Here is a 72,089-nt window from a genome sequence, read left to right as displayed (position 1 = left end):
TCATTCTTGTGACAGGTAAGTCACGCCCTCATGGAACATCAGCTGATAAAGACGGGTCACAAGACACCATCATGTGACACTCTGAAGAAGGCGAAAGACTTTCGTATTGTGACATGCTCAAGGCCTAAACACTCATCCGAGCAAATATAAGGTAGATTTTGTTAACCTGCCCGGAGAAAAACATCAACGAAAATAATTTGTATTTGTTTTAACCAGTTGGTGGCGCTACCACTGCGATCAAAAATAAGTTGGCAGCCGTCTTCAGGGCCTGAATATCCTCAAATGTGAAAGATTTCCAGAAGATGGATCATCTGAATCATTTTGCAGGAACTTTTGTTGCCACGGAGAATAATCAGACTCTGCGGCACCGTAATAGCCACGCCCTTTGAAGGAAAGTCATAAAAATAGGGATAGAGTAAGATCAATGTCTTGAGTCTTTTCTAGCCAATTTTCAGTCGGATTCGTTAAAAGGGCACCGTGCAGTACGTCAAAATGTAAACATTTATATTGATTGGCGCAAGGTGTATAACTGAATATAAACATATAGATGTCTTCAGGTACCGACTCTTTATGTACATGTGAAGTTTTGGATTTTTAGCAGCACGGGCAGGAGAGTTATTAAGCATTTTGTCCATTGCGGCGAAGGAAATCTTAAGTGAAAACTTTGAAGCCCCGCCCCCGTCATATAGTATTTCGGAAACAAAAAATTTTAGCCCCAGTGTTTGTCCCAGGTCTTAAGATGCTCCAGACAGAACTTTAAGGCAATCAGATGAAGCCTTTAGGATCAGGGTGCAAAAGAATGACCCCTGTAAACATGCAAAAAAGGGCAAAAGTCGGACTTTCAAAAATTCATAACTCACTTCCTGTTCATATTAGACGTTAAAAAATATCAAATTTTTCGCCATGCCCGATGAGACTGCCAAGTTTGGTGAGTTTTTGTGCATGTTTCGGGGGTCAAAAATGCGATCGAACAATCGGAAAAATAATAATAATAATAATTTCTACAAAAACAATAGGGACTTCGCAGCGGTCGCTGCTCAGGCCCTAATAATAATAATAATAATAATAATAATAATAATAAAAGTAATAATATTTTCTACAAAAACAATAGGGACCTCGCCGCGGTCGCTGCTCGGGCCCCAATAATAATTTCTACACAAAGTCCATTGTGGAGACCCGCCCCCTTTTAAGTAAATTCAAAATGGCCGACTTCCTGTAAAACCTAGCTCATTGCTCCAAGAGACTTTTTTGTAGGTCTTGGTCTTATACATACAGTGAACCCTCGCTACTTCGAGGTTCACCTTTCGCGGGTTCAGTGCTTCGCGGGTCTAAAAAATATTCGGGGGCATTGTAGTTTCGCCGAGCGGCACGACGGGGCGCTGGAGCGGTTAGACGGCCGGCGTGCGCCGAAGAAGAGCGTGGGCGAAGAGGAGAGTGGACGAAGAAGAGCACGTTCCCCCGGACACGATCGGTGGCGACGTTTCGCGCGGTTCGGACCGTACCAGAGCTCCGGCCGGCGTGCGTGGCAGTTAAGCCGTAGAGGAGCACCTTCCCCGGGCACGGGCGGTTCCAAGCGGCCCCTGAGTTTAACCGAATGGAAGCTCCGGAGGAGGAGGGCATGCTCGCGTCACAGTAAGCCGAAGAGGAGCACCTTCCCCGGGCACGGGCGGTTCCAAGCGGCCCCTAAGTTTAACCGAATGGAAGCTCCGGAGGAGGAGGGCATGCTCGCGTCACAGTAAGCCGAAGAGGAGCACCTTCCCCGGGCACGGGCGGTGCCAAGCGGCCCCTAAGTTTAACCGAATGGAAGCTCCGGGGGAGGAGGGCGGGCGTGTGTCACAGTTAAGCCGAATTGGAGCACCTCTTCTGCCGGGCACAAGCGGAGCGCGAGGCTGTCAGTTATGAATGAATAAATGAATAAATAAATAAAGAATGCCACCTTTCATTTCACAGGGCACACCGGACGGCGTACCAGCAGGTAAAAGTCGGAGTAATTAAATAAATACAAAAAGAATGGTTGGGGAATAAAAAAATAATAAGTTTTAATAATAATTTGTTTTTTTTGTTATAACATGAATTTCACTCTCTCTCTCCCCCCGTATATATATATATATATATATATATATATATATATATATATATATATATATATATATATATATATATATATATATATATATATATATATTTATATATTTATTATATATTTTTTTTAAGCATTTTTGAAGGTGCGCCGCTACTTCGCGGATTTTCAGTTTTCGCGGGTGGTCTCGGTCCCCATTAACCGCGATAACCGAGGGTTCACTGTACTCCATAAAATTTACAAAAAGCGAGGTGAAACACTCAACCAGGGCTGCTTTTTTGAACATTTCTCGAGGGCCATGGCGAGCCATTTCAAAAAAGCTGCACAACTAACGTATAAAATATTGATAAATTTGCTCGGCCTGATGTGTGTGTAAAGTTTCACGAGTTGTCGTTCATATTTAGAACCTCATAATCAGCTTTGTTTTATTGCCGAACAGTGCAATGCCACTCCCACAACTTTTCATGAAAAAGGACGAATTTCGTATTGTGACATCCTCATGGCCGAAACAGTCATCCGAGCATATATGAGGGCGACCTTGTTGAGTTGCACGGAGAAAAACATCCAAGAAAATAACTTGTATTAGCTTTTACCAGTTGGGGGCGCTACTACTACGATGAAAAATAAGTTGGTAGATGTCTTCAGGGCTGAAGTATCCTCAAATGTGTGCAACTTCGAGAAGATAGGATCATCTGAGTCATGTTGCTGGAGCTTTTGTTGCCACAGAGTACAATCGGACTTTTCAGCACCGTAATAGCCACGCCTTTTGCCAAAACGTCACAAAATTCGGCAGAGAGTAAGATCATTGTCTTGAGTCTTTTCTGACTAATTTTCAGTCGGATTCGTCGAAAGGGCACCGTGCAGTACGTGACAATTAAAATAAAAACAAATTTTTGATTCCACTTGGCGGCACTGTGTGTATAACAAAATAATAACATTAAGATGTCTTCAGGTCGGGACGTTTTATTTACAGGTGAAGGTTTGGATTTTTAGGAGCATGTGCAGGGGAGTTATTAAGCATTCATTTATTTGTATTAGGTTCATTTTGTCTTCTTATTATTGATATTTGACTGATTCATTAAAAGCAGACAATTATGTTTTAGGTTAATTTTTTACCTGACATGTTTCGGCGAGTCTTTCGCCTACTTCAGAGTGTCGCATGATGGTGTCTTGAGCTGATGTTCCATGAGGGTGTGACTTACCTGTCAAAAAAATGAAAAAAATCAGAGCAGTAAAAGAACAAGCACAACATGAACATTACAAATCAGCAATCACTGACCACTGCAAAAGGGAAAACCACATCATGGACCGGGAGAAGGGCAGGGTCATCCGCACAGAAGAGAACAAACAACAGCGCTGGATCAGAGAGGCCATTGAGATCTGCAAGCGAGGCATAAAAACCATGAACAGAGACAAGGGAGCCTTCATCCTCTCTACCACCTGGACCAGCATCTTGGCGGAGTGAACGGACAGCGGGGGGCGTGACTTGCCTTCATTCTTGTGACAGGTAAGTCACGCCCTCATGGAACATCAGCTGATAAAGGCGGGTCACAAGACACCATCATGTGACACTCTGAAGAAGGCGAAAGACTTTCGTATTGTGACATGCTCAAGGCCTAAACACTCATCCGAGCAAATATAAGGTAGATTTTGTTAACATGCCCGGAGAAAAACATCAACGAAAATAATTTATATTTGTTTTAACCAGTTGGTGGCGCTACCACTGCGATCAAAAATAAGTTGGCAGCCGTCTTCAGGGCCTGAATATCCTCAAATGTGAAAAATTTCGAGAAGATGGATCATCTGAATCATTTTGCAGGAACTTTTGTTGCCACGGAGAATAATCAGACTCTGCGGCACCGTAATAGCCACGCCCTTCGAAGGAAAGTCACAAAAATAGGGACAGAGTAAGATCAATGTCTTGAGTCTTTTCTAGCCAATTTTCAATCAGATTCGTTACAAGGGCACCGTGCAGTACGTCAAAATGTAAAAAATGATATTGATTGGCGCAAGGTGTATAACTGAATATAAACATATAGATGTCTTCAGGTACAGACTCTTTATGTACATGTGAAGTTTTGGATTTTTAGCAGCATGTGCAGGAGAGTTATTAAGCATTTTGTCCATTGCGGCGAAGGAAATCTTAAGTGAAAACTTTGATGCCCCGCCCCCGTCATATAGTATTTCGGAAACAAAAAATTTTAGCCCCAGTGTTTGTCCCAGGTCTTCAGATGCTACAGACAGAATTTTAAGGCAATCAGATGAAGCCTTTAGGATCAGGGTGCAAAAGAATGACCCCTGTAAACATGCAAAAAAGGGCAAAAGTCGGACTTTCAAAAATTCATAACTCACTTCCTGTTCATATTAGACGTTAAAATATCAAATTTTTCGCCATGCCCGATGAGACTGCCAGGTTTGGTGAGTTTTTGTGCATGTTTCGGGGGTCAAAAATGCGATCGAACAATCGGAAAAATAATAATAATAATTTCTACAAAAACAATAGGGACTTCGCAGCGGTCGCTGCTCAGGCCCTAATAATAATAATAATAATAATAATAAAAGTAATAATATTTTCTACAAAAACAATAGGGACCTCGCCGCGGTCGCTGCTCGGGCCCCAATAATAATTTCTACACAAAGTCCATTGTGGTGACCCGCCCCCTTTTAAGTAAATTCAAAATGGCCGACTTCCTGTAAAACCTAGCTCATTGCTCCAAGAGACTTTTTTGTAGGTCTTGGTCTTATACATACAGTGAACCCTCGCTACTTCGCGGTTCACCTTTCGCAGGTTCAGTGCTTCGCGGGTCTAAAAAATATTCGGGGGCATTGTAGTTTCGCCGAGCGGCACGACGGGGCGCTGGAGCGGTTAGACGGCCGGCGTGCGCCGAAGAAGAGCGTGGGCGAAGAGGAGAGTGGACGAAGAAGAGCACGTTCCCCCGGACACGATCGGTGGCGACGTTTCGCGCGGTTCGGACCGTACCAGAGCTCCGGCCAGCGTGCGTGGCAGTTAAGCCGTAGAGGAGCACCTTCCCCGGGCACGGGCGGTGCCAAGCGGCCCCTAAGTTTAACCGAATGGAAGCTCCGGAGGAGGAGGGCATGCTCGCGTCACAGTAAGCCGAAGAGGAGCACCTTCCCCGGGCACGGGCGGTTCCAAGCGGCCCCTAAGTTTAACCGAATGGAAGCTCCGGAGGAGGAGGGCATGCTCGCGTCACAGTAAGCCGAAGAGGAGCACCTTCCCCGGGCACGGGCGGTGCCAAGCGGCCCCTAAGTTTAACCGAATGGAAGCTCCGGACGGAGGAGGACGGGCGTGTGTCACAGTTAAGCCAAATTGGAGCACCTCTTCTGCCCGGGCACGAGCGGAGCGCGAGGCTGTCAGTTATGAATGAATAAATGAATAAATAAATAAAGAATGCCACCTTTCATTTCACAGGGCACACCGGACGGCGTACCAGCAGGTAAAAGTCGGAGTAATTAAATAAATACAAAAAGAATGGCTGGGGAATAAAAAAATAATACGTTTTAATAATAATTTGGTTTTTTTGTTATAACATGAATTTCACTCTCTCTCTCCCCGTATATATATATATATATATATATATATATATATATATATATATATATATATATATTTATTATATATATTGTATATTTTTTTTAAGCATTTTTGAAGGTGCGCCGCTACTTCGCGGATTTTCAGTTTTCGCGGGTGGTCTCGGTCCCCATTAACCGCGATAAGCGAGGGTTCACTGTACTCCATAAAATTTACAAAAAGCGAGGTGAAACACTCAACCAGGGCTGCTTTTTTGAACATTTCTCGAGGGCCATGGCGAGCCATTTCAAAAAAGCTGCACAACTAACGTATAAAATATTGATAAATTTGCTCGGCCTGATGTGTGTGTAAAGTTTTACGAGTTGTCGTTCATATTTAGAACCTCATAATCAGCTTTGTTTTATTGCCGAACAGTGCAATGCCACTCCCACAACTTTTCACGAAAAATCACGAATTTCGTATTGTGACATCCTCATGGCCGAAACAGTCATCCGAGCATATATGAGGGCGACCTTGTTGAGTTGCACGGAGAAAAACATCCAAGAAAATAACTTGTATTAGCTTTTACCAGTTGGTGGCGCTACTACTACGATATAAAATAAGTTGGTAGATGTCTTCAGGGCTGAAGTATCCTCAAATGTGTACAACTTCGAGAAGATAGGATGATCTGAGTCATGTTGCCGGAGCTTTTGTTGCCACAGAGTACAATCGGACTTTTCAGCACCTTAATAGCCACGCCTTTTGCCAAAACGTCACAAAATTCGGCAGAGAGTAAGATCATTGTCTTGAGTCTTTTCTGACTAATTTTCAGTCGGATTCGTCAAAAGGGCACCGTGCAGTACGTGAAAATTAAAATAAAAACAAATTTTTGATTCCACTTGGCGGCACTGTGTGTATAACAAAATAATAACATTAAGATGTCTTCAGGTCGGGACGTTTTATTTACAGGTGAAGGTTTGGATTTTTAGGAGCATGTGCAGGGGAGTTATTAAGCATTCATTTATTTGTATTAGGTTCATTTTGTCTTCTTATTATTGATATTTGACTGATTCATTAAAAGCAGACAATTATGTTTTAGGTTAATTTTTTACCTGACATGTTTCGGCGAGTCTTTCGCCTTCTTCAGAGTGTCGCATGATGGTGTCTTGAGACCCGTCTTTATCAGCTGATGTTCCATGAGGGTGTGACTTACCTGTCAAAAAAATGAAAAATCAGAGCAGTAAAAGAACAAGCACAACATGAACATTACAAATCAGCAATCACTGACCACTGCAAAAGGGAAAACCACATCATGGACCGGGAGAAGGGCAGGGTCATCCGCACCGAAGAGAACAAACAACAGCGCTGGATCAGAGAGGCCATTGAGATCTGCAAGCGAGGCATAAAAACCATGAACAGAGACAAGGGAGCCTTCATCCTCTCTACCACCTGGAGCAGCATTTTGGCGGAGTGAACGGACAGCGGGGGGCGTGACTTGCCTTCATTCTTGTGACAGGTAAGTCACGCCCTCATGGAACATCAGCTGATAAAGACGGGCCACAAGACACCATCATGTGACACTCTGAAGAAGGCGAAAGACTTTCGTATTGTGACATCCTCAAGGCCTAAACACTCATCCGAGCAAATGTAAGGTAGATTTTGTTAACCTGCCCGGAGAAAAAAATCAACGAAAATGATTTGTATTTGTTTTAACCAGTTGGTGGCGCTACCACTGCGATCAAAAATAAGTTGGCAGCCGTCTTCAGGGCCTGAATATCCTCAAATGTGAAAAATTTCGAGAAGATGGATCATCTGAATCATTTTGCAGGAACTTTTGTTGCCACGGAGAATAATCAGACTCTGCGGCACCGTAATAGCCACGCCCTTCGAAGGAAAGTCACAAAAATAGGGATAGAGTAAGATCAATGTCTTGAGTCTTTTCTAGCCAATTTTCAATCAGATTCGTTAAAAGGGCACCGTGCAGTACGTCAAAATGTAAAAAATGATATTGATTGGCGCAAGGTGTATAACTGAATATAAACATATAGATGTCTTCAGGTACAGACTCTTTATGTACATGTGAAGTTTTGGATTTTTAGCAGCATGTGCAGGAGAGTTATTAAGCATTTTGTCCATTGCGGCGAAGGAAATCTTAAGTGAAAACTTTGATGCCCCGCCCCCGTCATATAGTATTTCGGAAACAAAAAATTTTAGCCCCAGTGTTTGTCCCAGGTCTTCAGATGCTACAGACAGAATTTTAAGGCAATCAGATGAAGCCTTTAGGATCAGGGTGCAAAAGAATGACCCCTGTAAACATGCAAAAAAGGGCAAAAGTCGGACTTTCAAAAATTCATAACTCACTTCCTGTTCATATTAGACGTTAAAATATAAAATTTTTCGCCATGCCCGATGAGACTGCCAGGTTTGGTGAGTTTTTGTGCATGTTTCGGGGGTCAAAAATGCGATCGAACAATCGGAAAAATAATAATAATAATTTCTACAAAAACAATAGGGACTTCGCAGCGGTCGCTGCTCAGGCCCTAATAATAATAATAATAATAATAATAAAAGTAATAATATTTTCTACAAAAACAATAGGGACCTCGCCGCGGTCGCTGCTCGGGCCCCAATAATAATTTCTACACAAAGTCCATTGTGGTGACCCGCCCACTTTTAAGTAAATTCAAAATGGCCGACTTCCTGTAAAACCTAGCTCATTGCTCCAAGAGACTTTTTTGTAGGTCTTGGTCTTATACATACAGTGAACCCTCGCTACTTCGCGGTTCACCTTTCGCAGGTTCAGTGCTTCGCGGGTCTAAAAAATATTCGGGGGCATTGTAGTTTCGCCGAGCGGCACGACGGGGCGCTGGAGCGGTTAGACGGCCGGCGTGCGCCGAAGAAGAGCGTGGGCGAAGAGGAGAGTGGACGAAGAAGAGCACGTTCCCCCGGACACGATCGGTGGCGACGTTTCGCGCGGTTCGGACCGTACCAGAGCTCCGGCCAGCGTGCGTGGCAGTTAAGCCGTAGAGGAGCACCTTCCCCGGGCACGGGCGGTGCCAAGCGGCCCCTAAGTTTAACCGAATGGAAGCTCCGGAGGAGGAGGGCATGCTCGCGTCACAGTAAGCCGAAGAGGAGCACCTTCCCCGGGCACGGGCGGTTCCAAGCGGCCCCTAAGTTTAACCGAATGGAAGCTCCGGAGGAGGAGGGCATGCTCGCGTCACAGTAAGCCGAAGAGGAGCACCTTCCCCGGGCACGGGCGGTGCCAAGCGGCCCCTAAGTTTAACCGAATGGAAGCTCCGGGGGAGGAGGACGGGCGTGTGTCACAGTTAAGCCAAATTGGAGCACCTCTTCTGCCCGGGCACGAGCTGAGCGCGAGGCTGTCAGTTATGAATGAATAAATGAATAAATAAATAAAGAATGCCACCTTTCATTTCACAGGGCACACCGGACGGCGTACCAGCAGGTAAAAGTCGGAGTAATTAAATAAATACAAAAAGAATGGCTGGGGAATAAAAAAATAATACGTTTTAATAATAATTTGGTTTTTTTGTTATAACATGAATTTCACTCTCTCTCTCCCCGTATATATATATATATATATATATATATATACATATATATATATATATATATATATATATATATTTATTATATATATTGTATATTTTTTTTAAGCATTTTTGAAGGTGCGCCGCTACTTCGCGGATTTTCAGTTTTCGCGGGTGGTCTCGGTCCCCATTAACCGCGATAACCGAAGGTTCACTGTACTCCATAAAATTTACAAAAAGCGAGGTGAAACACTCAACCAGAGCTGCTTTTTTTTAACATTTCTCGAGGGCCATGGCGAGCCATTTCAAAAAAGCTGCACAACTAACGTATAAAATATTGATAAATTTGCTCGGCCTGATGTGTGTGTAAAGTTTCACGAGTTGTCGTTCATATTTAGAACCTCATAATCAGCTTTGTTTTATTGCCGAACAGTGCAATGCCACTCCCACAACTTTTCATGAAAAAGGACGAATTTCGTATTGTGACATCCTCATGGCCGAAACAGTCATCCGAGCATATATGAGGGCGACCTTGTTGAGTTGCACGGAGAAAAACATCCAAGAAAATAACTTGTATTAGCTTTTACCAGTTGGGGGCGCTACTACTACGATGAAAAATAAGTTGGTAGATGTCTTCAGGGCTGAAGTATCCTCAAATGTGTGCAACTTCGAGAAGATAGGATCATCTGAGTCATGTTGCTGGAGCTTTTGTTGCCACAGAGTACAATCGGACTTTTCAGCACCGTAATAGCCACGCCTTTTGCCAAAACGTCACAAAATTCGGCAGAGAGTAAGATCATTGTCTTGAGTCTTTTCTGACTAATTTTCAGTCGGATTCGTCGAAAGGGCACCGTGCAGTACGTGACAATTAAAATAAAAACAAATTTTTTATTCCACTTGGCGGCACTGTGTGTATAACAAAATAATAACATTAAGATGTCTTCAGGTCGGGACGTTTTATTTACAGGTGAAGGTTTGGATTTTTAGGAGCATGTGCAGGGGAGTTATTAAGCATTCATTTATTTGTATTAGGTTCATTTTGTCTTCTTATTATTGATATTTGACTGATTCATTAAAAGCAGACAATTATGTTTTAGGTTAATTTTTTACCTGACATGTTTCGGCGAGTCTTTCGCCTACTTCAGAGTGTCGCATGATGGTGTCTTGAGCTGATGTTCCATGAGGGTGTGACTTACCTGTCAAAAAAATGAAAAAAATCAGAGCAGTAAAAGAACAAGCACAACATGAACATTACAAATCAGCAATCACTGACCACTGCAAAAGGGAAAACCACATCATGGACCGGGAGAAGGGCAGGGTCATCCGCACAGAAGAGAACAAACAACAGCGCTGGATCAGAGAGGCCATTGAGATCTGCAAGCGAGGCATAAAAACCATGAACAGAGACAAGGGAGCCTTCATCCTCTCTACCACCTGGACCAGCATCTTGGCGGAGTGAACGGACAGCGGGGGCGTGACTTGCCTTCATTCTTGTGACAGGTAAGTCACGCCCTCATGGAACATCAGCTGATAAAGGCGGGTCACAAGACACCATCATGTGACACTCTGAAGAAGGCGAAAGACTTTCGTATTGTGACATGCTCAAGGCCTAAACACTCATCCGAGCAAATATAAGGTAGATTTTGTTAACATGCCCGGAGAAAAACATCAACGAAAATAATTTATATTTGTTTTAACCAGTTGGTGGCGCTACCACTGCGATCAAAAATAAGTTGGCAGCCGTCTTCAGGGCCTGAATATCCTCAAATGTGAAAAATTTCGAGAAGATGGATCATCTGAATCATTTTGCAGGAACTTTTGTTGCCACGGAGAATAATCAGACTCTGCGGCACCGTAATAGCCACGCCCTTCGAAGGAAAGTCACAAAAATAGGGATAGAGTAAGATCAATGTCTTGAGTCTTTTCTAGCCAATTTTCAATCAGATTCGTTAAAAGGGCACCGTGCAGTACGTCAAAATGTAAAAAATGATATTGATTGGCGCAAGGTGTATAACTGAATATAAACATATAGATGTCTTCAGGTACAGACTCTTTATGTACATGTGAAGTTTTGGATTTTTAGCAGCATGTGCAGGAGAGTTATTAAGCATTTTGTCCATTGCGGCGAAGGAAATCTTAAGTGAAAACTTTGATGCCCCGCCCCCGTCATATAGTATTTCGGAAACAAAAAATTTTAGCCCCAGTGTTTGTCCCAGGTCTTCAGATGCTACAGACAGAATTTTAAGGCAATCAGATGAAGCCTTTAGGATCAGGGTGCAAAAGAATGACCCCTGTAAACATGCAAAAAAGGGCAAAAGTCGGACTTTCAAAAATTCATAACTCACTTCCTGTTCATATTAGACGTTAAAATATCAAATTTTTCGCCATGCCCGATGAGACTGCCAGGTTTGGTGAGTTTTTGTGCATGTTTCGGGGGTCAAAAATGCGATCGAACAATCGGAAAAATAATAATAATAATTTCTACAAAAACAATAGGGACTTCGCAGCGGTCGTTGCTCAGGCCCTAATAATAATAATAATAATAATAATAAAAGTAATAATATTTTCTACAAAAACAATAGGGACCTCGCCGCGGTCGCTGCTCGGGCCCCAATAATAATTTCTACACAAAGTCCATTGTGGTGACCCGCCCCCTTTTAAGTAAATTCAAAATGGCCGACTTCCTGTAAAACCTAGCTCATTGCTCCAAGAGACTTTTTTGTAGGTCTTGGTCTTATACATACAGTGAACCCTCGCTACTTCGCGGTTCACCTTTCGCAGGTTCAGTGCTTCGCGGGTCTAAAAAATATTCGGGGGCATTGTAGTTTCGCCGAGCGGCACGACGGGGCGCTGGAGCGGTTAGACGGCCGGCGTGCGCCGAAGAAGAGCGTGGGCGAAGAGGAGAGTGGACGAAGAAGAGCACGTTCCCCCGGACACGATCGGTGGCGACGTTTCGCGCGGTTCGGACCGTACCAGAGCTCCGGCCAGCGTGCGTGGCAGTTAAGCCGTAGAGGAGCACCTTCCCCGGGCACGGGCGGTGCCAAGCGGCCCCTAAGTTTAACCGAATGGAAGCTCCGGAGGAGGAGGGCATGCTCGCGTCACAGTAAGCCGAAGAGGAGCACCTTCCCCGGGCACGGGCGGTTCCAAGCGGCCCCTAAGTTTAACCGAATGGAAGCTCCGGAGGAGGAGGGCATGCTCGCGTCACAGTAAGCCGAAGAGGAGCACCTTCCCCGGGCACGGGCGGTGCCAAGCGGCCCCTAAGTTTAACCGAATGGAAGCTCCGGGGGAGGAGGACGGGCGTGTGTCACAGTTAAGCCAAATTGGAGCACCTCTTCTGCCCGGGCACGAGCTGAGCGCGAGGCTGTCAGTTATGAATGAATAAATGAATAAATAAATAAAGAATGCCACCTTTCATTTCACAGGGCACACCGGACGGCGTACCAGCAGGTAAAAGTCGGAGTAATTAAATAAATACAAAAAGAATGGCTGGGGAATAAAAAAATAATACGTTTTAATAATAATTTGGTTTTTTTGTTATAACATGAATTTCACTCTCTCTCTCCCCGTATATATATATATATATATATATATATATACATATATATATATATATATATATATATATATATATTTATTATATATATTGTATATTTTTTTTAAGCATTTTTGAAGGTGCGCCGCTACTTCGCGGATTTTCAGTTTTCGCGGGTGGTCTCGGTCCCCATTAACCGCGATAACCGAGGGTTCACTGTACTCCATAAAATTTACAAAAAGCGAGGTGAAACACTCAACCAGAGCTGCTTTTTTTTAACATTTCTCGAGGGCCATGGCGAGCCATTTCAAAAAAGCTGCACAACTAACGTATAAAATATTGATAAATTTGCTCGGCCTGATGTGTGTGTAAAGTTTTACGAGTTGTCGTTCATATTTAGAACCTCATAATCAGCTTTGTTTTATTGCCGAACAGTGCAATGCCACTCCCACAACTTTTCACGAAAAATCACGAATTTCGTATTGTGACATCCTCATGGCCGAAACAGTCATCCGAGCATATATGAGGGCGACCTTGTTGAGTTGCACGGAGAAAAACATCCAAGAAAATAACTTGTATTAGCTTTTACCAGTTGGTGGCGCTACTACTACGATATAAAATAAGTTGGTAGATGTCTTCAGGGCTGAAGTATCCTCAAATGTGTACAACTTCGAGAAGATAGGATGATCTGAGTCATGTTGCCGGAGCTTTTGTTGCCACAGAGTACAATCGGACTTTTCAGCACCTTAATAGCCACGCCTTTTGCCAAAACGTCACAAAATTCGGCAGAGAGTAAGATCATTGTCTTGAGTCTTTTCTGACTAATTTTCAGTCGGATTCGTCAAAAGGGCACCGTGCAGTACGTGAAAATTAAAATAAAAACAAATTTTTGATTCCACTTGGCGGCACTGTGTGTATAACAAAATAATAACATTAAGATGTCTTCAGGTCGGGACGTTTTATTTACAGGTGAAGGTTTGGATTTTTAGGAGCATGTGCAGGGGAGTTATTAAGCATTCATTTATTTGTATTAGGTTCATTTTGTCTTCTTATTATTGATATTTGACTGATTCATTAAAAGCAGACAATTATGTTTTAGGTTAATTTTTTACCTGACATGTTTCGGCGAGTCTTTCGCCTTCTTCAGAGTGTCGCATGATGGTGTCTTGAGACCCGTCTTTATCAGCTGATGTTCCATGAGGGTGTGACTTACCTGTCAAAAAAATGAAAAATCAGAGCAGTAAAAGAACAAGCACAACATGAACATTACAAATCAGCAATCACTGACCACTGCAAAAGGGAAAACCACATCATGGACCGGGAGAAGGGCAGGGTCATCCGCACCGAAGAGAACAAACAACAGCGCTGGATCAGAGAGGCCATTGAGATCTGCAAGCGAGGCATAAAAACCATGAACAGAGACAAGGGAGCCTTCATCCTCTCTACCACCTGGAGCAGCATTTTGGCGGAGTGAACGGACAGCGGGGGGCGTGACTTGCCTTCATTCTTGTGACAGGTAAGTCACGCCCTCATGGAACATCAGCTGATAAAGACGGGCCACAAGACACCATCATGTGACACTCTGAAGAAGGCGAAAGACTTTCGTATTGTGACATCCTCAAGGCCTAAACACTCATCCGAGCAAATGTAAGGTAGATTTTGTTAACCTGCCCGGAGAAAAAAATCAACGAAAATGATTTGTATTTGTTTTAACCAGTTGGTGGCGCTACCACTGCGATCAAAAATAAGTTGGCAGCCGTCTTCAGGGCCTGAATATCCTCAAATGTGAAAAATTTCGAGAAGATGGATCATCTGAATCATTTTGCAGGAACTTTTGTTGCCACGGAGAATAATCAGACTCTGCGGCACCGTAATAGCCACGCCCTTCGAAGGAAAGTCACAAAAATAGGGATAGAGTAAGATCAATGTCTTGAGTCTTTTCTAGCCAATTTTCAATCAGATTCGTTAAAAGGGCACCGTGCAGTACGTCAAAATGTAAAAAATGATATTGATTGGCGCAAGGTGTATAACTGAATATAAACATATAGATGTCTTCAGGTACAGACTCTTTATGTACATGTGAAGTTTTGGATTTTTAGCAGCATGTGCAGGAGAGTTATTAAGCATTTTGTCCATTGCGGCGAAGGAAATCTTAAGTGAAAACTTTGATGCCCCGCCCCCGTCATATAGTATTTCGGAAACAAAAAATTTTAGCCCCAGTGTTTGTGCCAGGTCTTCAGATGCTACAGACAGAATTTTAAGGCAATCAGATGAAGCCTTTAGGATCAGGGTGCAAAAGAATGACCCCTGTAAACATGCAAAAAAGGGCAAAAGTCGGACTTTCAAAAATTCATAACTCACTTCCTGTTCATATTAGACGTTAAAATATCAAATTTTTCGCCATGCCCGATGAGACTGCCAAGTTTGGTGAGTTTTTGTGCATGTTTCAGGGGTCAAAAATGCGATCGAACAATCGGAAAAATAATAATAATAATAATTTCAACAAAAACAATAGGGACTTCGCAGCGGTCGCTGCTCAGGCCCTAATAATAATAATAATAATAATAATAAAAGTAATAATATTTTCTACAAAAACAATAGGGACCTCGCCGCGGTCGCTGCTCGGGCCCCAATAATAATTTCTACACAAAGTCCATTGTGGTGACCCGCCCCCTTTTAAGTAAATTCAAAATGGCCGACTTCCTGTAAAACCTAGCTCATTGCTCCAAGAGACTTTTTTGTAGGTCTTGGTCTTATACATACAGTGAACCCTCGCTACTTCGCGGTTCACCTTTCGCGGGTTCAGTGCTTCGCGGGTCTAAAAAATATTCGGGCGCATTGTAGTTTCGCCGAGCGGCACGACGGGGCGCTGGAGCGGTTAGACGGCCGGCGTGCGCCGAAGAAGAGCGTGGGCGAAGAGGAGAGTGGACGAAGAAGAGCACGTTCCCCCGGACACGATCGGTGGCGACGTTTCGCGCGGTTCGGACCGTACCAGAGCTCCGGCCAGCGTGCGTGGCAGTTAAGCCGTAGAGGAGCACCTTCCCCGGGCACGGGCAGTGCCAAGCGGCCCCTAAGTTTAACCGAATGGAAGCTCCGGAGGAGGAGGGCATGCTCGCGTCACAGTAAGCCGAAGAGGAGCACCTTCCCCGGGCACGGGCGGTTCCAAGCGGCCCCTAAGTTTAACCGAATGGAAGCTCCGGAGGAGGAGGGCATGCTCGCGTCACAGTAAGCCGAAGAGGAGCACCTTCCCCGGGCACGGGCGGTGCCAAGTGGCCCCTAAGTTTAACCGAATGGAAGCTCCGGGGGAGGAGGACGGGCGTGTGTCACAGTTAAGCCAAATTGGAGCACCTCTTCTGCCCGGGCACGAGCGGAGCGCGAGGCTGTCAGTTATGAATGTATAAATGAATAAATAAATAAAGAATGCCACCTTTCATTTCACAGGGCACACCGGACGGCGTACCAGCAGGTAAAAGTCGGAGTAATTAAATAAATACAAAAAGAATGGCTGGGGAATAAAAAAATAATACGTTTTAATAATAATTTGTTTTTTTTGTTATAACATGAATTTCACTCTCTCTCTCCCCGTATATATATATATATATATATATATATATATATATATATATTTATATATTTATTATATATATTGTATATTTTTTTTAAGCATTTTTGAAGGTGCGCCGCTACTTCGCGGATTTTCAGTTTTCGCGGGTGGTCTCGGTCCCCATTAACCGCGATAACCGAGGGTTCACTGTACTCCATAAAATTTACAAAAAGCGAGGTGAAACACTCAACCAGAGCTGCTTTTTTTTAACATTTCTCGAGGGCCATGGCGAGCCATTTCAAAAAAGCTGCACAACTAACGTATAAAATATTGATAAATTTGCTCGGCCTGATGTGTGTGTAAAGTTTTACGAGTTGTCGTTCATATTTAGAACCTCATAATCAGCTTTGTTTTATTGCTGAACAGTGCAATGCCACTCCCACAACTTTTCACGAAAAATCACGAATTTCGTATTGTGACATCCTCATGGCCGAAACAGTCATCCGAGCATATATGAGGGCGACCTTGTTGAGTTGCACGGAGAAAAACATCCAAGAAAATAACTTGTATTAGCTTTTACCAGTTGGTGGCGCTACTACTACGATGTAAAATAAGTTGGTAGATGTCTTCAGGGCTGAAGTATCCTCAAATGTGTACAACTTCGAGAAGATAGGATCATCTGAGTCATGTTGCCGGAGCTTTTGTTGCCACAGAGTACAATCGGACTTTTCAGCACCTTAATAGCCACGCCTTTTGCCAAAACGTCACAAAATTCGGCAGAGAGTAAGATCATTGTCTTAAGTCTTTTCTGACTAATTTTCAGTCGGATTCGTCAAAAGGGCACCATGCAGTACGTGAAAATTAAAATAAAAACAAATTTTTGATTCCACTTGGCGGCACTGTGTGTATAACAAAATAATAACATTAAGATGTCTTCAGGTCGGGACGTTTTATTTACAGGTGAAGGTTTGGATTTTTAGGAGCATGTGCAGGGGAGTTATTAAGCATTCATTTATTTGTATTAGGTTCATTTTGTCTTCTTATTATTGATATTTGACTGATTCATTAAAAGCAGACAATTATGTTTTAGGTTCATTTTTTACCTGACATGTTTCGGCGAGTCTTTCGCCTTCTTCAGAGTGTCGCATGATGGTGTCTTGAGCTGATGTTCCATGAGGGTGTGACTTACCTGTCAAAAAAATGAAAAAATCAGAGCAGTAAAAGAACAAGCACAACATGAACATTACAAATCAGCAATCACTGACCACTGCAAAAGGGAAAACCACATCATGGACCGGGAGAAGGGCAGGGTCATCCGCACAGAAGAGAACAAACAACAGCGCTGGATCAGAGAGGCCATTGAGATCTGCAAGCGAGGCATAAAAACCATGAACAGAGACAAGGGAGCCTTCATCCTCTCTACCACCTGGACCAGCATCTTGGCGGAGTGAACGGACAGCGGGGGGCGTGACTTGCCTTCATTCTTGTGACAGGTAAGTCACGCCCTCATGGAACATCAGCTGATAAAGACGGGTCACAAGACACCATCATGTGACACTCTGAAGAAGGCGAAAGACTTTCGTATTGTGACATGCTCAAGGCCTAAACACTCATCCGAGCAAATATAAGGTAGATTTTGTTAACCTGCCCGGAGAAAAACATCAACGAAAATAATTTGTATTTGTTTTAACCAGTTGGTGGCGCTACCACTGCGATCAAAAATAAGTTGGCAGCCGTCTTCAGGGCCTGAATATCCTCAAATGTGAAAGATTTCCAGAAGATGGATCATCTGAATCATTTTGCAGGAACTTTTGTTGCCACGGAGAATAATCAGACTCTGCGGCACCGTAATAGCCACGCCCTTTGAAGGAAAGTCATAAAAATAGGGATAGAGTAAGATCAATGTCTTGAGTCTTTTCTAGCCAATTTTCAGTCGGATTCGTTAAAAGGGCACCGTGCAGTACGTCAAAATGTAAACATTTATATTGATTGGCGCAAGGTGTATAACTGAATATAAACATATAGATGTCTTCAGGTACCGACTCTTTATGTACATGTGAAGTTTTGGATTTTTAGCAGCACGGGCAGGAGAGTTATTAAGCATTTTGTCCATTGCGGCGAAGGAAATCTTAAGTGAAAACTTTGAAGCCCCGCCCCCGTCATATAGTATTTCGGAAACAAAAAATTTTAGCCCCAGTGTTTGTCCCAGGTCTTAAGATGCTCCAGACAGAACTTTAAGGCAATCAGATGAAGCCTTTAGGATCAGGGTGCAAAAGAATGACCCCTGTAAACATGCAAAAAAGGGCAAAAGTCGGACTTTCAAAAATTCATAACTCACTTCCTGTTCATATTAGACGTTAAAAAATATCAAATTTTTCGCCATGCCCGATGAGACTGCCAAGTTTGGTGAGTTTTTGTGCATGTTTCGGGGGTCAAAAATGCGATCGAACAATCGGAAAAATAATAATAATAATAATTTCAACAAAAACAATAGGGACTTCGCAGCGGTCGCTGCTCAGGCCCTAATAATAATAATAATAATAATAATAAAAGTAATAATATTTTCTACAAAAACAATAGGGACCTCGCCGCGGTCGCTGCTCGGGCCCCAATAATAATTTCTACACAAAGTCCATTGTGGTGACCCGCCCCCTTTTAAGTAAATTCAAAATGGCCGACTTCCTGTAAAACCTAGCTCATTGCTCCAAGAGACTTTTTTGTAGGTCTTGGTCTTATACATACAGTGAACCCTCGCTACTTCGCGGTTCACCTTTCGCGGGTTCAGTGCTTCGCGGGTCTAAAAAATATTCGGGCGCATTGTAGTTTCGCCGAGCGGCACGACGGGGCGCTGGAGCGGTTAGACGGCCGGCGTGCGCCGAAGAAGAGCGTGGGCGAAGAGGAGAGTGGACGAAGAAGAGCACGTTCCCCCGGACACGATCGGTGGCGACGTTTCGCGCGGTTCGGACCGTACCAGAGCTCCGGCCAGCGTGCGTGGCAGTTAAGCCGTAGAGGAGCACCTTCCCCGGGCACGGGCAGTGCCAAGCGGCCCCTAAGTTTAACCGAATGGAAGCTCCGGAGGAGGAGGGCATGCTCGCGTCACAGTAAGCCGAAGAGGAGCACCTTCCCCGGGCACGGGCGGTTCCAAGCGGCCCCTAAGTTTAACCGAATGGAAGCTCCGGAGGAGGAGGGCATGCTCGCGTCACAGTAAGCCGAAGAGGAGCACCTTCCCCGGGCACGGGCGGTGCCAAGCGGCCCCTAAGTTTAACCGAATGGAAGCTCCGGGGGAGGAGGACGGGCGTGTGTCACAGTTAAGCCAAATTGGAGCACCTCTTCTGCCCGGGCACGAGCGGAGCGCGAGGCTGTCAGTTATGAATGTATAAATGAATAAATAAATAAAGAATGCCACCTTTCATTTCACAGGGCACACCGGACGGCGTACCAGCAGGTAAAAGTCGGAGTAATTAAATAAATACAAAAAGAATGGCTGGGGAATAAAAAAATAATACGTTTTAATAATAATTTGTTTTTTTTGTTATAACATGAATTTCACTCTCTCTCTCCCCGTATATATATATATATATATATATATATATATATATATATATTTATATATTTATTATATATATTGTATATTTTTTTTAAGCATTTTTGAAGGTGCGCCGCTACTTCGCGGATTTTCAGTTTTCGCGGGTGGTCTCGGTCCCCATTAACCGCGATAACCGAGGGTTCACTGTACTCCATAAAATTTACAAAAAGCGAGGTGAAACACTCAACCAGAGCTGCTTTTTTTTAACATTTCTCGAGGGCCATGGCGAGCCATTTCAAAAAAGCTGCACAACTAACGTATAAAATATTGATAAATTTGCTCGGCCTGATGTGTGTGTAAAGTTTTACGAGTTGTCGTTCATATTTAGAACCTCATAATCAGCTTTGTTTTATTGCTGAACAGTGCAATGCCACTCCCACAACTTTTCACGAAAAATCACGAATTTCGTATTGTGACATCCTCATGGCCGAAACAGTCATCCGAGCATATATGAGGGCGACCTTGTTGAGTTGCACGGAGAAAAACATCCAAGAAAATAACTTGTATTAGCTTTTACCAGTTGGTGGCGCTACTACTACGATGTAAAATAAGTTGGTAGATGTCTTCAGGGCTGAAGTATCCTCAAATGTGTACAACTTCGAGAAGATAGGATCATCTGAGTCATGTTGCCGGAGCTTTTGTTGCCACAGAGTACAATCGGACTTTTCAGCACCTTAATAGCCACGCCTTTTGCCAAAATGTCACAAAATTCGGCAGAGAGTAAGATCATTGTCTTAAGTCTTTTCTGACTAATTTTCAGTCGGATTCGTCAAAAGGGCACCATGCAGTACGTGAAAATTAAAATAAAAACAAATTTTTGATTCCACTTGGCGGCACTGTGTGTATAACAAAATAATAACATTAAGATGTCTTCAGGTCGGGACGTTTTATTTACAGGTGAAGGTTTGGATTTTTAGGAGCATGTGCAGGGGAGTTATTAAGCATTCATTTATTTGTATTAGGTTCATTTTGTCTTCTTATTATTGATATTTGACTGATTTATTAAAAGCAGACAATTATGTTTTAGGTTAATTTTTTACCTGACATGTTTCGGCGAGTCTTTCGCCTTCTTCAGAGTGTCGCATGATGGTGTCTTGAGCTGATGTTCCATGAGGGTGTGACTTACCTGTCAAAAAAATGAAAAAATCAGAGCAGTAAAAGAACAAGCACAACATGAACATTACAAATCAGCAATCACTGACCACTGCAAAAGGGAAAACCACATCATGGACCGGGAGAAGGGCAGGGTCATCCGCACAGAAGAGAACAAACAACAGCGCTGGATCAGAGAGGCCATTGAGATCTGCAAGCGAGGCATAAAAACCATGAACAGAGACAAGGGAGCCTTCATCCTCTCTACCACCTGGACCAGCATCTTGGCGGAGTGAACGGACAGCGGGGGGCGTGACTTGCCTTCATTCTTGTGACAGGTAAGTCACGCCCTCATGGAACATCAGCTGATAAAGACGGGTCACAAGACACCATCATGTGACACTCTGAAGAAGGCGAAAGACTTTCGTATTGTGACATGCTCAAGGCCTAAACACTCATCCGAGCAAATATAAGGTAGATTTTGTTAACCTGCCCGGAGAAAAACATCAACGAAAATAATTTGTATTTGTTTTAACCAGTTGGTGGCGCTACCACTGCGATCAAAAATAAGTTGGCAGCCGTCTTCAGGGCCTGAATATCCTCAAATGTGAAAGATTTCCAGAAGATGGATCATCTGAATCATTTTGCAGGAACTTTTGTTGCCACGGAGAATAATCAGACTCTGCGGCACCGTAATAGCCACGCCCTTTGAAGGAAAGTCATAAAAATAGGGATAGAGTAAGATCAATGTCTTGAGTCTTTTCTAGCCAATTTTCAGTCGGATTCGTTAAAAGGGCACCGTGCAGTACGTCAAAATGTAAACATTTATATTGATTGGCGCAAGGTGTATAACTGAATATAAACATATAGATGTCTTCAGGTACCGACTCTTTATGTACATGTGAAGTTTTGGATTTTTAGCAGCACGGGCAGGAGAGTTATTAAGCATTTTGTCCATTGCGGCGAAGGAAATCTTAAGTGAAAACTTTGAAGCCCCGCCCCCGTCATATAGTATTTCGGAAACAAAAAATTTTAGCCCCAGTGTTTGTCCCAGGTCTTAAGATGCTCCAGACAGAACTTTAAGGCAATCAGATGAAGCCTTTAGGATCAGGGTGCAAAAGAATGACCCCTGTAAACATGCAAAAAAGGGCAAAAGTCGGACTTTCAAAAATTCATAACTCACTTCCTGTTCATATTAGACGTTAAAAAATATCAAATTTTTCGCCATGCCCGATGAGACTGCCAAGTTTGGTGAGTTTTTGTGCATGTTTCGGGGGTCAAAAATGCGATCGAACAATCGGAAAAATAATAATAATAATAATTTCTACAAAAACAATAGGGACTTCGCAGCGGTCGCTGCTCAGGCCCTAATAATAATAATAATAATAATAATAATAATAATAAAAGTAATAATATTTTCTACAAAAACAATAGGGACCTCGCCGCGGTCGCTGCTCGGGCCCCAATAATAATTTCTACACAAAGTCCATTGTGGAGACCCGCCCCCTTTTAAGTAAATTCAAAATGGCCGACTTCCTGTAAAACCTAGCTCATTGCTCCAAGAGACTTTTTTGTAGGTCTTGGTCTTATACATACAGTGAACCCTCGCTACTTCGAGGTTCACCTTTCGCGGGTTCAGTGCTTCGCGGGTCTAAAAAATATTCGGGGGCATTGTAGTTTCGCCGAGCGGCACGACGGGGCGCTGGAGCGGTTAGACGGCCGGCGTGCGCCGAAGAAGAGCGTGGGCGAAGAGGAGAGTGGACGAAGAAGAGCACGTTCCCCCGGACACGATCGGTGGCGACGTTTCGCGCGGTTCGGACCGTACCAGAGCTCCGGCCAGCGTGCGTGGCAGTTAAGCCGTAGAGGAGCACCTTCCCCGGGCACGGGCGGTGCCAAGCGGCCCCTAAGTTTAACCGAATGGAAGCTCCGGAGGAGGAGGGCATGCTCGCGTCACAGTAAGCCGAAGAGGAGCACCTTCCCCGGGCACGGGCGGTTCCAAGCGGCCCCTAAGTTTAACCGAATGGAAGCTCCGGAGGAGGAGGGCATGCTCGCGTCACAGTAAGCCGAAGAGGAGCACCTTCCCCGGGCACGGGCGGTGCCAAGCGGCCCCTAAGTTTAACCGAATGGAAGCTCCGGGGGAGGAGGACGGGCGTGTGTCACAGTTAAGCCAAATTGGAGCACCTCTTCTGCCCGGGCACGAGCGGAGCGCGAGGCTGTCAGTTATGAATGAATAAATGAATAAATAAATAAAGAATGCCACCTTTCATTTCACAGGGCACACCGGACGGCGTACCAGCAGGTAAAAGTCGGAGTAATTAAATAAATACAAAAAGAATGGCTGGGGAATAAAAAAATAATACGTTTTAATAATAATTTGGTTTTTTTGTTATAACATGAATTTCACTCTCTCTCTCCCCGTATATATATATATATATATATATATATATATATATATATATATATATTTATTATATATATTGTATATTTTTTTTAAGCATTTTTGAAGGTGCGCCGCTACTTCGCGGATTTTCAGTTTTCGCGGGTGGTCTCGGTCCCCATTAACCGCGATAACCGAGGGTTCACTGTACTCCATAAAATTTACAAAAAGCGAGGTGAAACACTCAACCAGAGCTGCTTTTTTTTAACATTTCTCGAGGGCCATGGCGAGCCATTTCAAAAAAGCTGCACAACTAACGTATAAAATATTGATAAATTTGCTCGGCCTGATGTGTGTGTAAAGTTTTACGAGTTGTCGTTCATATTTAGAACCTCATAATCAGCTTTGTTTTATTGCCGAACAGTGCAATGCCACTCCCACAACTTTTCACGAAAAATCACGAATTTCGTATTGTGACATCCTCATGGCCGAAACAGTCATCCGAGCATATATGAGGGCGACCTTGTTGAGTTGCACGGAGAAAAACATCCAAGAAAATAACTTGTATTAGCTTTTACCAGTTGGTGGCGCTACTACTACGATATAAAATAAGTTGGTAGATGTCTTCAGGGCTGAAGTATCCTCAAATGTGTACAACTTCGAGAAGATAGGATGATCTGAGTCATGTTGCCGGAGCTTTTGTTGCCACAGAGTACAATCGGACTTTTCAGCACCTTAATAGCCACGCCTTTTGCCAAAACGTCACAAAATTCGGCAGAGAGTAAGATCATTGTCTTGAGTCTTTTCTGACTAATTTTCAGTCGGATTCGTCAAAAGGGCACCGTGCAGTACGTGAAAATTAAAATAAAAACAAATTTTTGATTCCACTTGGCGGCACTGTGTGTATAACAAAATAATAACATTAAGATGTCTTCAGGTCGGGACGTTTTATTTACAGGTGAAGGTTTGGATTTTTAGGAGCATGTGCAGGGGAGTTATTAAGCATTCATTTATTTGTATTAGGTTCATTTTGTCTTCTTATTATTGATATTTGACTGATTCATTAAAAGCAGACAATTATGTTTTAGGTTAATTTTTTACCTGACATGTTTCGGCGAGTCTTTCGCCTTCTTCAGAGTGTCGCATGATGGTGTCTTGAGACCCGTCTTTATCAGCTGATGTTCCATGAGGGTGTGACTTACCTGTCAAAAAAATGAAAAATCAGAGCAGTAAAAGAACAAGCACAACATGAACATTACAAATCAGCAATCACTGACCACTGCAAAAGGGAAAACCACACATGGACCGGGAGAAGGGCAGGGTCATCCGCACCGAAGAGAACAAACAACAGCGCTGGATCAGAGAGGCCATTGAGATCTGCAAGCGAGGCATAAAAACCATGAACAGAGACAAGGGAGCCTTCATCCTCTCTACCACCTGGAGCAGCATTTTGGCGGAGTGAACGGACAGCGGGGGGCGTGACTTGCCTTCATTCTTGTGACAGGTAAGTCCACGCCCTCATGGAACATCAGCTGATAAAGACGGGCCACAAGACACCATCATGTGACACTCTGAAGAAGGCGAAAGACTTTCGTATTGTGACATCCTCAAGGCCTAAACACTCATCCGAGCAAATGTAAGGTAGATTTTGTTAACCTGCCCGGAGAAAAAAATCAACGAAAATGATTTGTATTTGTTTTAACCAGTTGGTGGCGCTACCACTGCGATCAAAAATAAGTTGGCAGCCGTCTTCAGGGCCTGAATATCCTCAAATGTGAAAAATTTCGAGAAGATGGATCATCTGAATCATTTTGCAGGAACTTTTGTTGCCACGGAGAATAATCAGACTCTGCGGCACCGTAATAGCCACGCCCTTCGAAGGAAAGTCACAAAAATAGGGATAGAGTAAGATCAATGTCTTGAGTCTTTTCTAGCCAATTTTCAATCAGATTCGTTAAAAGGGGCACCGTGCAGTACGTCAAAATGTAAAAAATGATATTGATTGGCGCAAGGTGTATAACTGAATATAAACATATAGATGTCTTCAGGTACAGACTCTTTATGTACATGTGAAGTTTTGGATTTTTAGCAGCATGTGCAGGAGAGTTATTAAGCATTTTGTCCATTGCGGCGAAGGAAATCTTAAGTGAAAACTTTGATGCCCCGCCCCCGTCATATAGTATTTCGGAACAAAAAATTTTAGCCCCAGTGTTTGTGCCAGGTCTTCAGATGCTACAGACAGAATTTTAAGGCAATCAGATGAAGCCTTTAGGATCAGGGTGCAAAAGAATGACCCCTGTAAACATGCAAAAAAGGGCAAAAGTCGGACTTTCAAAAATTCATAACTCACTTCCTGTTCATATTAGACGTTAAAATATCAAATTTTCGCCATGCCCGATGAGACTGCCAAGTTTGGTGAGTTTTTGTGCATGTTTCAGGGGTCAAAAATGCGATCGAACAATCGGAAAAATAATAATAATAATAATTTCAACAAAAACAATAGGGACTTCGCAGCGGTCGCTGCTCAGGCCCTAATAATAATAATAATAATAATAATAAAAGTAATAATATTTTCTACAAAAACAATAGGGACCTCGCCGCGGTCGCTGCTCGGGCCCCAATAATAATTTCTACACAAAGTCCATTGTGGTGACCCGCCCCTTTTAAATAAATTCAAAATGGCCGACTTCCTGTAAAACCTAGCTCATTGCTCCAAGAGACTTTTTTGTAGGTCTTGGTCTTATACATACAGTGAACCCTCGCTACTTCGCGGTTCACCTTTCGCGGGTTCAGTGCTTCGCGGGTCTAAAAAATATTCGGGCGCATTGTAGTTTCGCCGAGCGGCACGACGGGGCGCTGGAGCGGTTAGACGGCCGGCGTGCGCCGAAGAAGAGCGTGGGCGAAGAGGAGAGTGGACGAAGAAGAGCACGTTCCCCCGGACACGATCGGTGGCGACGTTTCGCGCGGTTCGGACCGTACCAGAGCTCCGGCCAGCGTGCGTGGCAGTTAAGCCGTAGAGGAGCACCTTCCCCGGGCACGGGCAGTGCCAAGCGGCCCCTAAGTTTAACCGAATGGAAGCTCCGGAGGAGGAGGGCATGCTCGCGTCACAGTAAGCCGAAGAGGAGCACCTTCCCCGGGCACGGGCGGTTCCAAGCGGCCCCTAAGTTTAACCGAATGGAAGCTCCGGAGGAGGAGGGCATGCTCGCGTCACAGTAAGCCGAAGAGGAGCACCTTCCCCGGGCACGGGCTGGTGCCAAGCGGCCCCTAAGTTTAACCGAATGGAAGCTCCGGGGGAGGAGGACGGGCGTGTGTCACAGTTAAGCCAAATTGGAGCACCTCTTCTGCCCGGGCACGAGCGGAGCGCGAGGCTGTCAGTTATGAATGTATAAATGAATAAATAAATAAAGAATGCCACCTTTCATTTCACAGGGCACACCAGACGGCGTACCAGCAGGTAAAAGTCGGAGTAATTAAATAAATACAAAAAGAATGGCTGGGGAATAAAAAAATAATACGTTTTAATAATAATTGTTTTTTTTGTTATAACATGAATTTCACTCTCTCTCTCCCCGTATATATATATATATATATATATATATATATATATATATATATTTATATATTTATTATATATATTGTATATTTTTTTTAAGCATTTTTGAAGGTGCGCCGCTACTTCGCGGATTTTCAGTTTTCGCGGGTGGTCTCGGTCCCCATTAACCGCGATAACCGAGGGTTCACTGTACTCCATAAAATTTACAAAAAGCGAGGTGAAACAACTCAACCAGAGCTGCTTTTTTTTAACATTTCTCGAGGGCCATGGCGAGCCATTTCAAAAAAGCTGCACAACTAACGTATAAAATATTGATAAATTTGCTCGGCCTGATGTGTGTGTAAAGTTTTACGAGTTGTCGTTCATATTTAGAACCTCATAATCAGCTTTGTTTTATTGCTGAACAGTGCAATGCCACTCCCACAACTTTTCACGAAAAATCACGAATTTCGTATTGTGACATCCTCATGGCCGAAACAGTCATCCGAGCATATATGAGGGCGACCTTGTTGAGTTGCACGGAGAAAAACATCCAAGAAAATAACTTGTATTAGCTTTTACCAGTTGGTGGCGCTACTACTACGATGTAAAATAAGTTGGTAGATGTCTTCAGGGCTGAAGTATCCTCAAATGTGTACAACTTCGAGAAGATAGGATCATCTGAGTCATGTTGCCGGAGCTTTTGTTGCCACAGAGTACAATCGGACTTTTCAGCACCTTAATAGCCACGCCTTTTGCCAAAACGTCACAAAATTCGGCAGAGAGTAAGATCATTGTCTTAAGTCTTTTCTGACTAATTTTCAGTCGGATTCGTCAAAAGGGCACCATGCAGTACGTGAAAATTAAAATAAAAACAAATTTTTGATTCCACTTGGCGGCACTGTGTGTATAACAAAATAATAACATTAAGATGTCTTCAGGTCGGGACGTTTTATTTACAGGTGAAGGTTTGGATTTTTAGGAGCATGTGCAGGGGAGTTATTAAGCATTCATTTATTTGTATTAGGTTCATTTTGTCTTCTTATTATTGATATTTGACTGATTCATTAAAAGCAGACAATTATGTTTTAGGTTAATTTTTTACCTGACATGTTTCGGCGAGTCTTTCGCCTTCTTCAGAGTGTCGCATGATGGTGTCTTGAGCTGATGTTCCATGAGGGTGTGACTTACCTGTCAAAAAAATGAAAAAATCAGAGCAGTAAAAGAACAAGCACAACATGAACATTACAAATCAGCAATCACTGACCACTGCAAAAGGGAAAACCACATCATGGACCGGGAGAAGGGCAGGGTCATCCGCACAGAAGAGAACAAACAACAGCGCTGGATCAGAGAGGCCATTGAGATCTGCAAGCGAGGCATAAAAACCATGAACAGAGACAAGGGAGCCTTCATCCTCTCTACCACCTGGACCAGCATCTTGGCGGAGTGAACGGACAGCGGGGGGCGTGACTTGCCTTCATTCTTGTGACAGGTAAGTCACGCCCTCATGGAACATCAGCTGATAAAGACGGGTCACAAGACACCATCATGTGACACTCTGAAGAAGGCGAAAGACTTTCGTATTGTGACATGCTCAAGGCCTAAACACTCATCCGAGCAAATATAAGGTAGATTTTGTTAACCTGCCCGGAGAAAAACATCAACGAAAATAATTTGTATTTGTTTTAACCAGTTGGTGGCGCTACCACTGCGATTAAAAATAAGTTGGCAGCCGTCTTCAGGGCCTGAATATCCTCAAATGTGAAAGATTTCCAGAAGATGGATCATCTGAATCATTTTGCAGGAACTTTTGTTGCCACGGAGAATAATCAGACTCTGCGGCACCGTAATAGCCACGCCCTTTGAAGGAAAGTCATAAAAATAGGGATAGAGTAAGATCAATGTCTTGAGTCTTTTCTAGCCAATTTTCAGTCGGATTCGTTAAAAGGGCACCGTGCAGTACGTCAAAATGTAAACATTTATATTGATTGGCGCAAGGTGTATAACTGAATATAAACATATAGATGTCTTCAGGTACCGACTCTTTATGTACATGTGAAGTTTTGGATTTTTAGCAGCACGGGCAGGAGAGTTATTAAGCATTTTGTCCATTGCGGCGAAGGAAATCTTAAGTGAAAACTTTGAAGCCCCGCCCCCGTCATATAGTATTTCGGAAACAAAAAATTTTAGCCCCAGTGTTTGTCCCAGGTCTTAAGATGCTCCAGACAGAACTTTAAGGCAATCAGATGAAGCCTTTAGGATCAGGGTGCAAAAGAATGACCCCTGTAAACATGCAAAAAAGGGCAAAAGTCGGACTTTCAAAAATTCATAACTCACTTCCTGTTCATATTAGACGTTAAAAAATATCAAATTTTTCGCCATGCCCGATGAGACTGCCAAGTTTGGTGAGTTTTTGTGCATGTTTCGGGGGTCAAAAATGCGATCGAACAATCGGAAAAATAATAATAATAATAATTTCTACAAAAACAATAGGGACTTCGCAGCGGTCGCTGCTCAGGCCCTAATAATAATAATAATAATAATAATAATAATAATAAAAGTAATAATATTTTCTACAAAAACAATAGGGACCTCGCCGCGGTCGCTGCTCGGGCCCCAATAATAATTTCTACACAAAGTCCATTGTGGAGACCCGCCCCCTTTTAAGTAAATTCAAAATGGCCGACTTCCTGTAAAACCTAGCTCATTGCTCCAAGAGACTTTTTTGTAGGTCTTGGTCTTATACATACAGTGAACCCTCGCTACTTCGAGGTTCACCTTTCGCGGGTTCAGTGCTTCGCGGGTCTAAAAAATATTCGGGGGCATTGTAGTTTCGCCGAGCGGCACGACGGGGCGCTGGAGCGGTTAGACGGCCGGCGTGCGCCGAAGAAGAGCGTGGGCGAAGAGGAGAGTGGACGAAGAAGAGCACGTTCCCCCGGACACGATCGGTGGCAACGTTTCGCGCGGTTCGGACCGTACCAGAGCTCCGGCCGGCGTGCGTGGCAGTTAAGCCGTAGAGGAGCACCTTCCCCGGGCACGGGCGGTTCCAAGCGGCCCCTGAGTTTAACCGAATGGAAGCTCCGGAGGAGGAGGGCATGCTCGCGTCACAGTAAGCCGAAGAGGAGCACCTTCCCCGGGCACGGGCGGTTCCAAGCGGCCCCTAAGTTTAACCGAATGGAAGCTCCGGAGGAGGAGGGCATGCTCGCGTCACAGTAAGCCGAAGAGGAGCACCTTCCCCGGGCACGGGCGGTGCCAAGCGGCCCCTAAGTTTAACCGAATGGAAGCTCCGGGGGAGGAGGGCGGGCGTGTGTCACAGTTAAGCCGAATTGGAGCACCTCTTCTGCCGGGCACAAGCGGAGCGCGAGGCTGTCAGTTATGAATGAATAAATGAATAAATAAATAAAGAATGCCACCTTTCATTTCACAGGGCACACCGGACGGCGTACCAGCAGGTAAAAGTCGGAGTAATTAAATAAATACAAAAAGAATGGTTGGGGAATAAAAAAATAATAAGTTTTAATAATAATTTGTTTTTTTTGTTATAACATGAATTTCACTCTCTCTCTCTCTCTCTCCCCCCGTATATATATATATATATATATATATATATATATATATATATATATATATTTATATATTTATTATATATTTTTTTTAAGCATTTTTGAAGGTGCGCCGCTACTTCGCGGATTTTCAGTTTTCGCGGGTGGTCTCGGTCCCCATTAACCGCGATAACCGAGGGTTCACTGTACTCCATAAAATTTACAAAAAGCGAGGTGAAACACTCAACCAGGGCTGCTTTTTTGAACATTTCTCGAGGGCCATGGCGAGCCATTTCAAAAAAGCTGCACAACTAACGTATAAAATATTGATAAATTTGCTCGGCCTGATGTGTGTGTAAAGTTTCACGAGTTGTCGTTCATATTTAGAACCTCATAATCAGCTTTGTTTTATTGCCGAACAGTGCAATGCCACTCCCACAACTTTTCATGAAAAAGGACGAATTTCGTATTGTGACATCCTCATGGCCGAAACAGTCATCCGAGCATATATGAGGGCGACCTTGTTGAGTTGCACGGAGAAAAACATCCAAGAAAATAACTTGTATTAGCTTTTACCAGTTGGGGGCGCTACTACTACGATGAAAAATAAGTTGGTAGATGTCTTCAGGGCTGAAGTATCCTCAAATGTGTGCAACTTCGAGAAGATAGGATCATCTGAGTCATGTTGCTGGAGCTTTTGTTGCCACAGAGTACAATCGGACTTTTCAGCACCGTAATAGCCACGCCTTTTGCCAAAACGTCACAAAATTCGGCAGAGAGTAAGATCATTGTCTTGAGTCTTTTCTGACTAATTTTCAGTCGGATTCGTCGAAAGGGCACCGTGCAGTACGTGACAATTAAAATAAAAACAAATTTTTTATTCCACTTGGCGGCACTGTGTGTATAACAAAATAATAACATTAAGATGTCTTCAGGTCGGGACGTTTTATTTACAGGTGAAGGTTTGGATTTTTAGGAGCATGTGCAGGGGAGTTATTAAGCATTCATTTATTTGTATTAGGTTCATTTTGTCTTCTTATTATTGATATTTGACTGATTCATTAAAAGCAGACAATTATGTTTTAGGTTAATTTTTTACCTGACATGTTTCGGCGAGTCTTTCGCCTACTTCAGAGTGTCGCATGATGGTGTCTTGAGCTGATGTTCCATGAGGGTGTGACTTACCTGTCAAAAAAATGAAAAAAATCAGAGCAGTAAAAGAACAAGCACAACATGAACATTACAAATCAGCAATCACTGACCACTGCAAAAGGGAAAACCACATCATGGACCGGGAGAAGGGCAGGGTCATCCGCACAGAAGAGAACAAACAACAGCGCTGGATCAGAGAGGCCATTGAGATCTGCAAGCGAGGCATAAAAACCATGAACAGAGACAAGGGAGCCTTCATCCTCTCTACCACCTGGACCAGCATCTTGGCGGAGTGAACGGACAGCGGGGGCGTGACTTGCCTTCATTCTTGTGACAGGTAAGTCACGCCCTCATGGAACATCAGCTGATAAAGGCGGGTCACAAGACACCATCATGTGACACTCTGAAGAAGGCGAAAGACTTTCGTATTGTGACATGCTCAAGGCCTAAACACTCATCCGAGCAAATATAAGGTAGATTTTGTTAACATGCCCGGAGAAAAACATCAACGAAAATAATTTATATTTGTTTTAACCAGTTGGTGGCGCTACCACTGCGATCAAAAATAAGTTGGCAGCCGTCTTCAGGGCCTGAATATCCTCAAATGTGAAAAATTTCGAGAAGATGGATCATCTGAATCATTTTGCAGGAACTTTTGTTGCCACGGAGAATAATCAGACTCTGCGGCACCGTAATAGCCACGCCCTTCGAAGGAAAGTCACAAAAATAGGGATAGAGTAAGATCAATGTCTTGAGTCTTTTCTAGCCAATTTTCAATCAGATTCGTTAAAAGGGCACCGTGCAGTACGTCAAAATGTAAAAAATGATATTGATTGGCGCAAGGTGTATAACTGAATATAAACATATAGATGTCTTCAGGTACAGACTCTTTATGTACATGTGAAGTTTTGGATTTTTAGCAGCATGTGCAGGAGAGTTATTAAGCATTTTGTCCATTGCGGCGAAGGAAATCTTAAGTGAAAACTTTGATGCCCCGCCCCCGTCATATAGTATTTCGGAAACAAAAAATTTTAGCCCCAGTGTTTGTCCCAGGTCTTCAGATGCTACAGACAGAATTTTAAGGCAATCAGATGAAGCCTTTAGGATCAGGGTGCAAAAGAATGACCCCTGTAAACATGCAAAAAAGGGCAAAAGTCGGACTTTCAAAAATTCATAACTCACTTCCTGTTCATATTAGACGTTAAAATATCAAATTTTTCGCCATGCCCGATGAGACTGCCAGGTTTGGTGAGTTTTTGTGCATGTTTCGGGGGTCAAAAATGCGATCGAACAATCGGAAAAATAATAATAATAATTTCTACAAAAACAATAGGGACTTCGCAGCGGTCGCTGCTCAGGCCCTAATAATAATAATAATAATAATAATAAAAGTAATAATATTTTCTACAAAAACAATAGGGACCTCGCCGCGGTCGCTGCTCGGGCCCCAATAATAATTTCTACACAAAGTCCATTGTGGTGACCCGCCCCCTTTTAAGTAAATTCAAAATGGCCGACTTCCTGTAAAACCTAGCTCATTGCTCCAAGAGACTTTTTTGTAGGTCTTGGTCTTATACATACAGTGAACCCTCGCTACTTCGCGGTTCACCTTTCGCAGGTTCAGTGCTTCGCGGGTCTAAAAAATATTCGGGGGCATTGTAGTTTCGCCGAGCGGCACGACGGGGCGCTGGAGCGGTTAGACGGCCGGCGTGCGCCGAAGAAGAGCGTGGGCGAAGAGGAGAGTGGACGAAGAAGAGCACGTTCCCCCGGACACGATCGGTGGCGACGTTTCGCGCGGTTCGGACCGTACCAGAGCTCCGGCCAGCGTGCGTGGCAGTTAAGCCGTAGAGGAGCACCTTCCCCGGGCACGGGCAGTGCCAAGCGGCCCCTAAGTTTAACCGAATGGAAGCTCCGGAGGAGGAGGGCATGCTCGCGTCACAGTAAGCCGAAGAGGAGCACCTTCCCCGGGCACGGGCGGTTCCAAGCGGCCCCTAAGTTTAACCGAATGGAAGCTCCGGAGGAGGAGGGCATGCTCGCGTCACAGTAAGCCGAAGAGGAGCACCTTCCCCGGGCACGGGCGGTGCCAAGCGGCCCCTAAGTTTAACCGAATGGAAGCTCCGGGGGAGGAGGACGGGCGTGTGTCACAGTTAAGCCAAATTGGAGCACCTCTTCTGCCCGGGCACGAGCTGAGCGCGAGGCTGTCAGTTATGAATGAATAAATGAATAAATAAATAAAGAATGCCACCTTTCATTTCACAGGGCACACCGGACGGCGTACCAGCAGGTAAAAGTCGGAGTAATTAAATAAATACAAAAAGAATGGCTGGGGAATAAAAAAATAATACGTTTTAATAATAATTTGGTTTTTTTGTTATAACATGAATTTCACTCTCTCTCTCCCCGTATATATATATATATATATATATATATACATATATATATATATATATATATATATATATTTATTATATATATTGTATATTTTTTTTAAGCATTTTTGAAGGTGCGCCGCTACTTCGCGGATTTTCAGTTTTCGCGGGTGGTCTCGGTCCCCATTAACCGCGATAACCGAGGGTTCACTGTACTCCATAAAATTTACAAAAAGCGAGGTGAAACACTCAACCAGAGCTGCTTTTTTTTAACATTTCTCGAGGGCCATGGCGAGCCATTTCAAAAAAGCTGCACAACTAACGTATAAAATATTGATAAATTTGCTCGGCCTGATGTGTGTGTAAAGTTTTACGAGTTGTCGTTCATATTTAGAACCTCATAATCAGCTTTGTTTTATTGCCGAACAGTGCAATGCCACTCCCACAACTTTTCACGAAAAATCACGAATTTCGTATTGTGACATCCTCATGGCCGAAACAGTCATCCGAGCATATATGAGGGCGACCTTGTTGAGTTGCACGGAGAAAAACATCCAAGAAAATAACTTGTATTAGCTTTTACCAGTTGGTGGCGCTACTACTACGATATAAAATAAGTTGGTAGATGTCTTCAGGGCTGAAGTATCCTCAAATGTGTACAACTTCGAGAAGATAGGATGATCTGAGTCATGTTGCCGGAGCTTTTGTTGCCACAGAGTACAATCGGACTTTTCAGCACCTTAATAGCCACGCCTTTTGCCAAAACGTCACAAAATTCGGCAGAGAGTAAGATCATTGTCTTGAGTCTTTTCTGACTAATTTTCAGTCGGATTCGTCAAAAGGGCACCGTGCAGTACGTGAAAATTTAAATAAAAACAAATTTTTGATTCCACTTGGCGGCACTGTGTGTATAACAAAATAATAACATTAAGATGTCTTCAGGTCGGGACGTTTTATTTACAGGTGAAGGTTTGGATTTTTAGGAGCATGTGCAGGGGAGTTATTAAGCATTCATTTATTTGTATTAGGTTCATTTTGTCTTCTTATTATTGATATTTGACTGATTCATTAAAAGCAGACAATTATGTTTTAGGTTAATTTTTTACCTGACATGTTTCGGCGAGTCTTTCGCCTTCTTCAGAGTGTCGCATGATGGTGTCTTGAGACCCGTCTTTATCAGCTGATGTTCCATGAGGGTGTGACTTACCTGTCAAAAAAATGAAAAATCAGAGCAGTAAAAGAACAAGCACAACATGAACATTACAAATCAGCAATCACTGACCACTGCAAAAGGGAAAACCACATCATGGACCGGGAGAAGGGCAGGGTCATCCGCACCGAAGAGAACAAACAACAGCGCTGGATCAGAGAGGCCATTGAGATCTGCAAGCGAGGCATAAAAACCATGAACAGAGACAAGGGAGCCTTCATCCTCTCTACCACCTGGAGCAGCATTTTGGCGGAGTGAACGGACAGCGGGGGGCGTGACTTGCCTTCATTCTTGTGACAGGTAAGTCACGCCCTCATGGAACATCAGCTGATAAAGACGGGCCACAAGACACCATCATGTGACACTCTGAAGAAGGCGAAAGACTTTCGTATTGTGACATCCTCAAGGCCTAAACACTCATCCGAGCAAATGTAAGGTAGATTTTGTTAACCTGCCCGGAGAAAAACATCAACGAAAATAATTTGTATTTGTTTTAACCAGTTGGTGGCGCTACCACTGCGATCAAAAATAAGTTGGCAGCCGTCTTCAGGGCCTGAATATCCTCAAATGTGAAAAATTTCGAGAAGATGGATCATCTGAATCATTTTGCAGGAACTTTTGTTGCCACGGAGAATAATCAGACTCTGCGGCACCGTAATAGCCACGCCCTTCGAAGGAAAGTCACAAAAATAGGGATAGAGTAAGATCAATGTCTTGAGTCTTTTCTAGCCAATTTTCAATCAGATTCGTTAAAAGGGCACCGTGCAGTACGTCAAAATGTAAAAAATGATATTGATTGGCGCAAGGTGTATAACTGAATATAAACATATAGATGTCTTCAGGTACAGACTCTTTATGTACATGTGAAGTTTTGGATTTTTAGCAGCATGTGCAGGAGAGTTATTAAGCATTTTGTCCATTGCGGCGAAGGAAATCTTAACTGAAAACTTTGATGCCCCGCCCCCGTCATATAGTATTTCGGAAACAAAAAATTTTAGCCCCAGTGTTTGTGCCAGGTCTTCAGATGCTACAGACAGAATTTTAAGGCAATCAGATGAAGCCTTTAGGATCAGGGTGCAAAAGAATGACCCCTGTAAACATGCAAAAAAGGGCAAAAGTCGGACTTTCAAAAATTCATAACTCACTTCCTGTTCATATTAGACGTTAAAATATCAAATTTTTCGCCATGCCCGATGAGACTGCCAAGTTTGGTGAGTTTTTGTGCATGTTTCGGGGGTCAAAAATGCGATCGAACAATCGGAAAAATAATAATAATAATAATTTCTACAAAAACAATAGGGACTTCGCAGCGGTCGCTGCTCAGGCCCTAATAATAATAATAATAATAATAATAAAAGTAATAATATTTTCTACAAAAACAATAGGGACCTCGCCGCGGTCGCTGCTCGGGCCCCAATAATAATTTCTACACAAAGTCCATTGTGGTGACCCGCCCCCTTTTAAGTAAATTCAAAATGGCCGACTTCCTGTAAAACCTAGCTCATTGCTCCAAGAGACTTTTTTGTAGGTCTTGGTCTTATACATACAGTGAACCCTCGCTACTTCGCGGTTCACCTTTCGCGGGTTCAGTGCTTCGCGGGTCTAAAAAATATTCGGGGGCATTGTAGTTTCGCCGAGCGGCACGACGGGGCGCTGGAGCGGTTAGACGGCCGGCATGCGCCGAAGAAGAGCGTGGGCGAAGAGGAGAGTGGACGAAGAAGAGCACGTTCCCCCGGACACGATCGGTGGCGACGTTTCGCGCGGTTCGGACCGTACCAGAGCTCCGGCCAGCGTGCGTGGCAGTTAAGTCGTAGAGGAGCACCTTCCCCGGGCACGGGCGGTGCCAAGCGGCCCCTAAGTTTAACCGAATGGAAGCTCCGGAGGAGGAGGGCATGCTCGCGTCACACTAAGCCGAAGAGGAGCACCTTCCCCGGGCACGGGCGGTTCCAAGCGGCCCCTAAGTTTAACCGAATGGAAGCTCCGGAGGAGGAGGGCATGCTCGCGTCACAGTAAGCCGAAGAGGAGCACCTTCCCCGGGCACGGGCGGTGCCAAGCGGCCCCTAAGTTTAACCGAATGGAAGCTCCGGGGGAGGAGGACGGGCGTGTGTCACAGTTAAGCCAAATTGGAGCACCTCTTCTGCCCGGGCACGAGCGGAGCGCGAGGCTGTCAGTTATGAATGAATAAATGAATAAATAAATAAAGAATGCCACCTTTCATTTCACAGGGCACACCGGACGGCGTACCAGCAGGTAAAAGTCGGAGTAATTAAATAAATACAAAAAGAATGGCTGGGGAATAAAAAAATAATACGTTTTAATAATAATTTGTTTTTTTTGTTATAACATGAATTTCACTCTCTCTCTCCCCGTATATATATATATATATATATATATATATATATATATATTTATTATATATATTGTATATTTTTTTTAAGCATTTTTGAAGGTGCGCCGCTACTTCGCGGATTTTCAGTTTTCGCGGATGGTCTCGGTCCCCATTAACCGCGATAACAGAGAGTTCACTGTACTCCATAAAATTTACAAAAAGCGAGGTGAAACATTCAACCAGAGCTGCTTTTTTTTAACATTTCTCGAGGGCCATGGCGAGCCATTTCAAAAAAGCTGCACAACTAACGTATAAAATATTGATAAATTTGCTCGGCCTGATGTGTGTGTAAAGTTTTACGAGTTGTCGTTCATATTTAGAACCTCATAATCAGCTTTGTTTTATTGCCGAACAGTGCAATGCCACTCCCACAACTTTTCACGAAAAATCACGAATTTCGTATTGTGACATCCTCATGGCCGAAACAGTCATCCGAGCATATATGAGGGCGACCTTGTTGAGTTGCACGGAGAAAAACATCCAAGAAAATAACTTGTATTAGCTTTTACCAGTTGGTGGCGCTACTACTACGATGTAAAATAAGTTGGTAGATGTCTTCAGGGCTGAGGTATCCTCAAATGTGTACAACTTCGAGAAGATAGGATCATCTGAGTCATGTTGCCGGAGCTTTTGTTGCCACAGAGTACAATCGGACTTTTCAGCACCTTAATAGCCACGCCTTTTGCCAAAACGTCACAAAATTCGGCAGAGAGTAAGATCATTGTCTTGAGTCTTTTCTGACTAATTTTCAGTCGGATTTGTCAAAAGGGCACCGTGCAGTACGTGAAAATTAAAATAAAAACAAATTTTTGATTCCACTTGGCGGCACTGTGTGTATAACAAAATAATAACATTAAGATGTCTTCAGGTCGGGACGTTTTATTTACAGGTGAAGGTTTGGATTTTTAGGAGCATGTGCAGGGGAGTTATTAAGCATTCGTTTATTTGTATTAGGTTCATTTTGTCTTCTTATTATTGATATTTGACTGATTCATTAAAAGCAGACAATTATGTTTTAGGTAAATTTTTTACCTGACATGTTTCGGCGAGTCTTTCGCCTTCTTCAGAGTGTCGCATGATGGTGTCTTGAGACCCGTCTTTATCAGCTGATGTTCCATGAGGGTGTGACTTACCTGTCAAAAAAATGAAAAATCAGAGCAGTCAAAGAACAAGCACAACATGAACATTACAAATCAGCAATCACTGACCACTGCAAAAGGGAAAACCACATCATGGACCGGGAGAAGGGCAGGGTCATCCGCACCGAAGAGAACAAACAACAGCGCTGGATCAGAGAGGCCATTGAGATCTGCAAGCGAGGCATAAAAACCATGAACAGAGACAAGGGAGCCTTCATCCTCTCTACCACCTGGAGCAGCATTTTGGCGGAGTGAACGGACAGCGGGGGGCGTGACTTGCCTTCATTCTTGTGACAGGTAAGTCACGCCCTCATGGAACATCAGCTGATAAAGACGGGCCACAAGACACCATCATGTGACACTCTGAAGAAGGCGAAAGACTTTCGTATTGTGACATCCTCAAGGCCTAAACACTCATCCGAGCAAATGTAAGGTAGATTTTGTTAACCTGCCCGGAGAAAAAAATCAACGAAAATAATTTGTATTTGTTTTAACCAGTTGGTGGCGCTACCACTGCGATCAAAAATAAGTTGGCAGCCGTCTTCAGGGCCTGAATATCCTCAAATGTGAAAAATTTCGAGAAGATGGATCATCTGAATCATTTTGCAGGAACTTTTGTTGCCACGGAGAATAATCAGACTCTGCGGCACCGTAATAGCCACGCCCTTCGAAGGAAAGTCACAAAAATAGGGATAGAGTAAGATCAATGTCTTGAGTCTTTTCTAGCCAATTTTCAATCAGATTCGTTAAAAGGGCACCGTGCAGTACGTCAAAATGTAAAAAATGATATTGATTGGCGCAAGGTGTATAACTGAATATAAACATATAGATGTCTTCAGGTACAGACTCTTTATGTACATGTGAAGTTTTGGATTTTTAGCAGCATGTGCAGGAGAGTTATTAAGCATTTTGTCCATTGCGGCGAAGGAAATCTTAAGTGAAAACTTTGAAGCCCCGCCCCCGTCATATAGTATTTCGGAAACAAAAAATTTTAGCCCCAGTGTTTGTCCCAGGTCTTCAGATGCTACAGACAGAATTTTAAGGCAATCAGATGAAGCCTTTAGGATCAGGGTGCAAAAGAATGACCCCTGTAAACATGCAAAAAAGGGCAAAAGTCGGACTTTCAAAAATTCATAACTCACTTCCTGTTCATATTAGACGTTAAAATATCAAATTTTTCGCCATGCCCGATGAGACTGCCAAGTTTGGTGAGTTTTTGTGCATGTTTCGGGGGTCAAAAATGCGATCGAACAATCGGAAAAATAATAATAATAATAATTTCTACAAAAACAATAGGGACTTCGCAGCGGTCGCTGCTCAGGCCCTAATAATAATAATAATAATAATAATAAAAGTAATAATATTTTCTACAAAAACAATAGGGACCTCGCCGCGGTCGCTGCTCGGGCCCCAATAATAATTTCTACACAAAGTCCATTGTGGTGACCCGCCCCCTTTTAAGTAAATTCAAAATGGCCGACTTCCTGTAAAACCTAGCTCATTGCTCCAAGAGACTTTTTTGTAGGTCTTGGTCTTATACATACAGTGAACCCTCGCTACTTCGCGGTTCACCTTTCGCGGGTTCAGTGCTTCGCGGGTATAAAAAATATTCGGGGGCATTGTAGTTTCGCCGAGCGGCACGACGGGGCGCTGGAGCGGTTAGACGGCCGGCGTGCGCCGAAGAAGAGCGTGGGCGAAGAGGAGAGTGGACGAAGAAGAGCACGTTCCCCCGGACACGATCGGTGGCGACGTTTCGCGCGGTTCGGACCGTACCAGAGCTCCGGCCAGCGTGCGTGGCAGTTAAGCCGTAGAGGAGCACCTTCCCCGGGCACGGGCGGTGCCAAGCGGCCCCTAAGTTTAACCGAATGGAAGCTCCGGAGGAGGAGGGCATGCTCGCGTCACAGTAAGCCGAAGAGGAGCACCTTCCCCGGGCACGGGCGGTTCCAAGCGGCCCCTAAGTTTAACCGAATGGAAGCTCCGGAGGAGGAGGGCATGCTCGCGTCACAGTAAGCCGAAGAGGAGCACCTTCCCCGGGCACGGGCGGTGCCAAGCGGCCCCTAAGTTTAACCGAATGGAAGCTCCGGGGGAGGAGGACGGGCGTGTGTCACAGTTAAGCCAAATTGGAGCACCTCTTCTGCCCGGGCACGAGCGGAGCGCGAGGCTGTCAGTTATGAATGAATAAATGAATAAATAAATAAAGAATGCCACCTTTCATTTCACAGGGCACACCGGACGGCGTACCAGCAGGTAAAAGTCGGAGTAATTAAATAAATACAAAAAGAATGGCTGGGGAATAAAAAAATAATACGTTTTAATAATAATTTGGTTTTTTTGTTATAACATGAATTTCACTCTCTCTCTCCCCGTATATATATATATATATATATATATATATATATATATATATATATATATATATATTTATTATATATATTGTATATTTTTTTTAAGCATTTTTGAAGGTGCGCCGCTACTTCGCGGATTTTCAGTTTTCGCGGGTGGTCTCGGTCCCCATTAACCGCGATAACCGAGGGTTCACTGTACTCCATAAAATTTACAAAAAGCGAGGTGAAACACTCAACCAGAGCTGCTTTTTTTTAACATTTCTCGAGGGCCATGGCGAGCCATTTCAAAAAAGCTGCACAACTAACGTATAAAATATTGATAAATTTGCTCGGCCTGATGTGTGTGTAAAGTTTTACGAGTTGTCGTTCATATTTAGAACCTCATAATCAGCTTTGTTTTATTGCCGAACAGTGCAATGCCACTCCCACAACTTTTCACGAAAAATCACGAATTTCGTATTGTGACATCCTCATGGCCGAAACAGTCATCCGAGCATATATGAGGGCGACCTTGTTGAGTTGCACGGAGAAAAACATCCAAGAAAATAACTTGTATTAGCTTTTACCAGTTGGTGGCGCTACTACTACGATATAAAATAAGTTGGTAGATGTCTTCAGGGCTGAAGTATCCTCAAATGTGTACAACTTCGAGAAGATAGGATGATCTGAGTCATGTTGCCGGAGCTTTTGTTGCCACAGAGTACAATCGGACTTTTCAGCACCTTAATAGCCACGCCTTTTGCCAAAACGTCACAAAATTCGGCAGAGAGTAAGATCATTGTCTTGAGTCTTTTCTGACTAATTTTCAGTCGGATTCGTCAAAAGGGCACCGTGCAGTACGTGAAAATTAAAATAAAAACAAATTTTTGATTCCACTTGGCGGCACTGTGTGTATAACAAAATAATAACATTAAGATGTCTTCAGGTCGGGACGTTTTATTTACAGGTGAAGGTTTGGATTTTTAGGAGCATGTGCAGGGGAGTTATTAAGCATTCATTTATTTGTATTAGGTTCATTTTGTCTTCTTATTATTGATATTTGACTGATTCATTAAAAGCAGACAATTATGTTTTAGGTTAATTTTTTACCTGACATGTTTCGGCGAGTCTTTCGCCTTCTTCAGAGTGTCGCATGATGGTGTCTTGAGACCCGTCTTTATCAGCTGATGTTCCATGAGGGTGTGACTTACCTGTCAAAAAAATGAAAAATCAGAGCAGTAAAAGAACAAGCACAACATGAACATTACAAATCAGCAATCACTGACCACTGCAAAAGGGAAAACCACATCATGGACCGGGAGAAGGGCAGGGTCATCCGCACCGAAGAGAACAAACAACAGCGCTGGATCAGAGAGGCCATTGAGATCTGCAAGCGAGGCATAAAAACCATGAACAGAGACAAGGGAGCCTTCATCCTCTCTACCACCTGGAGCAGCATTTTGGCGGAGTGAACGGACAGCGGGGGGCGTGACTTGCCTTCATTCTTGTGACAGGTAAGTCACGCCCTCATGGAACATCAGCTGATAAAGACGGGCCACAAGACACCATCATGTGACACTCTGAAGAAGGCGAAAGACTTTCGTATTGTGACATCCTCAAGGCCTAAACACTCATCCGAGCAAATGTAAGGTAGATTTTGTTAACCTGCCCGGAGAAAAAAATCAACGAAAATGATTTGTATTTGTTTTAACCAGTTGGTGGCGCTACCACTGCGATCAAAAATAAGTTGGCAGCCGTCTTCAGGGCCTGAATATCCTCAAATGTGAAAAATTTCGAGAAGATGGATCATCTGAATCATTTTGCAGGAACTTTTGTTGCCACGGAGAATAATCAGACTCTGCGGCACAGTAATAGCCACGCCCTTCGAAGGAAAGTCACAAAAATAGGGATAGAGTAAGATCAATGTCTTGAGTCTTTTCTAGCCAATTTTCAATCAGATTCGTTAAAAGGGCACCGTGCAGTACGTCAAAATGTAAAAAATGATATTGATTGGCGCAAGGTGTATAACTGAATATAAACATATAGATGTCTTCAGGTACAGACTCTTTATGTACATGTGAAGTTTTGGATTTTTAGCAGCATGTGCAGGAGAGTTATTAAGCATTTTGTCCATTGCGGCGAAGGAAATCTTAAGTGAAAACTTTGATGCCCCGCCCCCGTCATATAGTATTTCGGAAACAAAAAATTTTAGCCCCAGTGTTTGTGCCAGGTCTTCAGATGCTACAGACAGAATTTTAAGGCAATCAGATGAAGCCTTTAGGATCAGGGTGCAAAAGAATGACCCCTGTAAACATGCAAAAAAGGGCAAAAGTCGGACTTTCAAAAATTCATAACTCACTTCCTGTTCATATTAGACGTTAAAATATCAAATTTTTCGCCATGCCCGATGAGACTGCCAAGTTTGGTGAGTTTTTGTGCATGTTTCAGGGGTCAAAAATGCGATCGAACAATCGGAAAAATAATAATAATAATAATTTCAACAAAAACAATAGGGACTTCGCAGCGGTCGCTGCTCAGGCCCTAATAATAATAATAATAATAATAATAAAAGTAATAATATTTTCTACAAAAACAATAGGGACCTCGCCGCGGTCGCTGCTCGGGCCCCAATAATAATTTCTACACAAAGTCCATTGTGGTGACCCGCCCCCTTTTAAGTAAATTCAAAATGGCCGACTTCCTGTAAAACCTAGCTCATTGCTCCAAGAGACTTTTTTGTAGGTCTTGGTCTTATACATACAGTGAACCCTCGCTACTTCGCGGTTCACCTTTCGCGGGTTCAGTGCTTCGCGGGTCTAAAAAATATTCGGGCGCATTGTAGTTTCGCCGAGCGGCACGACGGGGCGCTGGAGCGGTTAGACGGCCGGCGTGCGCCGAAGAAGAGCGTGGGCGAAGAGGAGAGTGGACGAAGAAGAGCACGTTCCCCCGGACACGATCGGTGGCGACGTTTCGCGCGGTTCGGACCGTACCAGAGCTCCGGCCAGCGTGCGTGGCAGTTAAGCCGTAGAGGAGCACCTTCCCCGGGCACGGGCAGTGCCAAGCGGCCCCTAAGTTTAACCGAATGGAAGCTCCGGAGGAGGAGGGCATGCTCGCGTCACAGTAAGCCGAAGAGGAGCACCTTCCCCGGGCACGGGCGGTTCCAAGCGGCCCCTAAGTTTAACCGAATGGAAGCTCCGGAGGAGGAGGGCATGCTCGCGTCACAGTAAGCCGAAGAGGAGCACCTTCCCCGGGCACGGGCGGTGCCAAGCGGCCCCTAAGTTTAACCGAATGGAAGCTCCGGGGGAGGAGGACGGGCGTGTGTCACAGTTAAGCCAAATTGGAGCACCTCTTCTGCCCGGGCACGAGCGGAGCGCGAGGCTGTCAGTTATGAATGTATAAATGAATAAATAAATAAAGAATGCCACCTTTCATTTCACAGGGCACACCGGACGGCGTACCAGCAGGTAAAAGTCGGAGTAATTAAATAAATACAAAAAGAATGGCTGGGGAATAAAAAAATAATACGTTTTAATAATAATTTGTTTTTTTTGTTATAACATGAATTTCACTCTCTCTCTCCCCGTATATATATATATATATATATATATATATATATATATATATATTTATATATTTATTATATATATTGTATATTTTTTTTAAGCATTTTTGAAGGTGCGCCGCTACTTCGCGGATTTTCAGTTTTCGCGGGTGGTCTCGGTCCCCATTAACCGCGATAACCGAGGGTTCACTGTACTCCATAAAATTTACAAAAAGCGAGGTGAAACACTCAACCAGAGCTGCTTTTTTTTAACATTTCTCGAGGGCCATGGCGAGCCATTTCAAAAAAGCTGCACAACTAACGTATAAAATATTGATAAATTTGCTCGGCCTGATGTGTGTGTAAAGTTTTACGAGTTGTCGTTCATATTTAGAACCTCATAATCAGCTTTGTTTTATTGCTGAACAGTGCAATGCCACTCCCACAACTTTTCACGAAAAATCACGAATTTCGTATTGTGACATCCTCATGGCCGAAACAGTCATCCGAGCATATATGAGGGCGACCTTGTTGAGTTGCACGGAGAAAAACATCCAAGAAAATAACTTGTATTAGCTTTTACCAGTTGGTGGCGCTACTACTACGATGTAAAATAAGTTGGTAGATGTCTTCAGGGCTGAAGTATCCTCAAATGTGTACAACTTCGAGAAGATAGGATCATCTGAGTCATGTTGCCGGAGCTTTTGTTGCCACAGAGTACAATCGGACTTTTCAGCACCTTAATAGCCACGCCTTTTGCCAAAACGTCACAAAATTCGGCAGAGAGTAAGATCATTGTCTTAAGTCTTTTCTGACTAATTTTCAGTCGGATTCGTCAAAAGGGCACCATGCAGTACGTGAAAATTAAAATAAAAACAAATTTTTGATTCCACTTGGCGGCACTGTGTGTATAACAAAATAATAACATTAAGATGTCTTCAGGTCGGGACGTTTTATTTACAGGTGAAGGTTTGGATTTTTAGGAGCATGTGCAGGGGAGTTATTAAGCATTCATTTATTTGTATTAGGTTCATTTTGTCTTCTTATTATTGATATTTGACTGATTCATTAAAAGCAGACAATTATGTTTTAGGTTAATTTTTTACCTGACATGTTTCGGCGAGTCTTTCGCCTTCATCAGAGTGTCGCATGATGGTGTCTTGAGCTGATGTTCCATGAGGGTGTGACTTACCTGTCAAAAAAATGAAAAAATCAGAGCAGTAAAAGAACAAGCACAACATGAACATTACAAATCAGCAATCACTGACCACTGCAAAAGGGAAAACCACATCATGGACCGGGAGAAGGGCAGGGTCATCCGCACAGAAGAGAACAAACAACAGCGCTGGATCAGAGAGGCCATTGAGATCTGCAAGCGAGGCATAAAAACCATGAACAGAGACAAGGGAGCCTTCATCCTCTCTACCACCTGGACCAGCATCTTGGCGGAGTGAACGGACAGCGGGGGGCGTGACTTGCCTTCATTCTTGTGACAGGTAAGTCACGCCCTCATGGAACATCAGCTGATAAAGACGGGTCACAAGACACCATCATGTGACACTCTGAAGAAGGCGAAAGACTTTCGTATTGTGACATGCTCAAGGCCTAAACACTCATCCGAGCAAATATAAGGTAGATTTTGTTAACCTGCCCGGAGAAAAACATCAACGAAAATAATTTGTATTTGTTTTAACCAGTTGGTGGCGCTACCACTGCGATTAAAAATAAGTTGGCAGCCGTCTTCAGGGCCTGAATATCCTCAAATGTGAAAGATTTCCAGAAGATGGATCATCTGAATCATTTTGCAGGAACTTTTGTTGCCACGGAGAATAATCAGACTCTGCGGCACCGTAATAGCCACGCCCTTTGAAGGAAAGTCATAAAAATAGGGATAGAGTAAGATCAATGTCTTGAGTCTTTTCTAGCCAATTTTCAGTCGGATTCGTTAAAAGGGCACCGTGCAGTACGTCAAAATGTAAACATTTATATTGATTGGCGCAAGGTGTATAACTGAATATAAACATATAGATGTCTTCAGGTACAGACTCTTTATGTACATGTGAAGTTTTGGATTTTTAGCAGCACGGGCAGGAGAGTTATTAAGCATTTTGTCCATTGCGGCGAAGGAAATCTTAAGTGAAAACTTTGAAGCCCCGCCCCCGTCATATAGTATTTCGGAAACAAAAAATTTTAGCCCCAGTGTTTGTCCCAGGTCTTAAGATGCTCCAGACAGAACTTTAAGGCAATCAGATGAAGCCTTTAGGATCAGGGTGCAAAAGAATGACCCCTGTAAACATGCAAAAAAGGGCAAAAGTCGGACTTTCAAAAATTCATAACTCACTTCCTGTTCATATTAGACGTTAAAAAATATCAAATTTTTCGCCATGCCCGATGAGACTGCCAAGTTTGGTGAGTTTTTGTGCATGTTTCGGGGGTCAAAAATGCGATCGAACAATCGGAAAAATAATAATAATAATAATTTCTACAAAAACAATAGGGACTTCGCAGCGGTCGCTGCTCAGGCCCTAATAATAATAATAATAATAATAATAAAAGTAATAATATTTTCTACAAAAACAATAGGGACCTCGCCGCGGTCGCTGCTCGGGCCCCAATAATAATTTCTACACAAAGTCCATTGTGGAGACCCGCCCCCTTTTAAGTAAATTCAAAATGGCCGACTTCCTGTAAAACCTAGCTCATTGCTCCAAGAGACTTTTTTGTAGGTCTTGGTCTTATACATACAGTGAACCCTCGCTACTTCGAGGTTCACCTTTCGCGGGTTCAGTGCTTCGCGGGTCTAAAAAATATTCGGGGGCATTGTAGTTTCGCCGAGCGGCACGACGGGGCGCTGGAGCGGTTAGACGGCCGGCGTGCGCCGAAGAAGAGCGTGGGCGAAGAGGAGAGTGGACGAAGAAGAGCACGTTCCCCCGGACACGATCGGTGGCGACGTTTCGCGCGGTTCGGACCGTACCAGAGCTCCGGCCGGCGTGCGTGGCAGTTAAGCCGTAGAGGAGCACCTTCCCCGGGCACGGGCGGTTCCAAGCGGCCCCTGAGTTTAACCGAATGGAAGCTCCGGAGGAGGAGGGCATGCTCGCGTCACAGTAAGCCGAAGAGGAGCACCTTCCCCGGGCACGGGCGGTTCCAAGCGGCCCCTAAGTTTAACCGAATGGAAGCTCCGGAGGAGGAGGGCATGCTCGCGTCACAGTAAGCCGAAGAGGAGCACCTTCCCCGGGCACGGGCGGTGCCAAGCGGCCCCTAAGTTTAACCGAATGGAAGCTCCGGGGGAGGAGGGCGGGCGTGTGTCACAGTTAAGCCGAATTGGAGCACCTCTTCTGCCGGGCACAAGCGGAGCGCGAGGCTGTCAGTTATGAATGAATAAATGAATAAATAAATAAAGAATGCCACCTTTCATTTCACAGGGCACACCGGACGGCGTACCAGCAGGTAAAAGTCGGAGTAATTAAATAAATACAAAAAGAATGGTTGGGGAATAAAAAAATAATAAGTTTTAATAATAATTTGTTTTTTTTGTTATAACATGAATTTCACTCTCTCTCTCTCTCTCTCCCCCCGTATATATATATATATATATATATATATATATATATATATATATATATATTTATATATTTATTATATATTTTTTTTAAGCATTTTTGAAGGTGCGCCGCTACTTCGCGGATTTTCAGTTTTCGCGGGTGGTCTCGGTCCCCATTAACCGCGATAACCGAGGGTTCACTGTACTCCATAAAATTTACAAAAAGCGAGGTGAAACACTCAACCAGGGCTGCTTTTTTGAACATTTCTCGAGGGCCATGGCGAGCCATTTCAAAAAAGCTGCACAACTAACGTATAAAATATTGATAAATTTGCTCGGCCTGATGTGTGTGTAAAGTTTCACGAGTTGTCGTTCATATTTAGAACCTCATAATCAGCTTTGTTTTATTGCCGAACAGTGCAATGCCACTCCCACAACTTTTCATGAAAAAGGACGAATTTCGTATTGTGACATCCTCATGGCCGAAAAAGTCATCCGAGCATATATGAGGGCGACCTTGTTGAGTTGCACGGAGAAAAACATCCAAGAAAATAACTTGTATTAGCTTTTACCAGTTGGGGGCGCTACTACTACGATGAAAAATAAGTTGGTAGATGTCTTCAGGGCTGAAGTATCCTCAAATGTGTGCAACTTCGAGAAGATAGGATCATCTGAGTCATGTTGCTGGAGCTTTTGTTGCCACAGAGTACAATCGGACTTTTCAGCACCGTAATAGCCACGCCTTTTGCCAAAACGTCACAAAATTCGGCAGAGAGTAAGATCATTGTCTTGAGTCTTTTCTGACTAATTTTCAGTCGGATTCGTCGAAAGGGCACCGTGCAGTACGTGACAATTAAAATAAAAACAATTTTTTTATTCCACTTGGCGGCACTGTGTGTATAACAAAATAATAACATTAAGATGTCTTCAGGTCGGGACGTTTTATTTACAGGTGAAGGTTTGGATTTTTAGGAGCATGTGCAGGGGAGTTATTAAGCATTCATTTATTTGTATTAGGTTCATTTTGTCTTCTTATTATTGATATTTGACTGATTCATTAAAAGCAGACAATTATGTTTTAGGTTAATTTTTTACCTGACATGTTTCGGCGAGTCTTTCGCCTACTTCAGAGTGTCGCATGATGGTGTCTTGAGCTGATGTTCCATGAGGGTGTGACTTACCTGTCAAAAAAATGAAAAAAATCAGAGCAGTAAAAGAACAAGCACAACATGAACATTACAAATCAGCAATCACTGACCACTGCAAAAGGGAAAACCACATCATGGACCGGGAGAAGGGCAGGGTCATCCGCACAGAAGAGAACAAACAACAGCGCTGGATCAGAGAGGCCATTGAGATCTGCAAGCGAGGCATAAAAACCATGAACAGAGACAAGGGAGCCTTCATCCTCTCTACCACCTGGACCAGCATCTTGGCGGAGTGAACGGACAGCGGGGGCGTGACTTGCCTTCATTCTTGTGACAGGTAAGTCACGCCCTCATGGAACATCAGCTGATAAAGGCGGGTCACAAGACACCATCATGTGACACTCTGAAGAAGGCGAAAGACTTTCGTATTGTGACATGCTCAAGGCCTAAACACTCATCCGAGCAAATATAAGGTAGATTTTGTTAACATGCCCGGAGAAAAACATCAACGAAAATAATTTATATTTGTTTTAACCAGTTGGTGGCGCTACCACTGCGATCAAAAATAAGTTGGCAGCCGTCTTCAGGGCCTGAATATCCTCAAATGTGAAAAATTTCGAGAAGATGGATCATCTGAATCATTTTGCAGGAACCTTTGTTGCCACGGAGAATAATCAGACTCTGCGGCACCGTAATAGCCACGCCCTTCGAAGGAAAGTCACAAAAATAGGGATAGAGTAAGATCAATGTCTTGAGTCTTTTCTAGCCAATTTTCAATCAGATTCGTTAAAAGGGCACCGTGCAGTACGTCAAAATGTAAAAAATGATATTGATTGGCGCAAGGTGTATAACTGAATATAAACATATAGATGTCTTCAGGTACAGACTCTTTATGTACATGTGAAGTTTTGGATTTTTAGCAGCATGTGCAGGAGAGTTATTAAGCATTTTGTCCATTGCGGCGAAGGAAATCTTAAGTGAAAACTTTGATGCCCCGCCCCCGTCATATAGTATTTCGGAAACAAAAAATTTTAGCCCCAGTGTTTGTCCCAGGTCTTCAGATGCTACAGACAGAATTTTAAGGCAATCAGATGAAGCCTTTAGGATCAGGGTGCAAAAGAATGACCCCTGTAAACATGCAAAAAAGGGCAAAAGTCGGACTTTCAAAAATTCATAACTCACTTCCTGTTCATATTAGACGTTAAAATATCAAATTTTTCGCCATGCCCGATGAGACTGCCAGGTTTGGTGAGTTTTTGTGCATGTTTCGGGGGTCAAAAATGCGATCGAACAATCGGAAAAATAATAATAATAATTTCTACAAAAACAATAGGGACTTCGCAGCGGTCGCTGCTCAGGCCCTAATAATAATAATAATAATAATAATAAAAGTAATAATATTTTCTACAAAAACAATAGGGACCTCGCCGCGGTCGCTGCTCGGGCCCCAATAATAATTTCTACACAAAGTCCATTGTGGTGACCCGCCCCCTTTTAAGTAAATTCAAAATGGCCGACTTCCTGTAAAACCTAGCTCATTGCTCCAAGAGACTTTTTTGTAGGTCTTGGTCTTATACATACAGTGAACCCTCGCTACTTCGCGGTTCACCTTTCGCAGGTTCAGTGCTTCGCGGGTCTAAAAAATATTCGGGGGCATTGTAGTTTCGCCGAGCGGCACGACGGGGCGCTGGAGCGGTTAGACGGCCGGCGTGCGCCGAAGAAGAGCGTGGGCGAAGAGGAGAGTGGACGAAGAAGAGCACGTTCCCCCGGACACGATCGGTGGCGACGTTTCGCGCGGTTCGGACCGTACCAGAGCTCCGGCCAGCGTGCGTGGCAGTTAAGCCGTAGAGGAGCACCTTCCCCGGGCACGGGCGGTGCCAAGCGGCCCCTAAGTTTAACCGAATGGAAGCTCCGGAGGAGGAGGGCATGCTCGCGTCACAGTAAGCCGAAGAGGAGCACCTTCCCCGGGCACGGGCGGTTCCAAGCGGCCCCTAAGTTTAACCGAATGGAAGCTCCGGAGGAGGAGGGCATGCTCGCGTCACAGTAAGCCGAAGAGGAGCACCTTCCCCGGGCACGGGCGGTGCCAAGCGGCCCCTAAGTTTAACCGAATGGAAGCTCCGGGGGAGGAGGACGGGCGTGTGTCACAGTTAAGCCAAATTGGAGCACCTCTTCTGCCCGGGCACGAGCGGAGCGCGAGGCTGTCAGTTATGAATGAATAAATGAATAAATAAATAAAGAATGCCACCTTTCATTTCACAGGGCACACCGGACGGCGTACCAGCAGGTAAAAGTCGGAGTAATTAAATAAATACAAAAAGAATGGCTGGGGAATAAAAAAATAATACGTTTTAATAATAATTTGGTTTTTTTGTTATAACATGAATTTCACTCTCTCTCTCCCCGTATATATATATATATATATATATATATATATATATATATATATATATATATATATATATATTTATTATATATATTGTATATTTTTTTTAAGCATTTTTGAAGGTGCGCCGCTACTTCGCGGATTTTCAGTTTTCGCGGGTGGTCTCGGTCCCCATTAACCGCGATAACCGAGGGTTCACTGTACTCCATAAAATTTACAAAAAGCGAGGTGAAACACTCAACCAGAGCTGCTTTTTTTTAACATTTCTCGAGGGCCATGGCGAGCCATTTCAAAAAAGCTGCACAACTAACGTATAAAATATTGATAAATTTGCTCGGCCTGATGTGTGTGTAAAGTTTTACGAGTTGTCGTTCATATTTAGAACCTCATAATCAGCTTTGTTTTATTGCCGAACAGTGCAATGCCACTCCCACAACTTTTCACGAAAAATCACGAATTTCGTATTGTGACATCCTCATGGCCGAAACAGTCATCCGAGCATATATGAGGGCGACCTTGTTGAGTTGCACGGAGAAAAACATCCAAGAAAATAACTTGTATTAGCTTTTACCAGTTGGTGGCGCTACTACTACGATATAAAATAAGTTGGTAGATGTCTTCAGGGCTGAAGTATCCTCAAATGTGTACAACTTCGAGAAGATAGGATGATCTGAGTCATGTTGCCGGAGCTTTTGTTGCCACAGAGTACAATCGGACTTTTCAGCACCTTAATAGCCACGCCTTTTGCCAAAACGTCACAAAATTCGGCAGAGAGTAAGATCATTGTCTTGAGTCTTTTCTGACTAATTTTCAGTCGGATTCGTCAAAAGGGCACCGTGCAGTACGTGAAAATTAAAATAAAAACAAATTTTTGATTCCACTTGGCGGCACTGTGTGTATAACAAAATAATAACATTAAGATGTCTTCAGGTCGGGACGTTTTATTTACAGGTGAAGGTTTGGATTTTTAGGAGCATGTGCAGGGGAGTTATTAAGCATTCATTTATTTGTATTAGGTTCATTTTGTCTTCTTATTATTGATATTTGACTGATTCATTAAAAGCAGACAATTATGTTTTAGGTTAATTTTTTACCTGACATGTTTCGGCGAGTCTTTTGCCTTCTTCAGAGTGTCGCATGATGGTGTCTTGAGACCCGTCTTTATCAGCTGATGTTCCATGAGGGTGTGACTTACCTGTCAAAAAAATTAAAAAATCAGAGCAGTAAAAGAACAAGCACAACATGAACATTACAAATCAGCAATCACTGACCGCTGCAAAAGGGAAAACCACATCATGGACCGGGAGAAGGGCAGGGTCATCCACACCGAAGAGAATAAACAACAGCGCTGGATCAGAGAGGCCATTGAGATCTGCAAGCGAGGCATAAAAACCATGAACAGAGACAAGGGAGCCTTCATCCTCTCTACCACCTGGAGCAGCATTTTGGCGGAGTGAACGGACAGCGGGGGGCGTGACTTGCCTTCATTCTTGTGACAGGTAAGTCACGCCCTCATGGAACATCAGCTGATAAAGACGGGCCACAAGACACCATCATGTGACACTCTGAAGAAGGCGAAAGACTTACGTATTGTGACATCCTCAAGGCCTAAACACTCATCCGAGCAAATGTAAGGTAGATTTTGTTAACCTGCCCGGAGAAAAAAATCAACGAAAATAATTTGTATTTGTTTTAACCAGTTGGTGGCGCTACCACTGCGATCAAAAATAAGTTGGCAGCCGTCTTCAGGGCCTGAATATCCTCAAATGTGAAAAATTTCGAGAAGATGGATCATCTGAATCATTTTGCAGGAACTTTTGTTGCCACGGAGAATAATCAGACTCTGCGGCACCGTAATAGCCACGCCCTTCGAAGGAAAGTCACAAAAATAGGGATAGAGTAAGATCAATGTCTTGAGTCTTTTCTAGCCAATTTTCAATCAGATTCGTTAAAAGGGCACCGTGCAGTACGTCAAAATGTAAAAAATGATATTGATTGGCGCAAGGTGTATAACTGAATATAAACATATAGATGTCTTCAGGTACAGACTCTTTATGTACATGTGAAGTTTTGGATTTTTAGCAGCATGTGCAGGAGAGTTATTAAGCATTTTGTCCATTGCGGCGAAGGAAATCTTAAGTGAAAACTTTGATGCCCCGCCCCCGTCATATAGTATTTCGGAAACAAAAAATTTTAGCCCCAGTGTTTGTCCCAGGTCTTCAGAAGCTACAGACAGAATTTTAAGGCAATCAGATGAAGCCTTTAGGATCAGGGTGCAAAAGAATGACCCCTGTAAACATGCAAAAAAGGGCAAAAGTCGGACTTTCAAAAATTCATAACTCACTTCTTGTTCATATTAGACATTAAAATATCAAATTTTTCGCCATGCCCGATGAGACTGCCAACTTTGGTGAGTTTTTGTGCATGTTTCGGGGGTCAAAAATGCGATCGAACAATCGGAAAAATAATAATAATAATAATTTCTACAAAAACAATAGGGACTTCGCAGCGGTCGCTGCTCAGGCCCTAATAATAATAATAATAATTATAATAAAAGTAATAATATTTTCTACAAAAACAATAGGGACCTCGCCGCGGTCGCTGCTCGGGCCCCAATAATAATTTCTACACAAAGTCCATTGTGGTGACCCGCCCCCTTTTAAGTAAATTCAAAATGGCCGACTTCCTGTAAAACCTAGCTCATTGCTCCAAGAGACTTTTTTGTAGGTCTTGGTCTTATACATACAGTGAACCCTCGCTACTTCGCGGTTCACCTTTCGCGGGTTCAGTGCTTCGCGGGTCTAAAAAATATTCGGGGGCATTGTAGTTTCGCCGAGCGGCACGACGGGGCGCTGGAGCGGTTAGACGGCCGGCGTGCGCCGAAGAAGAGCGTGGGCGAAGAGGAGAGTGGACGAAGAAGAGCACGTTCCCCCGGACACGATCGGTGGCGACGTTTCGCGCGGTTCGGACCGTACCAGAGCTCCGGCCAGCGTGCGTGGCAGTTAAGCCGTAGAGGAGCACCTTCCCCGGGCACGGGCGGTGCCAAGCGGCCCCTAAGTTTAACCGAATGGAAGCTCCGGAGGAGGAGGGCATGCTCGCGTCACAGTAAGCCGAAGAGGAGCACCTTCCCCGGGCACGGGCGGTTCCAAGCGGCCCCTAAGTTTAACCGAATGGAAGCTCCGGAGGAGGAGGGCATGCTCGCGTCACAGTAAGCCGAAGAGGAGCACCTTCCCCGGGCACGGGCGGTTCCAAGCGGCCCCTAAGTTTAACCGAATGGAAGCTCCGGAGGAGGAGGGCATGCTCGCGTCACAGTAAGCCGAAGAGGAGCACCTTCCCCGGGCACGGGCGGTGCCAAGCGGCCCCTAAGTTTAACCGAATGGAAGCTCCGGGGGAGGAGGACGGGCGTGTGTCACAGTTAAGCCAAATTGGAGCACCTCTTCTGCCCGGGCACGAGCGGAGCGCGAGGCTGTCAGTTATGAATGAATAAATGAATAAATAAATAAAGAATGCCACCTTTCATTTCACAGGGCACACCGGACGGCGTACCAGCAGGTAAAAGTCGGAGTAATTAAATAAATACAAAAAGAATGGCTGGGGAATAAAAAAATAATACGTTTTAATAATAATTTGGTTTTTTTGTTATAACATGAATTTCACTCTCTCTCTCCCCGTATATATATATATATATATATATATATATATATATATATATATTTATATATTTATTATATATATTGTATATTTTTTTTAAGCATTTTTGAAGGTGCGCCGCTACTTCGCGGATTTTCAGTTTTCGCGGGTGGTCTCGGTCCCCATTAACCGCGATAACCGAGGGTTCACTGTACTCCATAAAATTTACAAAAAGCGAGGTGAAACACTCAACCAGAGCTGCTTTTTTTTAACATTTCTCGAGGGCCATGGCGAGCCATTTCAAAAAAGCTGCACAACTAACTTATAAAATATTGATAAATTTGCTCGGCCTGATGTGTGTGTAAAGTTTTACGAGTTGTCGTTCATATTTAGAACCTCATAATCAGCTTTGTTTTATTGCCGAACAGTGCAATGCCACTCCCACAACTTTTCACGAAAAATCACGAATTTCGTATTGTGACATCCTCATGGCCGAAACAGTCATCCGAGCATATATGAGGGCGACCTTGTTGAGTTGCACGGAGAAAAACATCCAAGAAAATAACTTGTATTAGCTTTTACCAGTTGGTGGCGCTACTACTACGATGTAAAATAAGTTGGTAGATGTCTTCAGGGCTGAAGTATCCTCAAATGTGTACAACTTCGAGAAGATAGGATCATCTGAGTCATGTTGCCGGAGCTTTTGTTGCCACAAAGTACAATCGGACTTTTCAGCACCTTAATAGCCACGCCTTTTGCCAAAACGTCACAAAATTCGGCAGAGAGTAAGATCATTGTCTTGAGTCTTTTCTGACTAATTTTCAGTCGGATTCGTCAAAAGGGCACCGTGCAGTACGTGAAAATTAAAATAAAAACAAATTTTTAATTCCACTTGGCGGCACTGTGTGTATAACAAAATAATAGCATTAAGATGTCTTCAGGTCGGGACGTTTTATTTACAGGTGAAGGTTTGGATTTTTAGGAGCATGTGCAGGGGAGTTATTAAGCATTCATTTATTTGTATTAGGTTCATTTTGTCTTCTTATTATTGATATTTGACTGATTCATTAAAAGCAGACAATTATGTTTTAGGTTAATTTTTTACCTGACATGTTTCGGCGAGTCTTTCGCCTTCTTCAGAGTGTCGCATGATGGTGTCTTGAGACCCGTCTTTATCAGCTGATGTTCCATGAGGGTGTGACTTACCTGTCAAAAAAATGAAAAATCAGAGCAGTAAAAGAACAAGCACAACATGAACATTACAAATCAGCAATCACTGACCACTGCAAAAGGGAAAACCACATCATGGACCGGGAGAAGGGCAGGGTCATCCGCACCGAAGAGAACAAACAACAGCGCTGGATCAGAGAGGCCATTGAGATCTGCAAGCGAGGCATAAAAACCATGAACAGAGACAAGGGAGCCTTCATCCTCTCTACCACCTGGAGCAGCGTCTTGGCGGAGTGAATGGACAGCGGGGGGCGTGACTTGCCTTCATTCTTGTGACAGGTAAGTCACGCCCTCATGGAACATCAGCTGATAAAGACAGGTCACAAGACACCATCACAGGGTTCGAAGTTAACTTTAAAAACTGCTTGCCCATAGGGCAAGTGCCACTAAAATTTGCCTTGCCCGAGTGGCCAAATTACTTGCCCAACTTGGGCAAGTGACAATTTTTTTTCTCTTGCCCTGAGTGACTTTTTGTATGACAAAGTGTCTAATTACAAATTGCATGAATTTTTTGTTCGGACAGTTCCCGCCTAGAAAGAATTAAAAATACGTTACAATCATAAGGGTTGCTTATAGAAAAATGTATCATGTATTAACACATTAATTAGGTGTCTGCTGACCCAGGATTATGTTATTGTTATGTTATGTTATATATGAAAGAGAATGTGGAATGACACTGAACGATGGAAGGTGGAAGGATGTGGAAAGATTGTGAATGACATTGAATGATTTGGAATGACACTGAAAGATTTTGAATAATACTGAATGACACTGAATGAAGTAAAACTTTCTGGGAACGGGCCAATTCAAGATAGCTGCCGCACTGTGGGGGAGGCTTTGGTACCAAATTTGGAAAGAGACCCAAACGGTTGGGTCCATTTTATATCAGTGTGGGGGTGAAACGTTGGTCTCGGCGGAGCTGTCTGAATATTGGAGAAGTTAGAAGACAAAGTAAAACAGAACAATTAAAATCACTCTTCAAATACATATTGTTTGGTGGGCAGAGCATGATTTACAGCTCACCATTTTATTGCATGCACCAAGCATGTTATACATTTTTCTGTCCATGGGATGGCGTAGTCAAGAAAAATGAAGCATCTCGAAGCCCATTCGTGTGTGAAGTATTTCCCTGCAGGGCTTGGCTGCTTTATTGGGCTTCATTTTGCCATCACTAGTTTTAGATAGTTTTAATTTTTGAAAGAGCATTTTTGTTTTAGTATTAAGGTAGGCCAGAAATGGAATGAAATGCAGAGATAGAAATGACACAGGAAAAATTTGGCTAGAAGGGCTATAATTTTCATTAAAGCAGAGAAGAAAATAGAAACTACAAAAAACATTGATGTGTACTTGTCCACTTTAAGGTAGAACTGGTTGAAGTGAAATGAGTCACAAGATTGGAAAAATAGGAAATAAAATAGAATTAACATGTTCATTTTTGTGATAAGAAATTTGTGATTAGGTGAAAAGGGGAAAAAAAAGAGAATTACAGGCTTTTCAAATAAAACAACCTAATTTAAATTGGCCAACTTGTAAAATGGAAAAGAAAATTCTAAATTATGCACAGAAAGCATGAACGTGTTGGGCAGAAGGAAGGAAAAAGAAAAGAAAGAAAGGAGGAAGCAGTAAGTCTTGTTACAAAACATTAACTTTTCAGGACGAGTTGTGGTAGCAATGGAGGATCACGTGACGTAAAAAGTCAAACATAAAAGTGTGTGTAGAAGGAGTTCTACATCAACATGCGTTTTACTCATTAGGCCGTGATACACTGACAAAATTGGACTTCAATAGAATTAATAAGCACGGGCGAATTCAAACAAACGTCAAAACTTTAAAGGGGCGCATTGTCAGTGATAAGAAAGAGAAAAGATATTGCCAGACCACTTTTCTGTAAAAACTTTCCTTGGGACGCCTCGGTGACCCCCATTAAATCCCTGACCCTTCATAGATAAAGTTGAGGCCCAGTGCCTCTCAGGGCTGTAATTTATGTGGCAGAGAAAGGTCCAACAAGCCTTGGTAATCTTTAAAACAGTATCGTCATGGCCATGGAATGGGTTGTGTATGTTGGAACTTGTGAAGATACACTACAAGATTGTATCGACAAAGCATCTTAACGCACTACCAAATTATTATAAGCCATTTGAGCAAAACAGTGACTGCAAAAAATGACTTCATTAGCCTGGGTTACTGCAGGAACCAGGGCAAAATGAATTCATTTGCATATTTAGTCACAACAATTTGGATTTCGTGGCAGAGAACCACTTAGAGTGTGATTAAGAGCTTTCACTGCTGCTTTAAGGAATCAAAAAATTACATTCTTTTCCCACCACATTCACATTGCACGCCGGCCTAATTGTCACAGGGACACATTATACTGATAAGTTGCGGTGCATTTCAGCCCAGCGTCATTTTTTCCCCGCATCATCTAGGAGGCGCCACACGACTGTGGAGCCGTCCAAATTATCACCAAACCGCGACTTGACCTTCCTCCCGACTGGAGGAACTCAGACTTGTAACACAGACCAGGTGCGCATTCCAGACTGATAAGAAGTAAAAGTGTTTGAGAACCAAGGTCGCAGCCTGAAATCAAACTGACTTTTATGCGATGGGAGTACTAACATTGTGATACCAACGGATAAGAGATTGTTAGGATAAGCAGGAAGAGCGTAGGCGGGTGTGAGCTAATTAAAATTTGGGGTTTCCCATCTTGTATGAGTTGTATGGTTACAATGTGGACTGACAGTCAAGATAAATGTTCATGCGTTCTGTCGACATTGGGCTTTAAAAACCACAACAGGAAAAGAAAAGTTGTGCATAAAGCACGTCTAAAATAGTTATTTGTGAACGCAAAATTCACTTAACAGAAAATGACACAATTACAATTGGAAACTGCCTCGCCTTTATATCGACACAGCGCAGCTAAAAGGGAAAATGAACACACCCCCACACGCACACACACGCAGAAAATCAACTTGACAATTTGATCCCACGCCAGGGAAAAAGGTACCAGTAATTGAACGCACAAATTGGGAGAACAAAGGTGCAAACATTGCTGAGGACAGGATCAGCAAATTGGCAGATGGCAAATCCTGGCTGCCTAATTCATTGATTGGAAAAGTAATAAGAGTGACACACGAGCATAACCATGAGTCAAGAGAGGGGTAGTATGATATGAAATTGTTCCCACATACAGACTTTTCAACAAAAAACTTTTTTTTAGACAGTGTTATTTGTTTGAGATGCAATATTGTTTGGTTGTAATTCATATGTTTTCAAAATGGATTAAGTTGTTTCCGACAACATATGTTGATGCTAAAACAGTTGGAAAAAGTGTTGTGTAATCAAATTGTCAGGTTCAATCACCTAAGCATTCACTGAACATAGGCTAAATGAATGGAAGGAAGACAAGAGTTGATCTTTTACTCGCGAGGAGAACGAACAGAGGTGTGCTCAGTTACATCTCCAAATTCGTTCTGGAGCACACTCCGCCGAGCCCTCTATTTTATTAGGGAAGTCCCTAACAATACAATGTATTTGCACTAAGAGATGAAGGGGGGAGCACCAGCAGGAACATGTAAACATCTCAGACACAAGAGGAAAGACAGACATCAATGGCAGTCATCCACTGATTGAAAAGGCAGATATGCCCTTTTAGTGCTCTGGTACTAAAGTCTCAGTCCTTTTGTTTCAGAGGTGTGTCTCAGCACACCTCCTTTGATGTTGCAGACGTTGATCCAGTCTTCAGGCATCCGCTTCTCTGTGAAGTCTTCTCATCCATATGGTCAAACATGGGTCACGCTGTGGAACAATTCTTTTGCAATACTAATAGAGTAAAATATGGGATAAAATACATCTTCAACCTAACACAAATTATCCTGACATTTGGAATTTCAAGAAGTGATTTGAAGTGAAAATTATGCATTTTGTGAATGATGTTGTAACAAGTGGGACAGTTGTTGCAAAATTGACTCAAAGCGTCATTGTGCATACAGTCTGCAGGACTTGTGGAACGCACTAATGGGACTGTTAAGGGCAGACTTATCAAGAATATGAGGGAAAAAAAGGAGACAATGACCAGACTGTGTTTCAATCACAGCAATGAGGATAGTGCCAGCCGAAGTTAGGACACTATCCCCTATCGACTCTCAGGTTCATCAGAACCACCAGCGACTGGCACATCAGTCCCAGTCCACATGGGAAACATGTTTTGCCCAAAAAAAAAAAAAAAAAAAAAAAAGACGCAATTACTGGCCAGTGTGTTCTGATCCACAGAGAAATCACGTCCGTGTGGGAGACCAACTCTTCTTCAAGGTGCTGAAACGACTTCGTTGGGACAAGTGAATGCTGAGATGGCCCTCGCCAGATGATTGCAGTGACCCCGACGGCAGCAAAGGTCGCGGGGCGTGGCAGCTGGATCCACCAGTTGCAGTACAAGCTTCTCCGGTTTCCAGCTAAAGGCCGAGCAACGCGAATCCCTCGAACAGGAGCCCACCTGAGTCACAATATCGGACCACACGCACATCGGAACCGCACAACCAGCCACAGATACGAATGTTGAAGCCACAGAACAAAAAGATTAGATATTGTTTGGAAATTAATGACGTACATAAAGAATTTTAGCCTTGATTGGAGAACATTACTGCATTTACATTTTTAATAAAATGAAACAATTATTGATGTTATGACCACTACGAAGAATTTGAAAGACAATATATCGGGATAATTATGGTTTTCATTTTTGTTATGTGTAGTCTGTTCATGTTGCATTATTCTTATGACAAAGATGATTATTAACTGCATGTTTGTTGCCCAAATGTACCATTACAACCTGATTGATGTTGAGAATGACGAATTCGAACTGGACAATGACAAACTCGAACTGGACACTGAAACCTAAATAACACATGGACCCTTTTGCCCCTGCCCCCACACATGCACACACATACACCACACACGAAGATCCGGGAGGTAAAGACGGCTGTCCCCTCCTACAACGAGGCAAGGGCCTCCATCAAGTCGCCGCAGAGACAAGCTCTGCGTGGAGACAAGCTCTGCGTGGAGACAGTTTTGTTATTTTTCACTAGGTATATTGAAGTTTTTTTATGTTTTATTCCCAAGTGACCAACATACCATGAGAATCTCGTTCCACGCCGGAAGGGAGGAGGGGAATTTTGTCCCTACTGAGGGTTTTCGCCCCTCCACGGATGACCACACTGTTGTATGATTTCATTATGATGATCTGTCTTAAAGCCGTCAGGACATGATTTAAACCCACAAACGGGGGAATGTGAGATGGGATGAGGATATGTAAATAGTTTGTGTATTTCTAATCATGTTTTTATACACTATTTGTATCAGTTATAATTGCGCACACACACACAGACACTCACATTATTGCTTTAGCACACACGCGCACAACTGGAACACACGCACACACTTTAGTTTCGAATTCCTGACTGACTACTGTGGTTGATTGCTTCCTGCCTGCCTGCTAGAATTTCAGACAGACCTCCATTGTCTGCTTAGGTTGCTGATAAAAGACCGAACGGGTGGTAGAGAGTGAGAGAGAGTGCGCGAGATTGAACTGGCAAGACGCCTGCTTCACCTCCTGACTTCCTCTCCCATTCGCGAATGGTCAAAAACAAAACTCTAACTGGTTTGGTCTGGATTTATGCCACCTTCAGTCTAAAAATGGCGTCAGGACGTTTTAAACCTGACAGTTGCCTTGAGATCTCCGAGCTCGAACTGCCCTATTCCCACCTTGATCACAAGCTCCCATGAACCACTTGGACAGGGTTGCCTGTGTCCTTCTCGTTGATGTCCTTTGTGGCTCCATTCCTTTTCAGTGCTCCTAAAACAAAAAAGACAAGAAGCCAACTTAGTAAAGCTATTTAATGATTGTGAAACCTTATGGGACATGCTGAAATGTCTTCACACCACAATCCCTTAAAAAAAAAAAAAAAAAAAAAATATATTACCGTATAGAACATCCGAAAAAGGCAGGTCTCGGCGCTTGTTCTTGCTACGATGTCCAAAGAGATTGTACTTCAGAGACAGAGGATTTGTCATGATGAACGCCATCATTGTTCTGACACTATCGTCCAATCCACCAATACCTGCAACCATTATAACATGGGTGTCACTCGATCCAGATAATCATCACACACTTAAAAATATTTTGGCAGTTAAACTGGGTATGATAAACGTCACAGGAAAGGAATTGTCGATTAAGTGAACAGCTTCGGTAACGCCATATACACTCAAAGGGCAAGAGCCCAACATTCTACCAAAATGATTATGATTAGGGAGGTAACGATTCACTCAAGCCCCGATTCGATTTTTGATTTTCAGTTCTCGATTTCGATTCGATATTTTAATTGTTTTAAGTTGCTGCCACGTTTGTCTCTGTGCGCTCGTGTGATGCTGCAGCGATCCACAAACAAAATATGTCTATACGTCTTGTGCATTTTGAATGGAACCAAAAAACAATACACGATGCCAAATTGTACTATTATTATGAAACTGCCTATGAGTAGTAAAAGAAATACTTGTAAAAATATTTCACATTTTTAGAGCCCCAATACATTCTTTTAAATATAGAAGGGACTGAAATCATGTGAAAATTGAGTCTTTTTCTCAGTTTCCGACTTGGGGTGAACACATTCGGCTTATCATAGTTGCAGTTGACCATCTTGAACTCTGAAGTCTTTCAACTCGGCCTTCCGAATCAGGGTTTTAGAGGTGGGGCTATTTAGTGATACAGTAGGATGGTTTGATCTCTGTAGCTCCAGAATCAGGAATGTACTGGGACTGGGGTTCCTACTTGGGTTTAGGGTACCTAATTTTATATTTCAAGAAATTAAATAATTATTTATAATTTTGAAGATAATACATTAAAATTTCATCATTTTCATACCTGCATTAGATCCTGCAGTAGACTCACAGACTCAACACGTTGGACGTACTCAAGGACCTTCTGCAGCGCCTCTCTTGGTTAGGAAGCTTTTTCTCTGTGACAATCCATGGGGAGGTGTAGATGGTACTTCGTCATCACAGGCTTCAGACTCGTCACTTGAGAAAACATCCCTGCAATGGATGCATAGACACTTGGGCATGAATGTCATTTAACAACAAAAGCTAGAACAAAAAGCTTTGCATTTAAAAGAATACATCTGTGATGGGGAAGCCAGGTTAAAGTGTTAATTTTATAATTATGTAATTAGCTGCAGGTTAGTCTAGTGAAGGTGTAATCACTTCTATTTTGGAGCATAGCTTTTGCTCTGTCCAATCATTGCCTCACCTGCTGAAACCCACATTCGGGTATTTTACAAACCAAAAACTTAAATACCTGTACAGCTCTCATTTTAAACTTATTTTCTCCAACCTTTACCCACAAAATTTGAATATTCAAAATAAAAGTACACAAAGAAGTCACAATTTTTCCACATTAGTTACTTACGTAGTTCCTCTCAAATGCAGCTCAACACTGCATTGAATTAGAGCTTGATAAGCCTACACACAAAACATACAAAGCACATTGTGGCATGATTCTGAATGAGCCAATCTAGCATTTCAACATCTGTTCAACTGTTGGAATTTTAACTATTATCTGACTCTATTAACCAACATTCATCCAACAATTATGCGCGCTCGTTTTGGACACTGCATTGAATTAGAGCTTGATAAACCCACACACAAAACATACAAAGCACATTGTGGCATGATTCTGAATGAGCCAATCTAGCATTTCAATATCTGTTCAACTTTCATCTTGAATTTCTATTATTTAAATAACAGGCAACATTCAACAGTTAATATGTTTTGCTTTACTTACCCAAATCAAACACATCACAAAAAAGCCTTAAATGAGCTAGTGGAGTAGATTGTATTAATTTGAGTGAAAGCTTAAGTCTTTTGGAGAATTTTGGAGAGAGATCGAGGGACACTGTGTTTAGCGTCGTAGGCCCAATGCTAACAATATGTAGCTCGTTGTAAAGGTCCTCATAAAAATAAATAAAACACACAACGCTTATCAGTATTATTAAAAGGGTGATTATAATGTACTTAAGTTTTCCCCAAAATAATTCGAGTACGTACGTTGTTGATATACCCTCTGTGTTCTCGTCACTTATCATTTTAGCATACTGTGTTTTAGCTAACGCACCAAGCAGTTTTCCAACACAGGCAACCTTGAAAAATTACAAAACACATTGTAAAGTAAGTCTAAAAAATGAGAGCCAGACATTTACCCAAGATTAATTAATTAATTCAATTATCGTTCGGGACTCACCGTGCTTTCAGCTCTTCTGCCGCACCTCAAAGACCGCGTAGCTTGCATTCGCTCCTTTTCTCACAGTTTGAATATGCTGCCTTCAAAAGAATCTGTAATTTTGACAACTCCAACTTGAATCTACAAAAATCAAGCAATAAGGTAGAAATAACTTCAAATATACTTTGAATAAAGATCTTTCACAGCATACAGAATTAATAAAATAACATTAATTAATAATGTTGATTTTGTTTATTAAAAAAAAAGTAACTGTGTTGACTGTTGGATGTGGCTGACGATGCTGGACCTGCCTTGTCAAATAGTTCATAGATGACAATCTTAGCTGTCTGGAATATTATAAAATGTTATCTTGTCCCTTAAGGGTTATTAAGTCACAGTTGGGGGTACATGTAAATTCACAAAATATAACGTCCAGCCTTGTTAAATTTAGCATAGATAAATACATGAATTTAATTTTAATTTTAATAAATCAATCAATCCTCTGTACTGCTTCTTGTCCTCACAAGGGTCCCCGGGAGTGCTGGAGCCTATCCCAGCTGTCTTCGGGCAGTCGACAGGGTACACCCTGAACTGGTTGCCAGTCAATCGCAGGGCACACAGAGACAAGCAACCATCCGCTCTCACACTCAGACCTTGGACCAGTGACCAATCAACCTATCATGAATGTTTTTGGAAAGTGGGAGGAAACCGGCGAAAACCCTAGCAGGCACAGGGAGAACCTTGCACTTCTGTACTGTGATGCGGACTTGCTAACCAGTCCGCCACCGTGCCGCTTGTTCTAAAGAGTCCCAGAAAATAAAAACACCCGTCCCTTAGTCAAAAGCGGAAAAAGTCCAACAACAACCCGACCATAATTTGCATTGTTCCATAAGTTAAATCAATGTCAAACCTAATAAAAGCTGACTTCTGGTCCTCAAAAATCCTACACTTATTTTAGTCCTTTCACAATCTCGCAGCATAGGCTCCATGGCCATGTCTCTATCGTTTTGGCATCCATTGAATAGTTCTACTGAGAATAGTCTTCGGGTGGTTACTATTAGCATAGCATGCATTAAATATCAAAAAGGCTCCAGAACAAATTTTCAAACCCATGCCCGCTTAGCTCATCCATAACCCATACAGGACCCAGACATGGTTGACCAGCTCTAACCTATGCCCACTTATCCCACACATAACCCAAACAGGACCGATAAATGGTGACCACTTCTAACCCATGCCCACTTAGCCCACACATAACCCAAATAGGACCCAGACATGGTTGACCAGCTCTAACCCATGCCCACTTGGCCCATATACAGCCCATATGAGACCCTCACATGGTTGACCAGTTCTAACCCATGCCCACTTAGCCCACACATAACCCAAATAGGACCTATAAATGGTTTCAGTAGTAGATTCAGTAGTTTTTATCATTACAGCATTTTCCCCTCTGTATAATGGACAGACATTAGGAGTGTTTCCTTACACTTAGATACGTTTATACTGTGTATATTTGCATGCTTTTTATGAATGTCTGCTGCTAATGTTATACATTAACGGCTACATTACGCCGCCGACTCTGTGTGAGCTATATCTTTGCTGCTGTAACACCTCAAATTTCCCCATTGTGGGACTAATAAAGGACATCTTTATCTTTATCTTTACCAGTTCTAACCCATGCCCACTTAGCCCATACACAACCCGTATTGCACCCACAACATTTGCCCAGTTTAAGCCCATGCCCACCAATCCCAGATGGCGCCCACATGGAACCCTGTACCATTGCCCACTTCTAGCCCATTCCCACTTGGTACCCAGGAATCCCGCATTTACCCCATTTGGGGCCCAGTTGGACATGTTGGCTGGGTACAGTACTTTTATTCTTGCAGTATTTTTATCATTGCAGTATTTTCAATCATTCAGTAAAGGCTGTGGCGGTTGGAGAATCAGCTTCGTGTTAGGGCGTGTTAAAGATCCCGATACCCACACTACACCCTCATTGAAGTATATACGAGTAAAATTATTCGAGCGCGCAGCCAAAGTATATTGTCCACAATTATTTGCGGACTTAACCAAAATCCCATTGAACTGGCGATGTTCGGTGGAATTCTTGTGCCCATGCTGAAAAAAATTCTCTTCAAATGTACATATCGAATTATGACATTATGATAAACAGTTGCATGTGTGCAATTTCGGTCACTCTTTTAAAGTCACCTACGTGTTTTGTCCGAGTGCAGCTAGCGTACTTAGCGACCTTGTGTGCATGCGCCGCAGATTGTGAGAGCGCCTCAAATAGTACAAATGAAGCTATAGCTTGTTCCGGTGGGTCCCAAGCCAGGGTTTTTTCCTAACTACCACATTACTTAAGTTTTAATATCACTCTCAACGTCAAAATTGTTACAAATAAATACATAATGATAACGTGCCGCCAAGCTCGATGACATAGGAGGCGGAAGTTGGTGTCGTCACACGCATTGTCCCAATTTTGCAATATCGGTACGCTTGGAACCTGTGCTCTGCAACACCCCATGTACACGTCAACGAGGAACGTATGGTGTAGAGTGTTTATTGCGATTGGGCCATTCTTTGTCACGGTCTTCTCTCTGACAAATTGGCATATTTAGCAGCCAAAATATAATGAGCCGTTGCTGTGATAGTAGTTGCAGCCCAAGGTTATTTTAGTAAACGAAAATGAACTCAAAACTTGAATAGAAAAAAATAAAATTCGATAATGAAAAAAATACAGTGAACCCTCGGTTATCGCGGTTAATGGGGACCGAGACCACCCGCGAAAACTGAAAATCCGCGAAGTAGCGGCGCACCTTCAAAAATGCTTAAAAAAAAAAGTGCGAAGTAGTGGTGCACCTTCAAAAATGTTTAAAAAAAAAAAATTAATAAATATATATATATATATATATATATATATATATATATATACACACGGGTAGAGAGAGAGAGAGTGAAATTCATGCTATAACAAAAAAAAAAAAATTATTATTAAAACTTATTATTTTTTTATTCCCCAGCCATTATTTTTGTATTTATTCAATTACTTCTTTTTGTATTTTTTTAATTGCTTCGACCTTTACCTGCTGGTACGCCGTCCGGTGTGCCCTGTGAAATGAAAGGTGGCATTCTTCATTTATTTTTTTTATTCATTTATTCATTCATAACTGACAGCCTCGCGCTCCGCTCGTGCTCGGGCGGAAGAGGTGCTCCTCTTCGGCTTAATTGTCATGCACGCCGGACCTGCTCCCCCGAAGCGTGTCTCCGTTCGATTGAACTCGGTTTCATTTCGCCCCGCCCGTGCCCGGGGAAGGTGCTCCTATTCGGCTTAACTGTGACACACGCCCGCCCTCCTCCCCCGGAGCTTCCATTCGGTTAAACTTAAGGGCCGTTTGGCACCGCCCGTGCCCGGGGAAGGTGCTTCTCTTCGGCTTAACTGTGACGCGAGCATGCCCTCCTCCTCCGGAGCTTCCATTCGGTTAAACTTAGGGGCCGCTTGACACCGCCCGTGCCCGGGGAAGGTGCTCCTCTTCGGCTTAACTGCCACGCACGCCGGCCGGCCTCCTCCGGAGCTCTCGTACGCTCCCGAACAGAGCGAAATGTCGCCCCGCTAGTGCCCGGGCGGAAGTTGTTCCTCTTCGGCTTAACTGCCACGCACGCTGGCCGGAGCTCTGGTACGGTCCGAACCGCGCGAAACGTCGCCCCAAATCGTGCCCGGGGGAACGTGCTCTTCTTCGTCCACTCTCCTCTTCGCCCACGCTCTTCTTCGGCGCATGCCGGCCGTCTAACAGCTCCAGCGCCCCGTCGTGCCGCTCGGCGAAACTACAATGCCCCCGAATATTTTTTAGACCCGCGAAGCACTGAACCCGCGAAAGGTGAACCGCGAAGTAGCGAGGGTTCACTGTAAAATGAAAATGCTCTTTCAAAAATTAAAACTATCTAAAACTAGTGATGGCAAAATGAAGCCCCATAAAGCAGCCAAGCCCTGCAGGGAAATACTTCACACACGAATGGGCTTCGAGATGCTTCATTTTTCTTGACTACGCCATCCCGTGGACAGAAAAATGTATAACATGCTTGGTGCATGCAATAAAATGGTGAGCTGTAAATCATGCTCTGCTTACCAAACAATATGTATTTGAAGAGTGATTTTAATTGTTCTGTTTTACTTTGTCTTCTCACTTCTCCAATATTCAGACAGCTCCGCCAAGACCAACGTTTCACCCCCACACTGATATAAAATGGACCCAACCGTTTGGGTCTCTTTCCAAATTTGGTACCAAAGCCTCCCCCACAGTGCGGCAGCTATCTTGAATTGGCCCGTTCCCAGAGAGTTTTACTTCATTCAGTGTCATTCAGTATTATTCAAAATCTTTCAGTGTCATTCCAAATCATTCAATGTCATTCACGATCTTTCCACATCCTTCCACCTTCCATCGTTCAGTGTCATTCCACATTCTCTTTGATATATAACATAACATAACAATAACATAATCCTGGGTCAGCAGACACCTAATTAATGTGTTAATACATGATACATTTTTATATAAGCAACACTTATGATTGTAACGTATTTTTAATTCTTTCTAGGCGGGAACTGTCCGAACAAAAAATTCATGCAATTTGTAATTAGACACTTTGTCATACAAAAAGTCACTCAGGGCAAGAGAAAAAAAATTGTCACTTGCCCTAGTTGGGCAAGTAATTTGGCCACTCGGGCAAGGCAAATTTTAGTGGCACTTGCCCTATGGGGAAGCAGTTTTTAAAGTTAACTTCGAACCCTGTGATGGTGTCTTGTGACCAGTCTTTATCAGCTGATGTTCCATGAAGGCGTGCCTTACCTGTCACAAGAATGAAGGCAAGTCACGCCCCCCGCTGTCCGTTCACTCCGCCAAGATGCTGCTCCAGGTGGTAGAGAGGATGAAGGCTCCCTTGTCTCTGTTCATGGTTTTTATGCCTCGCTTGCAGATCTCAATTGCTTCTTTGATCCAGCGCTGTAGTTTGTTCTCTCCGGTGCGGATGACCCTGCCCTTCTCCCAGTCCATGATGTGGTTTTCCCTTTTGCAGTGGTCAGTGATTGCTGATTTGTAATGTTCATGTTGTGCTTGTTCTTTTACTGCTCTGATTTTTTAATTTTTTTGACAGGTAAGTCACACCCTCATGGAACATCAGCTGATAAAGACGGGTCTCAAGACACCATCATGCGACACTCTGAAGAAGGCGAAAGACTCGCCGAAACATGTCAGGTAAAAAATTAACCTAAAACATAATTGTCTGCTTTTAATGAATCAGTCAAATATCAATAATAAGAAGACAAAATGAACCTAATACAAATAAATGAATGCTTAATAACTCCCCTGGACATGCTCCTAAAAATCCAAACCTTCACCTGTAAATAAAACGTCCCGACCTGAAGACATCTTAATGTTATTATTTTGTTATACACACAGCGCCGCCAAGTGGAATCAAAAATTTGTTTTTATTTTAATTTTCACGTACTGCACGGTGCCCTTTTGACGAATCCGACTGAAAATTAGTCAGAAAAGACTCACTTACTCTCTGCCGAATTTTGTGACGTTTTGGCAAAAGGCGTGGCTATTACGGTGCTGAAAAGTCCGATTGTACTCTGTGGCAACAAAAGCTCCGGCAACATTACTCAGATGATCCTATCTTCTCGAAGTTGTACACATTTGAGGATACTTCAGCCCTGAAGACATCTACCAACTTATTTTTCATCGTAGTAGTAGCGCCACCAACTGGTAAAAGCTAATACAAGTTATTTTCTTGGATGTTTTTCTCCGTGCAACTCAACAAGGTCGCCCTCATATATGCTCGGAGGACTGTTTCGGCCATGAGGATGTCACAATACGAAATTCATCCTTTTTCGTGAAAAGTTGTGGGAGTGGCATTGCACTGTTTGGCAATAAAACAACGCTGATTATGAGGTTCTAAATATGAACGACAACTCGTGAAACTTGACACACACATCAGGCAGAGCAAATTTATCAATATTTTATACGTTAGTTGTGCAGCTTTTTTGAAATGGCTCGCCATGGCCCTCGAGAAATGTTCAAAAAAGCAGCCCTGGTTGAGTGTTTCACCTCGCTTTTTGTAAATTTTATGGAGTACAGTGAACCCTCGGTTATCGCGGTTAATGGGGACCGAGACCACCCGCGGAAACTGAAAATCCGCGAAGTAGCGGCGCACCTTCAAAAATGCTTAAAAGAAAATACAATATATATAATAAATATATATATATATATATATATATATATATATATATATATATATACGGGGAGAGAGAGAGAGAGAGAGTGAAATTCATGTTATAACAAAAAAACCAAATTATTATTAAAACGTATTATTTTTTTATTCCCCAGCCATTCTTTTTGTATTTATTTAATTACTCCGACTTTTACCAGCTGGTACGCCGTCCGGTGTTCCCTGTGAAATGAAAGGTGGCATTCTTTAATTATTTATTTATTTATTCATTTATTCATTCATAACTGACAGCTTCGCGCTCCGTTCGTGTCCGGGCGGAAGAGGTGTTCCAATTCGGCTTAACTGTGACACACGCCCGCCCTCCTCCCCCGGAGCTTCCATTCGGTTAAACTTAGGGGCCGCTTGGCACCGCCCGTGCCCGGGGAAGGTGCTCCTCTTCGGCTTACTGTGACGCGAGCATGCCCGCCTCCTCCGGAGCTTCCATTCGGTTAAACTTAGGGGCCGCTTGGAACCGCCCGTGCCCGGCAAAGGTGCTCCTCTTCGGCTTACTGTGACGCGAGCATGCCCTCCTCCTCCGGAGCTTCCATTTGGTTAAACTTAGGGGCCGCTTGGAACCGCCCGTGCCTGGGGAAGGTGCTCCTCTTCGGCTTACTGTGACGCGAGCATGCCCTCCTCCTCCGGAGCTTCCATTCGGTTAAACTTAGGGGCCGCTTGGCACCGCCCGTGCCCGGGGACGGTGCTCCTCTACGGCTTAACTGCCACGCACGCCGGCCGGAGCCTTGGTACGGTCCGAACCGCGCGAAACGTCGCCACCGATCGTGTCCGGGGGAACGTGCTCTTCTTCGTCCACTCTCCTCTTCGCCCACGCTCTTCTCCGGCGCACGCCGGCCGTCTAACCGCTCCAGCGCCCGTCGTGCCGCTCGGCGAAACTACAATGCCCCCGAATATTTTTTATACCCGCGAAGCACTGAACCCGCGAAAGGTGAACCGCGAAGTAGCGAGGGTTCACTGTATGTATAAGACCAAGACCTACAAAAAAGTCTCTTGAAGCAATGAGCTAGGTTTTACAGGAAGTCGGCCATTTTGAATTTACTTAAAAGGGGCGGGTCACCACAATGGACTTTGTGTAGAAATTATTATTGGGGCCCGAGCAGCGACCGCGGCGAGGTCCCTA

Source organism: Idiotropiscis lumnitzeri, unplaced genomic scaffold, assembly GCF_059441095.1.
Source record: "Idiotropiscis lumnitzeri isolate Australia: NSW breed Sydney's pygmy pipehorse unplaced genomic scaffold, RoL_Ilum_1.0 HiC_scaffold_110, whole genome shotgun sequence".
Taxonomy (NCBI): domain Eukaryota; kingdom Metazoa; phylum Chordata; class Actinopteri; order Syngnathiformes; family Syngnathidae; genus Idiotropiscis; species Idiotropiscis lumnitzeri.
This window is presented reverse-complemented; position numbering follows the sequence as displayed.